This window comes from Nesoenas mayeri (assembly GCF_963082525.1).
Source record: "Nesoenas mayeri genome assembly, chromosome: 1".
NCBI classification, from domain to species: Eukaryota; Metazoa; Chordata; class Aves; order Columbiformes; family Columbidae; genus Nesoenas; species Nesoenas mayeri.
In genome coordinates, this window is record NC_137541.1 from 83,003,595 (window position 1) to 83,075,683 (window position 72,089).

General features: G+C 45.0%; 3 protein-coding genes across 3 annotated transcripts; 2 read left to right on the forward strand and 1 right to left on the reverse strand.

Annotated features, from left to right (window-relative positions):
- Positions 1-21,744: 21,744 nt before the first annotated feature.
- Positions 21,745-30,288, forward strand: MFAP5 (microfibril associated protein 5; the record flags this gene model as incomplete). The annotated part of the gene is given in 10 exon segments (XM_080345030.1): positions 21,745-21,777; positions 21,781-21,868; positions 22,006-22,068; positions 24,492-24,539; positions 25,854-25,889; positions 27,481-27,516; positions 28,274-28,309; positions 29,023-29,110; positions 29,528-29,601; positions 30,170-30,288. Coding segments are annotated over 10 exon segments (621 nt in total).
- Positions 30,289-43,970: 13,682 nt separating this feature from the next.
- AICDA (activation induced cytidine deaminase) lies at positions 43,971-46,962 on the forward strand (the record flags this gene model as incomplete). The annotated part of the gene is made up of 5 exons (XM_080345522.1): positions 43,971-43,978; positions 45,678-45,858; positions 46,029-46,299; positions 46,501-46,616; positions 46,909-46,962. The coding sequence occupies 5 exons, from the start codon at positions 43,971-43,973 to the stop codon at positions 46,960-46,962; spliced, it is 630 nt and encodes a 209-aa protein (XP_080201648.1).
- Positions 46,963-54,659: 7,697 nt separating this feature from the next.
- APOBEC1 (apolipoprotein B mRNA editing enzyme catalytic subunit 1) lies at positions 54,660-59,202 on the reverse strand (the record flags this gene model as incomplete). The annotated part of the gene is made up of 4 exons (XM_080345643.1): positions 54,660-54,707; positions 57,121-57,239; positions 58,474-58,862; positions 59,150-59,202. The coding sequence occupies 4 exons, from the start codon at positions 59,200-59,202 to the stop codon at positions 54,660-54,662; spliced, it is 609 nt and encodes a 202-aa protein (XP_080201769.1).
- Between the last annotated feature and the right edge of the window lie 12,887 nt (positions 59,203-72,089).

Sequence of the window (72,089 nt, forward strand, 5' to 3'; positions counted from 1 at the left end):
TATAGATTCCTTGACCACTGACCCAACACCATCTTTTTTCCACCTGGAGAAATATCATTTTCATGCTAATATTCTGCTCCTAAACACAGAATTTACTTAACAGTTTCAACATCTCTTTCTAATCTCTATTTTGATTGTGTAAGAAGAACACAAAATCTGCAATTTACCCTATTAACCCAAACATCTTAACAATCCCTCCCACATTCGCAAGAAAACAGCCTGTAGGAGGAAAGCTTGCCTTGCAGTCAGATGCAAAAGAGCTCTCAAATTGGATACGATTTCCAGAATTTTTCCCTGAAAAAAACTCCACCCATTTCAATCTGAAAGACAGCCTCAGACAATGCTGGGTGTGCATGGAACACTTCCTAATCCATGAGAGCATCTATTACAAAGTAAGTATAGTATATATAAGGGGAACAGCAGATGTTGAAGTGTCTTCCAGATGACTGGTTGAAAAGCAGTTTTCACTCAAAGCTACCATGGTAAATGAAGTACAAAGTTTCAAAAACTAACATATTTATGAAATGAAAAGGAAAAAAAATCATCATAAAATACATAAAACGGACAGGGAGAGGTTAAAGGCTAACATCAAAGTGAAAACTCTATTATAAAAATCAAACTAGTTGTGTGTCACTCCAGCCAAGCAGTCACTGCAGCATCTGCTTCAGGAAGATGCTGTGTGGAACAGATTCTTAGCAATTGATATAAGGAACAGGAACACTCATCTCAACTTCAAGCTATGGCATCCCTGTATTGCTTAAGCTAGGCTTTATTCTGGCATTCACACAGAAGCTTCCTCTCCTCCTCATCACATGCAAATGTATTTCCTCCGGCATTCCTCAAATCTGTAATACACCTTTAGCAGCTGTTCTAACAGAAGTATTCACTGTGCTACTTTTCTACTTTACATCACATGTGAATATGTTTACTGACATAACAGGGAATTTAGCCAATCAGATCAGCTGTCCAGAGACACCTGGAAATCTCTGAAGATGACTCTTTCTCCCTTGAAGGGGTCTTCTCTTCACAGAGAGAGCCTCAGACCTGCCTCTAGGATGGGAGATTGTCTCCACTGTCCATTTACTCCTTGTCCTGTCTTCAACACCCAAAAGCAAGAGAAAAACAGCCTAGCCTCTTTTTCATCATGATGTGTTTTCCCCTAAGCTAAATCAATAAACCAATTATTAGGAGATACATAATAATACATTTATCTATTATTGATAAATGTGTAACAAAAAAATATAGATAGTACACTAAAAGATCATTCCATAGCTTTTCTATTCAGAATGTAACTACTGAATGCCTTCATACAGTAAAAAGACTAGGTTGTCTTTTTCCCTATGGGAATGACAAATGGAGTCCCAGATGTTTTGTAGTATTAAGATGAATGTGATATAGGTATCTCAACTGCTGGACTTGTGACCTGATGTTGCAGTACGCTCCCAACGCCCATAGTGCAATCTGGGAAACAAGCTAGTGGAACAATTATTACCATTAGCCTCTCCCAGAATCACCTCTTTTCTATACCTTGGTTCAGACTCTCAACCTGCTGTAGCACTGTGCGGCTAACACAGCCCCATGGATTTCAGCAGCTTAATAGAGAGATAAAACCTAATCTTAGTTTTAGCATAATAAAATTCTCACAGAAGTGAGAAAGAAAGGTCAAAGATACTGAGAGCCATGATTGCCATGGGAAATGGAGAACTAGGAAAAATATAGCTACATCACTCCACTACAAATAACAACACACCTCTGCATTTATCATTAATGCATATCCCTTAATATTTGTTTGCAGAACAGTGTTATTCAAATTGGAAAAGCTATTTTGCTTTCCTTTTTATCATATATTAGCCAAGGCTTGAAACGGAGTACACACTTCCAATAAACCAAATGTCTCTACCATTACAGCAGTTTCTAGAATGCTGTTTCAGAGGCCACACCTCAGTATGCTGAAGACCTAAGAACAGTTGGCAGATGCTTGTAAATTATCTCCTTTAGGAGATACCTCAAGGCTGATCTGAATTATAAAGTCAATCTTAAGCAGCAGACTGGTTAAACAGTGAATGAAGGGTCACCTGGCATATGACCCAGCATATGACCCATCATACGCTGTCATGGAAGTCTCTGTCTCATCTTAATCAGAAAAGAGCAGTATTTGAAACACCACAGAAATATTACTTCCTATGTCATAGAAAAAGCAGGTCTGAAAACAGTTCACAGCTGTTTCAAGTATAAAGCACAATTATTTTTTTCCACACAAAGATAGCAGAATCATGATAATCTAAATAAAACCTGAAAGAAATAAGTACAGATGATTAATATAACCTATGGTGATATATACAGAGATAAAAACCTGTCACCTTGAACCACTTGTTCAAATTGCCTTAAAAAAATAAATCCAAGATAAAATCAACTCATTCTTTACACTGCTGCTTCATGGCGATGCTTAAGGACAACCTCAAGGAAAATTCCTCTCTTACCTACCAGGGACCAGTTTTCCTGTCACATAACTGTTTGAGAATCCTAATAAAGAAAACATTTTTAATAATTGAAGCATCTGAAAAACTAAAATATTTATTTAAATGCATTTTATATAATATACTGAGCAGCTGCAGAGCAACCTGTTCAGTGCTGCTGCATTATCATCCGCCCTCTACACATGCATCGTACAATTTCAAGTTACTGCAGGCAGGTGAACGCCAAACACACCTCATTGAAAGCTCAGCATGGTATTCACCTCCTTTTCCCTGTGAGATTTGTAGACTGCAACAGTCAAAGGATATGGGAATATATTAACAGTTCCCATTCATTCCCAGTATGATACCCACCCCTACAGACATCCCCACCCCTACAGACAGGCAACTTTACTCCCTGCGATGGCTTTAATCTGCTTGTCCCCACCTTTGCACTGAGTAACGTTAAAGATGCTAGCAGCAATCCTTCCAGGCACAATTGCCTCTAAAGGGCAGACAACCACACACATGCACCCCGCCTCATCTTTCCTCCTCTGTGTTCATGCTTTCAAGTAGGTGATAACATTTCTCATTCACAAACCCCAGCTCCTGATCTCCAGTGAATAATGTATTCTCCTCCTACTCTGCAACACTAGCCTGATACTGGTCAGCATCAGCTACCCTTCTACTTCGGTCTTAGTGTTCTGGTTTTTTTACAACAGCCTCTCAGCTTTTCCACCCTCCTCCACTCTGCCCGTGCATGCATATACGGCCGTGCAAATAAAATATTTCCTCCCACATCAGCTGCTTTTCTGAAGAGAGGTTCTTCCACCTCTGTCCAGGTTCCCCTGCAATGTAGTACAATACAACCGTCTCCTCCCCGATCCATGCGTACACAGCCAGATTTCCCTTCTCCCTTCCCCCACCCCACTCTGTCTCTGTGCATGCTTCTCCTAGTGCCTGGAGTGGGGGAAGGGAAACATGCACTCTATGAATGAATGGGCTGAAGAGACTTACCAGAAATTTAGTGAGGAAGGAGTGGAAGACAGAAAAAAGATACCAAAGATGGGTGCTTCCCTCAGTGTGCCAAGTGCTGCTTTAGTCCTCAATCCCTTGATGAGGTCACGTGTCGTGCTAGGTACCCCTTTTCCTGGATCTTCCACTAACCAAAAAGGGTGGCAAGGAAGTCTCCTGGATGCCCCTCTGCACTGCACTCCAAAGAAGGGAGAGGCTACTACTGAGGCTCCCAAAGCAAGGGCTGCTGATGATAACGTTCTCCTGGTACTATAACAGACAGGCAATGCCTAGCTGATGCCTTGGGGACCAAGATGGATTTCGGGGGGTGGGGGGAGGGGGGAAAGGGGGAGTAAATGACTGTTAAAATAATTCCCAAATTGTCCTCCTCTATGGGTGAGGAAGGATGGGAAGGAGGAAAAAGAGTACCGGTGAAGAGCTGTAGCTTTCTATGTAAAACAGATTCAATCCTCGTGTGTCTGCTTCCTCAGAGCTAAACCCCTAAATGACTCTGAAGTCACCAACACCTATGGAGAAAAAAAGGAGAAAAAACCCTATTAGACATAAACATATAAAGGCATCTAATAAAGATAAACTAAATCTCAATGGAAGAAAAAGTACCATACAAGACAGCAAGCAAAGCCAAAAGAAAAAGATGGGATCGACACAGTATGGGTTAATGTGCAACTTCAAATAATTTACAGAAATACACTATCACAGAAACCCATTCTAAGGGAAGAAAAAAAAAAAAAAGGTTAGGCAGTTTGTTCCTTTACTGAAGAATGTGCATTCAAACGAAAAATGAATCTGTAACTGCACGTGAACATATCAAGAAATCAAGTTTTTAAACCTACAAAAACTATTCCTATTTATTTGTGTCAGTTCTTAAACCCCTCCCACAGAATAACATTTAGAATTCAGATGAGGAGACTGGAGAAAAGTATGTTTCAGGTCAGAAGTATATATTTCTACACATTACACCCCACTCTGCAACAAAAATTGAGGATGCCTACTTAAATGATGAAGTTAATTACAAATTAACAGTCGCACACTTTGAAAACGGAGCCCCTGATAGATCCTACGCATTAGGTCACCTACGTGCAATTAGCTCTTTAAATACGAGAAAACAAAAGAGAAGAAGCCTAGTTGTAAAGATTTCGTTGTGAGGCACGACAGACACACACATTACAACATCACGTGAAAAAAATGCCCCCAGCAAGCGCAGATTTTCACATTCAGGCGCACGGGAGCAGTTTTTCTCCCCCTTTCAGCGGCTGCTTGCACCCACGGACGCGTGTCAACATGTACACGGCGTGCAAGCCCGGGTGTGCAAGGCGGGCGGCGAAGAGGCGACGTCTCCCGCCACGCACACGGAGCGCTACACCCGAGCGCGACCCGCCGCGGAACACGCTGGGCGACGCAAGAGCTCAGCGACCCGGCATCCGCGGCGCGGAGCCCCCTCCCGAGCACAACGAGCGGCCACCGTTTCCCGTCCGCGAAGCGGCCCCGGACACCACCCACCTGGGCGCCCCGGCTGCCCGGCCCGCGCGGGCGCGGCGGGAAGGCGCCGGCAGTCGGAGCGCTGCTGCCGCACTCCGCGCCCGGGGATGTACAATCACCATGGGCGCAGAGCGGCGGCGGGGCGGGGCGGGACGGCTGAGGGAATGATCCCAACCCCTTGCCCGTCCTCCCCCCTCCTCGGGCACGGCGGACCCCACCCCGAGGCTCGCACCCGCTCAGCCCGACATCTCACCCGCCCCAGGCACCGCCGAGCCCGAGCTTGAGGCGACCCGCAGGGGTCTGCGACGCCCCGCCGGCGCCCCCTCCCTCCGGCACTGGGCCCAGGAAGGGAAGCCGCGGGGCGAACAAGGCTCCGGTTAGACTCGCCCCTTCCTCCCCGCCAGCGGCGGTTGCGCGGCTGTTGCGCGGCGGTGTGGTCCTAAAGGCAAGTGGGCGACGCGACGCGACGCGACGCGACACTCGCCCCCCCCCACACCTTCCCCCTCCGCGGTGTCCCTCCTCCCCGCGGCTGGGGCGAGGAGGCCGGCTGTTCCCTGGACCGACACCCCCGCCCCCTGCGGCCGCCGCTCCAGCCACCGCGCGGGCGCCACCGCCTCCTCTCGCGCTCGCTCCCGCCGCCTGACTGACGCGGCGACGGCGCTAACGGCCGAGCGGCGCTGGCACCCGCGAGGGGAGGGGGCGCGAGGTGGGGCGCCCGGTTCCCGAGCGAAGCGGCAGCAGCGGCGCGCTCCAGCCGCACGCTCCGCGCGCCCCTCGTGGGCGCGGGGGTGGCTGGGCCAAGACCGAACGGCTGCCCGTGCCCCGCCCGGTCCACGGTGCGCCGGGGCTGGGCAGCGGCACCACACGCTCGCTGAGGCCGCCCTGCCTAACGGCCGAGGCCTCTTACCCCTTCGCGCCCTTCTTCACCTGCCCAAGCCAGAGGTTTGCTCACCACCTTGCCCAACCCGCCGTGGCAGTGCCCTGCCCGACCTGACACATGGCTCAAGCTGCAGCACCATGTTACTGGCATGCCCGGTCAGGCACCGTGCAACCATGCCAGGCTGTGTAAGGACATGCGCCCCACTTTCCGCCCCTTGGCTGCCAGTTCATGGGTGTGGATGTGGTCCCACTGCCACGAGTGCCTGCCTACAGCACAGGTAGCCAGCAGCTGTGCTGTTGGGTGGTGTGGCAAAACGTATGACACTTGTTGAATTTGTTACTGCTGCTGTTGGTAGGTGGCATGCAAAGCCAAAACCTTAGGCCTTCGTGTAATGGATAAATGTGTGACATGTCTCCCACACCACCTGCCATACGTCATCACATGTCTGACATACTCAGTGTGCAACTGGGGCTGCATCATCCATCGCTGGTATCATTTATCTAAAATAATAACTGCTGCCAACAAACAAATAGGACACATCCAGTGTATGAACCAATACACCTTGTTTATCATTTTCTGTGGCACACCTACTCAGATTCCTCCATACCAAACCCTTTTATTTACTATATCGTATTAGCTGTATATTCCACATTGAAAGCATGTTGCCCCCAAAACACACACCAAGCACACTTTGACACAAAACACCTGGTACACCCATTAGCAGTCCTTCCTCTTTCCCAAAAAACCTCATCTACATGTCTTTTAAACACCTCCAGGGATGGTGACTACACCACTTCCCTGAGCAGCCTGTTCCAATGCCTGACAGCCCTTTCCCTGAAGATATGTCTCCTAATATCCAATCTGAACCTTCCCTGGCACAACTTGAGGCCATTTTCTCTTGTCCTAACACTTGCTACTTGGGAGAAGAGACCAACACCCTCCATGCTACACCCTCCTTTCAGGTAGTTGTAGAAAGTGATAAGGTCTCCCCTCAGCCTCCTTTTCTCCGGGTTAAATAACACCAGTTCCCTCAGCCACTCCTCATAATTCTTGTTCGCTAGACCCTTCACAAGCTTCTTTGCCCTCCTCTGCACTCTCTCTAGTACCTCAATGTTTTTCTTATGATAAGGGGCCCAAAACTGAACACAGTATTTCAGGTGTGGCCTCAGCAGTGCCAAGTACAGTGGGACGATCACCTCTCTAGTCCTACTGGCCACACTATTCTTGATGCAAGCCAGGATGCTGTTGGCCTTTTCAGCCACCTGGGCACACTGCTGGTTCACATTCAATTGGCTGTCAATCAACACCCCAGACCCTTTTCCTCCAGGCAGATCTCCAGCCACTCTTCCCCAAGCTTGTAGTGCTGCCTGGGGTTGTTGTGACCCAGTCATCTGCAAACTTACTGAGGGTACACTCGTTCAAGCCCCTCATCTAGATAATTGATAATAAATACCACTACTTGCTAAGCAACACACATTGAAAATCCCCAAACTTCTACTTTATATCTTCTAATTGCCTTATTTCTTTCACCTGAGCATTATAAACAAAATGCTGCCTGTGCAAAACTGTCACATATTTGGCAGTCCCAGCACAACCGACTGCCTAGTCCAACGCGATGGTTAGGAGGATATTCGCAAGAATTCCCAGGTATGCACTGGTATTGATTGACTTGATGTCTGCTACCTGTACACCAAACCCATACTACGGCTTCACAGTCACTAAGGAGCACATACACATACATGAACTGCACAAATATGAATCATTGTTCATGTATGTTGCACGCTGAGCTCCATTTCATCCATCACCACAAGATCAAAGAGTAGTTGAGATTGGGAGGCATATCTGGAGACACCTCTGCTCAAAGCAGGGTCAGATAGAACAGATTGCTCAGACTTGTACCCAGTCAGGTTTTGAGTATCTCCATAATCTCTCTGGGCAATTTCTTACAGTGTTTGATCACCCCCAAAGAAAAAAAAAAGTTTCTCACATCTAAATGAAATTTATTTATGTTTCGGTTTTTGCTAATTGAATAGACAGGATTGTTCAGTGGGCATCACCAAGCAAAGTCTGCCTTCACCTCCCTCACTACCCCCCACCCCTCAACAGGTATTTATACACTAAGATCTCCCTGAGCCTCCCCATGCAGAATAAACCCAGCTCTCTCAGTCTTTCCTCCTATGAGAAGATGCTCCAAGTCTCTAATCATCTTCATGGCCCTTTGCTGGACTCATCCAGTATGTCCATGTCTCTCTCCTGTTGGGGAGCCCAGAATTGGACATAGGACTCCAGATGTGATCTCACCAGGCTTCACCACACACACCAAACATACTCCACTTACTGCCCCAATTCTGTCCACTATGAATTCCTCCTTCACCCACCTTCACAACCTCTAGATAACAGCACACACAGTCTGTGACCCTGGGGAACAACCTATATATTAGTCAACAACCTGTGTTACGCTCCCAACTTTGCAAAGATAGCATATGCCCACTTGGTCATGTCTGATACTCCCAAATACCCATCCTGTCAGGAATGTAACCAATTGCTTTCTTATGCCTCTTCAGCACCATCTTAATTCTCCCACCTGAACAACAGACACTTTACATACACCTTGCCTCCCCAGCATAGTTTATCTACATGATACAACCAGAGCCATTTCCAGCAGGCTATAAAACCTGTGGCTGCAGAATAAAGATGTGCCATCCAAACCTTTAATGCAGTACCCCTGATATTTAACTGACGTGATGTGACCAGTTTCCACAGTAGTAATCTAAATATGCCCTGAAATCTGCTGCAATGTTTATTCATTCATACTGCAGAATGATGTACCATGTTATCATATGTTCCTACTTCAGTATACTTTCTGCAAAATTATAGCCGATAGTTAAAATGCTCATAACCCAAACATCACTGAGCATTTCTAAGAATGACTTTACTGAAGGGTGTGTTCATTTGCAAACATCTGGGTCCTACTCCCCAAACCTCAGCTGCAATTCAGACAACTCTTCTGAAAACTATTTGCCCTATGAGTACTCTATAGAAAAGGCTACCTCACAGATGATGTCAGTGGCCAAAATCCCTGTTTACAGACATAATCTGATGCACCTCTGTCTCCCTAGTTGCTCACCAAGACTTCTGTCTTCTCATGGCTGCAAAACACTTCTGGATTCCAAGTTCCCATCCCCCTGACTCTGTACAACAGTATAGGGAAAAATACTTCCGCTCACTTAAATGCCATCTGAAAGTGCAATTAGAGAGCAAGAGGCAACTGTAGGCAAGTTGCAGCAGAGTAAATTAATACATAAATAAATTAGACCAAAATGCTGGACAGTATTTTTGTTACTTTGACAGTAACAAACTAATGCCTTCTTTAACAGAATTATTACGTTCTAAGCCAGAGGTGTCAAACTCATTTTCACTGGGGGCCACATCAGCCTCACAGTTGCCTTCAAAGGGCTGCATGTAATTTTAGGACTCTATAAATGTAGGAGTAGTTACATTTATACAGTCCTAAAATTACACTTGGTCCTTTGAAGGCAACCACGAGGCTGATGTGGCCTCCAGTGAAAATGAGTTTGACACCTCTGCTCTAAGCCTCCTGGAACAGAGTTCCCACATCCATCAAGTTCACACTTCCAAAAGTGGTAATTTCAGGTTGTGAGGTGCACAGGTTTGTTTACACAGGGAATTTACTAACAGAAAACTACTGTGGTATCACTACTCTGCTGAAGATGTGTGTAACTGCTGCACATCATCTAGCAGGCACACATATTTCAGAGTAAGAATTCTTCTGGATTCATGTATATACTGCTTTTAAGATAATATAAAGCAAAGAGGAAAGGCAATATTCACATTGGGATTTATATAGCTATAACAACAGTGATATAATAATAATGGCCTTTTTTTCTTTTGTATTTTCATAAGCAGACAAGCTTTAAGGCAGGTACCGCTACATCCCAAACATGGTTAACAGTTTGTGGAAATAAGAGAATTGCCCACCTGAGAAATCCTGTAATATAGATTTTTGGCAGCACAAATATGCATTTGGTTATAAGACATTTGAGAGAAAGTCATTCTACAAGTACAGGAAAGACAGGCACCTTTCTTTTGAGATTTTTCTCATACACTCTGAAATGCATAATGTGGAGAATGGTCCAAAGCCTTAATGTATGCAAAATCTGATTTCGCGGTTGATTCCATGAAACATCTTTTGTCACTGAGTTCACTAAAAATGCAAACCACATGTTTATTCCTGAAGCCAAAGTCTGCAGCACATTATTCTGTCATTCACATCAGAAAGTTTCATATACTGTTTCTGGTTGGAGGTATGGGCTTGTGATAGAAAAATGGTGGAAAAACCATTCTGCAAATGTTGCTAAGCTTAATTATTTATACCAATTTGCCTAAGCCTGTGCACTGCCTCTCTCTGCAAGTATCTACTCATTTGGTCAACTAAGTCTCATAGATACATTTCTGCTGCCCACTTGGATGACTGAGCAATAAATAAAAAATATAGGGCAAGGTAAGTGTCAGTGTTCACACATGAATGCTTGGGTTCACATATGAACACAGATGGTTGCATGGAGGGAAACAATTTCTGGATTTTGTTTCAATGACCAAATGGCCGTATCATCCTTGTTTCACACTACGTAAAATGAGGAATATGCAAAATCATCTTTAATTTTGTACAACCTCAGTTTCTCATTGTTTCCTGCTGTTATACAAATTCCTGTTCTGAATAAAGTACCATAAGCCAGCAGAAAATGGAGACATTACTGCCTACACAAAGGACTCACAGCTAAGGGGGTCTGCAGGAGTCTCAGGTTTCGCTCGCTCAGCCCCAAAAGTATTTCCACTCAGCACCGTACACGTCTCCGAGCTCGTTAACCAGCTGCTCTGGGGTCACGTCTCGGAGGCTGAACAGACCCATCACTGTGCGTCCCCTCGCAGAACGCGGCACCCGGGATTGCCGCACGGTTCTGCCACACGCGTAACCCGTCGGCTCCATGGGCTTCCTCACCCTGAAGCCCCTGCTGCCTTCGAACAAACCCCATCCACTGCTCCCTTCGCAAGGGCTTCCCACGCGTGGGACTACCCTGCCCACGCCCTGCGGCGAGCTGCTCCGCTGCCCCCCGCTCCCCCCTGCGCGTTCAGGCGTAGAGCAGCCGCTGGATGGCGGGGTGGGGTGTGGCCGGCCGCGGGGGGCTGCCCGGGGCTGCCGGCACGGACAGACGGACGGACGGACGGACAGACAGACAGACAGCGGAGGAGTCGGGGCGGCTGGGGGGCAGCGCGCGGGAGGGCGAGGGCGCGCGCAGCCCCAACCTCGCCCCCACAGCCCACCTGCACGCGCGGCGCGGGCGCCAGCAGCCCGTTACCCCGGCTGGGGAAGGCGCGCGTGCGCAGTCTGACCCTTCGCGAGCACGCGGAGGCGCGCGGCCGCTAGGGCTGCGGGCGGGGCGTAGCGGTTGGCGCTCGGCCCTGCTTGCGGCGCGCGCTCCCGGCGGCAGCCGGCTGGAACTGGCGGCGGCAGCAGCGGGGTCCCTGCGGTCAGCTCGGCCGCCCGTTCCCGCGCCTTGCCACCAATTCCCCCCGGGGCTCGGGCAGTGCCCCGCGGCGAGGGGACCCGGGGTGGGGGGAGAGGAGCTGGAGGGGGTGTGCTGCTCGTTTGTCTCGATCCAAGGAGGTTTGCACCCCACCCTGGCATGGAGACCGGTCGTGTTTGGGAGGTGCGGCTGCTGCCTAACGGGCTGGCGAGGGGGGGGCACCGGCGTCCATTTCCTTCGCTGGGCGGTGGGAAGGTAGCGAGGAGGCTGCTAGGGCGGAAAATAATTCCTTTGGTGTATACACTGGGACAAAATGAAAGAGGAGAGGTCTGTGCAGGTGGTGGAACAGAAGAAGCGGGAACCACCTTGTTCCCAGCATTGGAAACAAGGACTGCAAAAGCTCAGGGGACAACCCTGCCAGAAGGAAAGGTCTCGCAGGGCCATTGAAGGATTTTTCCTGCCAGACAGCAGCCGTTTGGGGACATAAGAGAGGAGAGCATGCATCTCATTGAATAGGTAACTTTGTAGAAGGTCATAGACTTCTGCTGTCCTTATTCTGGGCACAGTTGGAGAACTGAGAGATACAAAGAAGCTTAGGCAGGCAGACTTACAACAGAAACAATGGGATGGATTAATAGCAGCTGGTAGGCTTCAAAGGCCGGTATATAACCAGCAGCTCCAAGTTCCGGAAGACGGGAGTGCATTTCTCACAGCTAAATTGCAGTTATGCTGCAGGGAAGCAGGGAACAGTACTGAGGAGCTGGACAAAAGGAAAAATGTGCCTTTGAGGGAAACAATAATTTGGAAGGAAAACGTTTCCTTCTCTCTGTATCTCCCTTCTGCTCCTTTTTGTCTGCTTGTCTTCTTCTCCAGCTACTTTTCTCACTTTATGCATTTTCCTTTCTCTTTTCTGTCTGCTTGCTTTTGTTTGTTTCCTTTTCCTCTCCATCTTTTTGACTCATGTTCTGTCTTTTTCTGTCTTTACCCCCGTTGTCTTTTGATGAATGCCGTTGCAGTGATGACTTATGATTTCAGTGCCAGATGGGAAGGATCTGATGCAACCACAGGGTGGCTGTACCTTGCAGGTACTTTGCTGCATTAAGATTGATAAACATCTGCCCTGTGAGCTAAAGAGCTTCAGGTGGCAGGTTAAATGTCCCTGAGCTTCTCCCAGTCGTGTTGGTGTTTTCCTTCTGGGTCCAGCAATTCTGTGCCCAGAGCTGATAAGACCATGTTGCAAGGAATCTGTTTTTTAAGACTTCTCTTATTCATGGGGAGCGGTTTCTTAATCTAATCCTGATGCTAGCTCTCGCCACTACCAAGTGTGGTTATTCACCCAGTGCCTGCTTGCCTGCCTTAAACCAATGGAGGAGATTAAGGGGCAGGTGCCCACATCTCAAATTCGTGTCTCCCATGGCAGGGTCTGGCGCCATTATGGGAGATGTGCTCAGGGAGCTCCCTGCAGTTCGAGGGGACCTTTCGCGTTCCCTCTTCCCGCGGCCAGGTGCTAAGGGAGGAGCGGGAACTAGGTCAGCTTAGCTGGGAACTGCAGCTGGTGCAGTGCGATGTCGGGGGGCGTGGGTGAGGGGTGGTGGTGGTGGAAAGGCAGCAGCAGCCAGAGGGGTCGAGTGAGAGGAGCCGTGCTGTGTGGAGAGGGGGCGGGGGGAGTCTCTTCGAGAAGTTACAGAGGCGGGACATGGCTGCCAGCACCCCCCCCACACTCCGCACCCCATCCTTCTGCAGCACCTCACCCCCTGCACTCGCCACCGGCCCCTTTCTCACCAATCTGCCATGCCTGCCCTGGGCCCCCGGCGTGCGAAGCACTGCCCTGGCACCGCGTTTAGCCAGCAGGGAAGTAAGCCTAGGGGTGAGCTGGAGGAGGTCAGCGAAGGGGAGAGGAGGAGAGGGGAGGGTGGAAGGTAATGCTGAGAGAATGATGTTAATAATGGAGAAGGAGCGTGCATGGAAACAGGAAACTGGAGAAAAATCTGGACAATGAATAAGGAACAGATGGAAGCATATATATTTAAAAAAAGGGAGAAGCATGAAAGGCAACAATGACAAGTGATGTTTCAGCACTTATAATTGGTGCAATGGGGAGAAGGTCATCTGCATTCCTTACAGTGCCCAGGCAAAAGGACATATCACCCTTGCCAAAATCCACAAGCCAATAAAGCTGCTGCAGCCAGTCTATGCCAATATGCCTACCATCACCAGGGGCTTCAGCAGTACAGATGTACCTCGCTACTGCCCAAAGGTCATAGTGTTATCACCCATGGGAATGCAATGAAAGTACGTTTCAGTACTGTTTGCAGTATGCCTTGTTTGACCTTCAAGTGTTTCTACATATCTGACTTTGCCTCCCATGTTAGAGCTCCAAAGAAATTCAGATTGCAAGAGCTATGTTCTTTTGTTGTTGCTGTATAACCTAAGCCTTACTTTCTCTCGCTCTCTCCGACTTGCTGTCCTCCTTTTCCCTGTGGCTTTTCCATTTTCCCTGCCTGTCTCCCCCGCTACCCAGTGACAGCCTTGCCCACTCTGCCCTGTGCCGGCCCGGCTCAGTCTCCCTCAGACCTGCGCTCCCCAACCTGCTCGGCACGGCGCAGCCTGCAGAAAGGCGCACTCTGTCAGCGATGCTCTCCCCTTCCTCATTTCCTGCTCTCCCCTCCTCCTCATCAGCCTCGACTACATCCTGTCCTGAAGCTGGCAGCCTGTCTCCTCCCTCCCTCTCTTCCCCATCCTTCCCCCTCCTCTCCCTGCAGTGCTCCTAGCCCTCACTGCAGTGCAATCCATCACTCCCAGCCAAGGTCCCCATGCCAGGGGAGGGGGAAGCCTGGCTCCCTATGAGGCTGGGGGTGGGCAGGGAGTGCACTTTGCTAAAAAGTGAGAAAAACTGGCAAAATAACAGACCTTTCTGGAACTGAAACCTACCGTCTGCTTTCAGCTATTTTATTTGTTCCTTTACTTATTTAGCCTCTTTGTTTTTAAAGAAAAAAATGTTTCTGCCAACATTCCAGTGAAGGCGACTGAAAGGAAACCAGGGAGACAGAAAGCCAGAGTTAGAAAAGATTGTGCAGAGAGAGAAACCAGGGAAAGGAAGAAAGGAAGAAAGATTAGATGTAGGAAAAAGAAAATGTAGAACAAAACCCAAGAATTAAACTGGAGAGAAACCCGAGATGGCAGGCATGGCAAGAGAACTCAAGAAGGATACAGTAAATAGCCAAAGAAACCTGGCTAAAGAGGCTAGGGTGATACAATGAAATAACATTTAGATATTTTAACAAGCAAACCCAGCATGCTTTGATTTAATGCAAATATTTTATACAGCTGCATGAAAATGAAATTTCAGTGTGGTTTTATTCTAAGAACAATTACAAATGAGAAAATTATAGGTGAATAATTTAAGGCTTTTTTTCATAAAAAGTCTGTATCAGGGCAGCTGCATTGATGGATAGAACCAAGAAATGATTAGAATAATATCAAATTAGATTTTCCGTCAACCAGTGTTGTTGCCCTTTTACAGGGATCTTGTAAATGTGTTATGTTGATGCAGAATTCGGTGTTGTTTTCGTCTCTTTAAGAGGTGAGCTAAATCAGTACAAGTCCTTTGCATGTATACATATCACATTAGGACAGATTTTAATCAACATCGCTTGCCTTGGTTTCAGTCTGCCATCAAGTAAGAATAGTGACTATACATGGGGAAGGTCTGAAGAAAATTCAAGTCCTCTGGTTGAAGTCAGCTGTACCTGCAGGGCAGACAGTGATTTATATCAATGCAGTTGCAGTAAGGTCCAAAATTTTTGTTTGTTCAAACTCCTCTAGTGTCAACTGTAGAATAAAACATAATTGAGTATTTAAAAGATAAGTCAGACTTTACAGTCTCTGTGAAGGTATAGGAAACGGAGAGATAACCTGAGGTGTGGTGCTGCCTAATTTTCCCCACAATATAAAATCTTACCAGTTTGCCTGCCAACATGTATATCATTTGCATTTCTTCTACTCAATGCAATTGCTGTTGTCTTATATCCTTTCAGAAGCAAGATAAATACTGTCAATGCTGACACCGAGAAGGCTTTCAACACTTTGCATATTTTGGATGCCACCAGTTTTAAAAAAAGGCCTTGACAATAGATATTTTTCTAAATGTTACAGAATTTAAAGCAAATTGCTTTTAAAGTTGCTGCTTTTGCCCCCTTCTCTGATGATATTTAAAAGCTTATAGGATAGCCTAGTTTTTAATATATAATATGACACAATGTAGTACAATGTAATATGAATAGAATTGAATAGAATATTTTAATTTTATTTTAAATTGCTATACCTATCCCTAGTCTCCCTATGTGCACATGAAACATCCTCTCTATACACACGAGAAGGCTGTGGTGCCATTCAGTGACACCTGGACAGGCTGGAGGACAGGGCAGAGAAGAACCTAATGAAGCTTAAGAAGGACAAGTGTAAGATCCTGCCCCTGGGGAGGAACAACCCTAGGCACCAGTACAGATTAGGGGTTGACCTTCTGGAAAGCAAGCGTTGTGGAGAAGGACATGGGAATTCTGGTTGACAACAGGTTGATCATGAGCCAGCAATGTGCCCTTGTGGCCAAGAAGGCCAACAGTATCCTGGGGTGCATTAAGAAGAGTGTGACCAGCAGGTGGAGGGAGGTTTTCCTCCCCCTCTACTCTGCCCAGGTGAGGCCACATCTGGAGTACTGCATCCAGTTCTGGGGCCCCTGGTTTAAGAAGCACAAGGAATTACTGGAGGGACTCCAATGGCGGGTTACAAAGATGATTGGGGGCCTAGAATACCTTATGAGGAGAGACTGAGAGAGCTGGATCTGTTCAGCCTGGAAAAGAGAAGGCTGAGAGGGGATCTCATCAATGTTTATAAATATCTCAAGGGCGAGTGTCAAGAGGATGGGGCCAGACTCCTTTCAGTGGTGCCTAATGATAGGATGAGGAGCAACGGGTACAGACTGAAGCATAGAAAGTTCCATCTGAATATGAGGAGAAACTTCTTTACTTTGAGGGTGACAGAACACTGGAACAGACTGCCCAGGGAGGTTGTGGAGTCTCCTCTGGAGACATGTCCACCTGGATGCATTCTTCTGTGATCTGCTCTAGATGAACCTGCTTTAGCAGGTGGGTTGGAGTAGATGATCTCTAGAGGTCTTTTCCAACACCAGCCATTCTGTGATTCTGTGCACCTGTACACCTTCCTCCTTCTGTTGTAATTTTTAACTGAAAGGGCATGTCTGATTCAGGCACTGCCAGCTGTCCCAATTTCATCACATGGTATCCAGTACTTTCTGTAGCCACACTACTAGACGCATGAGCTTGTGTTAGGATCTCAGAGCAACATACACCTGAGCACTGCAACATTTGAATACCAGAATAGCCTCTTAAGGGTGTGATTTTTTGAAGCTGATCTGCTCACAGAGGAGGACTAGGGGGCATGACTCATTTTTTTAGACTGTTAGAGTAGGCAAAACTACCAAAATCTGTTGCACCTTGGAGGACTACTAAAACACAGTGAAATGGTACAAAAGGCTGGACCTCAATTGAGACAGATGCCGTCTTGTTTGGAAAGATCAGCTGTTACTTGATCTCTGCCAAATCAGCCCTGGTAAACCTCTCTGTGTAGGTGTAAGACCCCCCTGGGCTCCCTAGTAGCGATTTCTTTAGCCAGTTCTGGCTACCGCTCAGGTGCACGATAGCTGTGCTGTGACAGGAGGATTAATCCTGTTGATTTTACTTCAGGGTCTGTGATGTCCAGAAGAGATGGGAGAAGGGGAAGAGGCATCCATCATGTCTTTACTGGTGTTTAACTCGTGGACACAGCCTTGTCTGTATGGAAAACTTATGTGCAGTTGAATTAAATGTGGTGTTTCTTTGTGCTCCAAGGTCTGTATGGGCACACATAACTGGGCTTACAGGAGGGATTTATATACTTGTTAAGCTTAAAGCACTACCCGTCTCCCTGAGAGAGTGGTCTTGGAGAAAGTACCCTGAAAGAAGCTGTATTTGAGCTCAGCTGTTTGGAGAAAGGGAAGTGCCGAGAGATGTGAAATAGCCAGGAAGAATCAGTCCTGAGATAGTCCTAAGGACCAGAAAGGAAGGATGTTTATAGTAATAAGAACTTCAGAAAGAGCAGAGAAGGAAGGTCCTGACAACTTCTCACTGTAGACTTCTTGGCCATGAGAAGCCTGAAGCATGTAGCCAAATCTCCAACCAAAGAGCAAAGACGCCACTGTCTGCCTCTTCTTGTGCTCAGTCCTTCCCAAATGTTGAACTGATTTGAAGGAGCCGAGCAGGTATTAATTAGAGTTTTTTGTATTCCCTTAGGGTATTTTGTGACTGCAAGATTGCCTGCCCTCTAAGCACTGGCATGTTGATTTGGAAGTAAAGGTGATGTTCATTATTATTGTAAATGGGGCAACAGAAAGCACAACTGTCAGTCAGAAGTGGATTGTGTCCAGGCTCCTGTACTTTGTAGTGTTTTCAATTCTACAATGGGTTGGATAAAAAGTCAAATGTGAACCTCCCAAAACTGGGGACAGATGCAGCAGGCCTTGATCTTGTGTCTGTTTCCACTGATGACTTCAGCAACACCAGTGGAACAACTACAGGTTAGTGTCAGACCTCAGGTATTAATGGAGACCATCAGCAGTGGGGGTCCCAAGAAAATTCATTACAACCTCAATTGACATGGCCAGTAGTGCTGCATTATTGAAATGATACCGTCAAATATCTTACAGCAGTTCATTAATTTCTCATCACTCAGATGTAATTTAAGGCCCGGTTACTGTGAGGATATGTGAAGGCCAGGGAGACAAGGAGAGAGAGGGAAAGAAATCAACTGGCATTTATATGCCTCTCAAAGACCTTTACAAATAAGATGTCCCAAGATCACTTCCCTCTCTGATGAGATGCAGTAATCTCTGGGGTGAAATGCACCAGGAGATTTTAATTTTTAGGAAGGGTGATTTTGTTTCTCATCCAAAATACCACACTACCATCACTATAGCATCCCTGGTAATATAAAGCAATCAGTAGCTACTTGGAAGGAAGAAAAGTTTTTGCTGAATCACTATCACTGCTTCTGATCTCAGGTAAACACCTACAGGACTCTGGGGTCAGAGCAACTTAGGGGAATGTATGGAAGTGTTTGCTTTGTGAATCACCCACGCTATTTACTGCAGCACACCATACTGTGGCAAGGATACCTGACTTTTTAGGGTGAAGAGTGCTTTGCCTTGAGTCATCTGCTGTAGATGTCCCCAAGTTACCTTCCGCTGCAGAAGCATGGCTGTGTGCAAAGCAGAAGACAACAACATGAATGAGAAGGGAAGGTGCAGAAGGATGTTGATTATTCATATCTCCTAGCCATGAGGGCTGTCCAACTATATTTGTTAATATTATGAGGTAAAAATAACAAGATTCTTTTACGTCCCAAAAAGCAGAATAATTAAATAGTTCTAAGAGGACGGCCTTCATAAAAGGTCTGGGCCTGCAGACACAGAGCCACATCTGTTGAAGAATGTGCTTGGTCTTCAAGAAGAAAAACAGGGCTTCGCATGCCAGTATGCAGCAGCTCCCTCCCGTGTCCACGGCAAGCAAGAGCAGCAGGACACCTCCCGTTATTTCACTGAGGTTTGGCTGGTATATAAAATACTGAACTGCTTCCCAGCCAGCGATTCCATCACCATGAGCATCCCACCCATCCACATCGAGCTCTCCAAATGGAGGGGTGCTGGTAGCACAAGTGGCTTACCTGGACTGGACAACTAGGGGAGGACACGGTCTTCCAGGCAGAAAAAAAGATTTAAAGCTCAAAAGCAATTGGAAGGAACCTCATCCAGGACTAGGGGTGAATCCTGCACTCTGTGGGAGATGGTGGTACATCAGTGCATCACTAGACCAAAACATGTAGCATCAATGAAAGTTTCCAAATAAGTGTGTTCAGAACACACAAGTTCTTCAAGATATTTTAGTTATCCAGTTAAGCAGTAACAGAGGCTCAAGTGACAACACAGACACAGATAAAAACAAAAACCAAACCAAGCTGTGTGAAAACATTTAGCCCAAACATAGCACTATGTGGCCTTCCAGAAAAAGGCAAAGATCTGAGAGGATTCCTCAAACTGGGATGTGGTTTGAACTTACATCACTTTTTTTTTTTTTTTTTGGCTGTTTAATCACCTTTCGAGCATCTCTGGTGAACTGAGTTTTAGCTGGCCCTTGAAAGAGGGAACGGTGATGCCTTGCTCCAAGTGACATAGAGTGATGGTGCTTTGGCCCAGAAGGCTGCCCTGGTGAGCAGGGAAATACCTAGCTTTCCCCATCCTGTCTACCCCTCTTCTGGTACTGCCCACCACCGGTGCCTTGCGCCCCACCCCCACCTTGGGAGGACCAGAGATAATGAGCAGTCGTTCTGTTTTCTCTCTTGAGCACTGTCACAACTGATGCTCAGCCACTGTTAGGTAAGAAAAGGTGGCTTCAGTTATGTCACATGTTGGTAGCACTCTTCTGGGTGGCAATAACAGTGAGGATTTCCTTAGTAACTGTGTACAAGGCATTATAGGGTTTTATTCCTAGTCTGCAATTTGTTGAGAACAAATGATGGTTACCTAGCTACCAGGATAAGCCTTAAGGGACATAGCTTTCCCCCTACATGGTTTCTGTCTTTCATGGCTGTATGAGGGAGGGAGCTTGTGTCTTTTCCTAGCGTTTTCCTTCAACTCCCTTGGCTTCAGGACTGAGATCGTGCCTTGGAGCTCATACACTGTCCAGCTAGTGCCTCCTCAGATGCAGAGAAGCAATTCTAGGAGCAGCAAAGGGAAAGGAAGTCTCTGAGAAAGCAACAGGAGACCGAGGACCGTGGGGCTGTTGGAGGATAGGTTTAGGAGAGAGGGAGTGTTCGAGTGGGGCTCATGGGCTTGTCCTTCCCTCACTCGTAAAACACAGCAAGCTTGGAGGCAAAGCAGTGCAAGACAGTCTGAAGGATGGCACAGTGACGGTCAGATCTCATTCTTCTTCCTTTCTCAGTTTACGTCTCTCCCATTTTCCTATTTTTTTATTTCATTTTTGTTTATGTTTTTGTTTTTCCTTTTCCCCACACGCTTTCCCTGCCGCCCACTTTCCTCAGACTGCCCAGAACGGCACCAGCGCTGCAGAATGGACCGTGTGCGCCGGTGTCTGTTCCCCATCCCTTCCGCGCACCCGCGCGGTCTCGGAGCCCCAGCGTCACCCCGCCGGGCGCTGCCATCCTCCGGTCCGGCGCGGGGCAGCGGGGTGATGTCATTACCATTGCTGCCAGCCGATTGGCTGCCTGCCAGCTCGCCGTCTGCCCGCGGCCGGCGCCCCATTCGCGGCGCGGCTCCGCATTCCGGGAGCAGCTGCCTGTCCCCGATGCCCGTGATCGGCTCCTGCGGCACGCAAAGCCGCCTGCAGCCCCCCCGGCCGGAGCGCCCCGCCCGGCACGGAGAGGCCTCGCAGTAGTGGCGGCTGGAGGCGCATCACTCGCAGGGCGTGCCGGCTGAGCTGGGTCTCCAGAGCGTGGTAGCCCGGGAGTGGGCGAGGGACCGTCCCGGCACCGTGGCAAGCCGAGCACGTCCTTTAGGCAAACAGAGCTGTGGGCTCTGCAGTGTCCATATGCGAGAGACAGGCAGGAAAACAGTAAGAAAAGGACCAAAGGAGTGGGGTGGAAAGAGGCAGGAACTGAGTGAGGAAACCAGGCTTGAATGTAGCGGTGTAAGGGAGAGGAGAGGAAAAGGAGAGAGGGAGAGGAAGAGGAAGAGGAGGAGAAGCTGCATAGGAGGGAAAACCAAAACGATACACGGATGCGTAGCGTAGACACAAGAATCCGTCCATGGTGCTGGGCCATCCTGGGGGAATGGGAGGAGCGGGCTCCCATCGGAAGATAATAAACCCTGGAATGAGGGTGTGGGCTGCGGCTCTTTGCTCCTCCCCTCATTCCAGATGCATGATGACACCACATCCCACCATCTCGCTGGCTTCTTTTTTTTTATTTCTTTCTTTCTTTCTTTTTTTTTTTTTTTCTTCCCCAAAATCGTATTTTGAAGACAACCAAAAGTAGAACATGTTCTGGGTGTGCCTGCCTGTGATTTATCCAATAGCCAAAGTGGGGGGAACCACTGAAAGGGAAAGACAGAGCGTCTGCTGCTGAAGGGAGTGGAGACTGAGGGCTGCAGTAAGTGATGGGGACCCTATCTATTCTATCAATGCTGCTCAAGATGATTTAAAAATAGAAGAGAGTGGAGGAAGATGACAAGGGGAAACTTCTTTGCATGCTGGGGGCGTGTGTGGAGGGGGGTTTAGCCACCTGGATGAGAAAACTAATGAAGACTGGAGAAATGAGGTAGAAAGAGAAAGAAAGCAGGTGGAGTTGTATGTACAGTCCAATATGTTTCAGAAACACCTTGAAAACTGACCAGATTAAGAAAGAGGCAGGTGGAAGGGAGGCTGGGGAGACCAAAGGGTCTTGAGAGGAAAACAGAGCAGAAAAAAAAGAGTTTCTGTGCTATAGGGGAGACTATCTCTGTTCCTGCCTTAGCTTTCCTCTGACTCCTCTCTCCTCTGTTCCACAGGGATGAAGACCTCTGGAGCCCATACACTGTTGTGTCTCTTAGCACTCTGCTTGTCCTCAGCTGGTGAGTCATTATGCCAGGGGGAGGATTTCTTCACCACCCTGGCCCTACAGAGTTTCCTAGGCAGGCTAATGTGCAATGGCCTAAGCCGAAAAATGGAGACATGATCGTGAAAGCGGAAGGGCTGAACAGGAAGGGCAAGGTGGATATAGAGTTATAAGGAAAAATTTAGGAACTGGGGACTGGCTCCTGTACTTGTCCATTCTCCCATAAGTACTGGGAGTCGCTAGAGACAGAGATCCACAGCCTCCACTGCAGGGGTATTTGAGGAAGCAAAATAGTTTGAGTTGAGAAAGAGGGTTAGCTGTGCTTTGTGCTTACTATAGACTGCTGTACCACTTGTGTTTGCATGACCTACAGAGCATTTCCCAGTGCTCCACAAAACTTGTTCTGTCAGAGTTGTGAAAAATTTGCTGTCACTAGTGGTTCCTGTTGGAATGACTCCATTCCAGGCCACTCAGCTGCTGAGATGTTTTGTAGTTTTTGTATATCTGTTTTGAGAAACCTAACTCCCAAACTGCTCTCTGCTTTTGTTCTTCTGTTTTGTTGTTCCACTTCTTTGTTGCTTGGAGTTACTTTGGCAAAAATTCAAGTGGGATCAAATTTGTCAAAAAAAAAAGAAAAAAAGAGGGCAGCATCAGACAGCAAAATAGGATTAATTCCAGTGAAAGGAAAAAGCTTCATCTAGGAAAGACTGGGTGTAGGAGATAGATGACTGCACCTATCACATTCAAATCAGGTCATTCCAATCTACTCTTCTTGGTCCGCCCCTCACACTGAAGCTTGATTCTGCTCCCAATAGCACCTCTTCCAGTAAAGGTGCACAGTAAAGGATGTCGTCTTTGTGAATGTGAAGCATGGAGGTGAGGCGAGCTTGTGGGTAGCCTACAAAGTTAGAGGCAGAAAAAAAGGCTGTGGTTTTTATGATGCATGAGGGAGGCCTGAAAGGAACATTTCTTATATTTCTTATTTTGTTTATTTTGTTTTAGCATCTCTATTTGTGTTTTTTTGTTTTAGCTTGGAAAACAAGAATCACTAGCTGGTCTCTCATTGTTTCTTTTGGTTTTGAATGAGCTACAGATTTGGTGAATTAGGGTTGCAGTTTTCTCAGACCTCAAGGAGCCTCCCTTCTTTTTCCATATGATTCCTGTTTCCAATCTGGGACTGCTGGACCCTGCAATGGTTTCAGAATTTGTATCCTTCCTTTTGTATCAGAAACAAATGAGAAAGTTCAATATAATTTTTCTCCTCTATATTACCATTAAGAGATTAGCCAGAACAGGACAAGTTTTTGGGTTGTACTCTTTTGTGCACTTAACCTTTTATAGATTTATGGCTCTCCCTGGGTCAGTCACCAGCAGCTGAGCCCTTGCTGGCAGCGAGCTGGGGAAGGGAATAGCAGGGTCCAGCGACTCCTGTAATGCTGCAGAGCAGGATTACATAGGGGTCCCCAGAGTCCCTCTGCAGCCTGCAAGTAACTGCTCTTGGAATGAGGAAGAATTAAGAGAAAAGCTCCAAACCTGATAGTTTTTACCCATGCAGTACTCCCATTAAGAACAGAAAGCTAAAGGCTGAGTTCATAAGACATAGAGGAGTGTACTGCTTTTGGGCTGGTTCTGCACACATCCCTGCAGTGCCCCAGATCACTGGGTTTTTCCTGCCAAGTCCTTCCTTCATCCCGTCCCAGTTATGCAGACATTTCCCTTGTCTGTGGCTAGCAGGAAATATTTTCCTATTCCTGCCTGCTGTAGGAAGCAGCTTGTTCACCCTCTATATTTGGACAAATGAACAGTCTAGCTCAGTTTCAATTTCTCTTCCACACAGCATGCACAGCCGAGTCTTTTTCATTATTCCTTTTCAGTGTGCCCAGAGCCTGAGAGGGGAAAGATCATCTGCTTTGTGCTCTATACCCAGGCAGGATGATGGACCAGAAAATTATTTTCCTAAAGAGGCTACAAGACCTGCAGTGTGTTTCTTACTGTGCCAATGACTTAATCTGTGGTCCCAAGCAAATGATTTCCATGACTCAGTTTCCTCTTTTATAAAATGGAGATAGGGCTTTTGACCAACCTCCAGAGCAGGGAGGCAACATGCAATTTGTTTTCAAAATGCATTAAATGGGGTTTCAGAAATGCAAAGTCTCATGGCAGATCTGGAGGTATTTACTGTCTTGTCCCTGTGCCTAGCCTTTGACCCTGGTGGAAGCAGCAGGGATAGGATTAGGACTCACTGTATGGACAAGTCTTTAAAGAGCAAACCCAGCCAGCAGCGGAGGTTGAGGCAGAGGAAAGCATTTCTCCCTTCAGCAGAGGGCAGTGGTGTCTACTGGACAGATAAGCATTAAAAAAAAAAAAATCTCAGAAAGACTGCAGACTATAGAAGTCTCCCTCCCTGTCCTTTCTTCAATCCCCTCTCTTCTTTTGCAGCCTGGTTTCCATGGATGGTCAATGGGCAGGAACTGGAAAGTGCAACTGGTAAGTATTACAGGCGTATTATGTGCTAAAGACTGCATATGTGATCCAGTTGTCCTTTGTACTTACAGCCTGTTTAACTGCAAATGCTCTTCTTCATTTCCTTGCATATGACATTGTGAGCTTGCCTTTCAGTGAAGACTGAATAAGCCCTCCAAGACAATCTGCTAAGCATTGTGTGTTCTTTACAAATAATTCACTACTGTTGGGGCCCAGAACACTTAGGTGAGGCACATTAAGTTATGTTTGCAGTCAAGGGTTGTGGGAGATCCACAAGAGCTGGTAACTCTTTAACTATAAGATGCTTGGGGAACTCTTCTGCTACTCAGGAAAATGCCAAAGGATGCACAAGTGGCACGGTGCTTTAGCAGTGAGGCCACTGAGAAAGGATATTGACTGGTCTTCATACCTACTGTAGTGCTGGGGTTTGCTTTATCCCTCTGGACCTTTTTCCATTTCTGTGACACGATAAAATAAAATTAACATAGGTTTGTGTCATGCTTCAACACCCAGAGCATCCACAAAGGCCTGCCTTTTCTTCAAATTGAAGTCCATGGCTAAGCCATCAGACATCTCCCAGTTATGATACTGTCATGTGGGCTTCCTGGAGAACTACTCAGAAGTCAGTCCAAAATGTGTTGACCAAGCTTCCCTTCCCTTCCCTTCCCTTCCCTTCCCTTCCCTTCCCTTCCCTTCCCTTCCCTTCCCTTCCCTTCCCTTCCCTTCCCTTCCCTTCCCTTCCCTTCCCTTCCCTTCCCTTCCCTTCCCTTCCCTTCCCTTCCCTTCCCTTCCCTTCCCTTCCCTTCCCTTCCCTTCCCTTCCCTTCCCTTCCCTTCCTTCTTCATCATACCCACACCAGCTTTGCCATCAGTTGCCTTTCAAAGAAAGTCATCCACTGATGAATTTCTGCAGTCAAGGCTGGATTCTGGAGTTGCCTCCCTCCTTCTGTGCAGAAGGTGCCTCAGCTGTCTGTTCTATCGCTGTGGGAGCCATCAGCGCCTTAATTTCAGACTTGTTTCTTGCCTATCAAGATGCCCACAGTGGTCTTATCTGAGAAGTCATAATGCAAATCCAGAGTTCAGTAAGGGTTGATACAACATGTGCACTAAGAAATCCAGACCCAGTCCAGCTACTGTGAAGGCCCACGGATGCAGGTGGGATGGGGGTGCTGTGTTTATTTAGGTATTTACTGGGTTGGATCCCGTTGTCACATGAGCTTGCCATGGCAGCCAAAGTAATTAAAGCTAGCTATGGCTAGATATGTAATGGACCACAAAGCAAAGGCAAGCTCTCTCAAGGACATTCTCTCTTTTCCAGGTGAACTTAGCACCGACTCTCTTATCAGCAACTCTGGTAAGCTCCTATCTCATAGCAACTTCAGATTTCTTTTCCCTTTTTCCCATTTACTCCTGTCTATGTAGCCCCAGAAGTTACCCCTTATGCTCAGAAACTCATCTTCCCCACTTCTGATATCTAGCAGTACTCTTCAAGTGTTTATGGCTATCTGGGAGTCCTTTCTGTGCTCCATGCAGAGAGATGAATTTGGGGTGGCTTAATGGCCTGTTTTCCAAGGAAAGGCCAATCTCGCCTGGCCTACCAGGGCTCTCTGAAGCTGTTTGCACTGCAGAAAACCAGGAGATCCAAAGCTCGCTCAGCCTGGGCTTCTGGAGAAGGTTGCAGAAAGGAAAAGACTGAATGACAAGGGAGAGAAATTGGTCAGGTTCACCAATTAACTGGGGGGGCACTGGGACACAGGTTGTGTACGTGTCTGCTGGCAGCCAGTGACAATGCTTGAGTGCTCAGGAGACAGAGGTAGCACAAAAACAAAAGACAGTAATAAAGCGAACTGTGAGTGGTGGTGGGATGGGGAAATGGAAATGTTCTTTTATTACTGTCTTCCGTGCTGTGTCTTTGGCTATGTCACTGGGGGGCAGCAAAATGTATGTGTAAGGGTAGATGAAGGACGCTTGAAAATGCACATTGGTAGCATTCAATGTACCTCCTTAGAGAGCCAAGTATTGCTGTGAAGATAGGCCATGGGGAAGGACACAGAGCTGATGAGAGCATATGCATTTACAAGACAGGCTGATCCTACTGGACTCACAATGGGGAGGAGACAGCCAGAGACAGGCTCAAAATGCTTTCTCTCTCTGCGGGGGCAGTCTCTCAAACACATCCCTCTGAGGTGGGGTGGACCAGACAGGGCAGGGAGAGGGAGAAGGAGAACATACCTGGTCAATGATATGGTTCAAAAGACAAAGGAGAGACAGCAGCACTTGGAAGTTGCTGGGAAGCATGCCTGTGTGTAGGAGAGCTCATCTGACAGTAGTGTCCCATTCACCAGGATAGCAGTTCCATGGTCTCTCCTCTGCCCTGTGACTCTGCTCATCTGCTGACTAGAGTGTTGTGGGTCAAGCTGACCAGCTGTCATGAGACAACACTAGAGGAGAAAAGTGAAAGCACAATATTGTATATGCAAGGTGCCTGATATTTTTGGTGGGAATGGGGGGTAAAAGTCAGTCTTGTGTTCAGTGTGTGACACATGTCAGTCTGTAGGAGGGTAGATAAGACTTGGTGTCCAGACTAAAATGGTGGTGGCTAACCTACATCTAAACCTGAAAAGACTAAAGATGAAACCTTTACAGCAGACTTTGGCTTCAAAATGCTTATTGTTGAGGCATCAAGAAGAAACTCTTCACAAAGGATGTGCCATGGGACATAGCTCTGCTCCATGGTATCCCATCAGCTCTTGGACACTCAGCATATTCACAGGGAAAGCCTGCAGTTACTCTGACAAGTGAGATAACAACATCACAATCAGCAATGTCTATGAACCCGATGTGGGATGGCTACTGGTCAGAAGTAGGGAGCCATTGGCAGAACTGTGGCAGAGGGAGACTGAAAGCTCAAATTAAGATATTTCAGAACATTTTTTTTTTTCCAGCTGCAGCTGTCACACCACCTATGCTTCTTAGTCCTGGTGAGTTTATTCTCAGTTCACAGCCAAATGTTATGGAACTCACTTCCTTTTTCCTTCCCTGACGTCCCCTAACTGCAGCCCTGATGCCCAAAAGTCTCCACTCTATGTCCACTTGTGTTTTGTCTGTGCTTCTGGCTGACACTATGGCATGTGAACAGCAGAAGTCCTCTGTAACTGTGTATGAAAACTTGTGCCTAGCAGTCAGTCCTCCCTTTCCAGTTTGTCACTGGGTAAATAATAAAATATATTGGTTTACTGTGGTACAGATGGATTGGTTTATCAGAGGGAATAACAAATGAATCTCCTTTTGACCCCTTGTCATGGACATTAAAAAGCCAGTGGTCTGGCGATGCTGTTTCTTAAAGGAGTCACCATTCCTTAGGAAGAGACAGTCACAGGCTCCTTCACTTCTTGTCTAGATGGACGGCAATTACAGTAACTAAATATATTTGCCTGACCTTTTGATTTACAAATCAAGATGCCCTTATGGTGTATTTTTGAACAGTAGTGGTAATGTTTTATGGTAAAGCTTGGACAGATTTTTATCATTGTTGGCTGGGTAGCAGGCACTAGACACATATTGGATTTGTACCTTCTTTTACAGCTTCATGTCAGTAACAATGAAATCTTTTTTCTGCATTAGAAGTTAAAATGGAGGGGTCTTGAAAGAGCTTTCCAGTTATTTGTTTTGTGTAAGCTAATGTCTGGGAAGGAATCATGGTAAATCAGACTAACTTTGTTACCCTCTGTCTTCCAGTTCAATCTGATAGTGAAACCACAACAGCTTCATCAGGTATGTTTAAGTTTGCTGTACCCGTCCTCCAGACCCACTTTCACCCAGCCTGTTACCTCTCCAGGTAGATGCTGGCTGAGCACTGAGCTTTGTCTCCTGGAGAATTCCCTTGACCCTGTTCCTTGAGTTAGAGGTACTGGAGAATGACAGTAGTGGAATCTGAAGTCTAACCCTGGGTGACATACCCAGGAAGGGAGTAACTGGCAGGTCACAAGAAAAGACATGCTGGGTCATTATTCTGTCAATTTTCAGTGTCCAAGACATGACATGTCAGAAGGAAATACAAGAAAACCCATCATAGTTAGCTACAAGGTTGATGGTCCAGAAAAGAAGGGAACCAGGTTTGTGTCATGAAGCGTGAGATTGCAGATCTATTAGAAACACGTCTTAAACATGTGACTGCAATGTACATTTTGTTTCTTTGTGTCTATCCCCATAACAGCATGTGTCTTCTGTATTGAGGATTCCCAGTGGGCTTGTTTTACACTTCACTCAACTTTCCCTTGTTTTGCCTTATGAGGCAAGGGGATCAGAAATGTCTGCCTTATTTTCCTTTTCTGTAAACCATCCCCATCTCTCACAAGAGAGTGGAAAATAGAGGATAGAGTCCTTCCCTAGAAGCCTGGAGAACAGTACCTGGTGATGAAGTTACATGTGCCAGAATGAGTGCACGTGCCAGTGATGCTGGATTGTTTCTGTGTGTGTGTTTCCAGATTGTCGTGAAGAAAAGTTCCCTTGCACACGCCTCTACTCTGTTCACAAACCAGTAAAGCAGTGTATCAGCTACCTCTGTGTTACAAGGTAAGAAACCAGCAGTCCCTTAGTAAAGTCCTAAAAACTCCAGTTCAGCAATTGTTCCCTTTGAATACTAGAGCTTTCTTCAGGGAACCGGTTGGTGAGATGAGTTCTATCCTCAGAGTGTCCTTTTAGGACAATTAATTATAATGGCACAATAAGTATTATCTGTGCAGCACTAAGGAGCTCTGATGTACCTTATATTGTAATCTGTATTTAAGGTATTTGGCCATTTCATGAAGTATTGACAAAGATTACTTTCCTATTGACAAATGCCTTATTCTAGACTAACTAAACCTAAAATATTAGGATTTGCCTCCTCATCAGTGAATATACAAGTTTATTGCCTGTACCCTTTTTTTGTTTCTTTGCGTCCCTGTGTGTTTCACTACTGTCCTTGGTGTGTTCCTGGTGATCCCTCAGTGTACGTCGCATGTACATAATAAACAAGGAGGTGTGCACTCGCATTGTCTGCAAGGAGAATGAGGTCATGCAAGGTGAGTGATAGCACAAGCTAGCCTAGAAGAATATTTGAGGCCATCTCAAAGCTAGCTATTTACCCAGTCCCAGTAGTAGTTTCCCTGGACTTGTTTTGGGGGAGTTCTAATGCAGTACAGCCTATTATCCAGTATGCGTGCCATGAAAAACACTGGGAAGTAGATATCGTACTACTAAGAAGTATGAGAGCTCTGCTTTCCTTGATCTTGATCATGCTCTACTAGGCCCAGAGACACCTTTACTAAAAATTGCATTCCTTTGAGGTTAAAGAATAAGTCTCAGTATTTCTGTTCATGAATAGAAACAGGATTAAGTCTAAATTTCTTATGCAATCTTTGTTGCAGTAAAATACATGTGATTTTAATATGTGTTGTACGTTAATAAAGCCAGAAGGAAATGAATAAAAGTGCAAGGACTTGTTCACTTGCCTCATATGTATGAGTATTCAGCAGTTCCAACAGTTCTTGTAGACACAGTAAAGGATTTACCTCTAACTGTTCTGGTGGTGAAGAATTTGAAGGAAGCTTTGATTATCTGCCAACATGTGTGTGTCTGCTATGTCTTCAGATGAGATCTGTCGCCAGCTGGCTGGCCTTTCTCCACGTCTCCGCCGATCTGGACAACCCATGCATCTCCCTTGCAGAAAACTTCTGGAGCAGCAGCTCAAAAGGCCTGACGCTCTGTGAGCTACCAACAGTAGGAGAGAAAAAGGAAGAGAGAGGAGAGAAATCATCATCCGCTACCTACAGCCCAAGACAAGTCCTCGCTTGTGATTTCCCCACCATTTCCTTGCTTTTCTGCCTTCCCCCACATCCTCTTTTTCAGGTGCTGCAGTACAGAGTTTCCTCTCTGCTACATAGTGGCTGTTATAATCTTCTAAGTCTGTTGCTGAGGATGTGGGCTGCTCCTCTCTTTTCTCTTGAACTTTGACAGGCTGTGAACTGCTCATTTCCCAGAGGTCCTTATAAATGTGCTGCATCTTCTCTTGCTTTGCCCCTGCAGAGAGACATGCATGGGGATCGGAGGTAGTCCTCTCTAATGGTACAGATGGCTTAAGCTGCATCTCATGTGGAGGAGTGCAAACCTTTATACCCTAGGACTCCTGGCCTAGGTTTCTTGCACTGCATCAGTATGAATTCAGATATGGTTAGTCAGCCTGCACCTCTCTCTGGCCCTCCTGAGCTGCTGAGCTTGCTGTGTGGTAGCACAGCCTCCTCTGGTGTCTTCTGGCCTCAGAGAACGGACAGAACTGGTAGGGGATCTGTCCTTAACCCAAGACAAACATTGTCCCTGTATGGCAGCAGATAATTTATAACTACCTCTGGGAAATTCTTCATTTTAAGCCCGTTGCTTTCCTCACGCACAACTGCTCCTGAAAGGAAGAATTCTGGATTTAGAATGGCATTATATTTCTCTCAAGAAGATCATGTTGGAACAGAGTGCTGCCTCTCCCTCTCTCTCTCCTCTCCTCTCCTCTCCTCTCCTCTCCTCTCCTCTCCTCTCCTCTCCTCTCCTCTCCTCTCCTCTCCTCTCCTCTCCTCTCCTCTCCTCTCCTCTCCTCTCCTCTCCTCTCCTCTCCTCTCCTCTCCTCTCCTCCATTCTGTCTCTCTCTTCCCATTGAAGCAATCTCTTGATGCCCATTCCAGGCAAATTCCAAGGAGCAGGATGGCTTCCTCCACTCCTAAACCCAAGAGAGACCACGAAGAACCTGTGCGTCCTCACAGTACTGGGAACTTGCAATGAATTAGATTGTCCAGGTTGCTTGTCTTGGTCTGGCTACCTCCACACTCTCCAGTTGCTGAGCCTGCTTTCAATATCACCACTTGAGTTCCACCTGCTGATCTGGGAGCTCCTGCACAAAGCAGAAAGCACAAATTGGAATGGGATGTGGGAGAATTGTTATATGGGATCCCTGTTTTTTCCTGCAGGTCCTCTGGCTGTACTGATCTGCACAGAGCCAGGTGTGGGTGGGAAGGTAGACATATCAGCAGGTATAAGCATAGAAGCAGGCCATCTTGGGAAAAAAATTCACTCTGGTAGCAATGGATGTCTGTGGTCTGCTTGAGAACTTTGTTTTCCAGATGTATGGAAAACTTCTCCAGTTATATGGGAAACATTTCCAGATATACAGGCCATTTTCACTATGAGCCTGGGTAGAGTAAGTGGGGAAGAGCTGTCTGAAGTGTATTAATCACTTACATGACTCTTAGTGGCATGATTCCATGGAGCACCAGAGCTGAGCAGCTTAGCTTACTGCAGCAGAAGATCAGCAAGACCCTCTCTCTAGGATCTCTAGGGGTTGTTCCCAACTAAGAGAAAGCCAGTTTGCTAGGGTAGGCATTCACACCCTGCCCATAATGTATTCTGCTGCTGAACTGAGTACCATTCAACCTTGCAGGAGCACTAATCTGCTGCACAGAGTCAGGGTCACACAATATAGGGGTCAGTTGGCTTCACAGAGGCAGATACCTCAGAAAACTGAAGAACAAAACAATTAATGTAAGAGTCTCTCCCAGGAACTTGGATTTCTGCTATATGCTGCAGGAAGCTGGTTACATCCTCTGTGTGGAGGAAGACACCCCTGTGCAGACACAGATTTATTCCATATAAGGTCAAAATTTGCCATAGTTGGGCTAAATCTCTATATTAATCCAGTATACAGGCGATAGAATTCCAAGTTATGTGGTGACTGGAATTTCATCCTATGCATAGGGACATAACACCCCTACACAGAGGATCATGTTCCTCTTGAGTACTCAAGGGTCATGAGACTAGACATGGAGGAAGAATTTCTCTGTACTGAGTGCATGCATGTTTCTGTAGAGAGGAGGGCACTGAGAGCTTGATTTCAAAGACGTTGAAGCCACTGGCAGTCACTGACTTCTATGGTGGAATGCCTGTGGAATTAGCCTTCGTGGAGGAAGGTGGGATGAAGTTGAGATGTTAGATGCAACTGGACTAGGCCAAGTCTCAAGTCTGTATTTAGAGCTGAATGTAAACTGACCTATAGATATATAACTGTATAACATATCTACTGTATAGTATATAAAAATTTAACATTCATACAGTTTGGGGAATGATTAGAAGCCTTCTGTTGCTTGCTTTCAGCAGGGAAAGGAAGAGGTGCTCCACTCCAGGAGAACACTGCTTTAATGCTGGAGTCCATATAATGCACCCAAAAATATTAAAAGAAAAATTATTTCCTGTTATTCTTGGCAAATCTCATGTGTTCGGCTTTATTTGTCTCTAGCTGTATTTCCTTCCAGATTTGAGAGCAAACTTGCCTCCTGCCCATACCTGCCATTTGGACCTCTTTTCTCTCTGCTAGCTTCCACTCTCCTGTCACAGGTCTTCCTGGGAGATCATTAATTTTTCTAGAGACACAGAAAATTATCTTCAACATTTTTTGCGTTGATGGCTGTGCTAGGTTTTCCTGACAGTTGGCAGCTGCTGAGCACAGGGATCATTCCCATGAAATTTATGCTGAGAACACATCTTTTCACTGTGCATGTGCCATGACTTGCCAATGGAGAATTACCATCTCCAAGTAAAATGGTAAGATGGCTGAAATAAGAGAACAGCTGTGATAAATCACCTCATAAGCAATGAAGAATTTGTTCGCTAAAGCTATTTAATTCAGTAATGGGAATAACTGAAAGACTACATTAAAAATTACACATCTAGGTCAAAAGGATTAGGAAAATTTCTCTTTCATTGAAGTTCTGACTTTTGCATAGATTCATCAGGCACCATCTATACATTGTATCTTGGTCAAAAAGATGGAGCACTCAGAGCATGGGGGACTCCAGGCATTGTCTTCATATGCGAGCAGTCAAGTCTGCATTTAGATGGTATTTCTAGAACAAAAGTGGCTGTGGCCCAAATTACCCATTAAACTGCCTCTAGCAGTGTCCCATAGTTCTTCAGGACTGAACCACACAATGCAGGTTATTGCACAACACTGTCCCCTAGAACCAATGATCTTTCCTGGCTAACACTGCAGTGTCCCTGTTTCAGACTGTTATACTGAAAACAGCCTTAGCCCTGGCCCCGGTGACTGTAGGTGTTGCTTCCATCTACACAGATGTGCTCTGACTCATGAGCTCTTGGACTTGTGTCCTAGGAGCTGTGTCCTATCAACATGTTCCACCAGCTGTGTGAGCAAGAATACAACATATCCCATCCACTTTTTGTAACTCAGTTTATTCTTCCCTTTCCTTACAGTACTGGGGGTCCACAGAGAAGCTTTCCCATCTTCATTAGCACTTATCCCATGCATGTATTTATCTCCCCTGCCATTCCAACCTGAATTGTCATGGTGCTGTGTCACTGGTCTCTGGCAATTGCCTGTTCCCAGAACCTTACTTATATTGCCTTCTCTTGTGGGGAAATGGTTTTAAATATAGCTGCAGCTAGGTCTAGTTTCTTGTGAAGCTGGACTAGCCAAAAAGAAAGCTGCCGGGATCCCATTTTAGAAGCATGATCTAGAGTTTGTGGCTGATTTTCATAAGCTCTTCTGACTTGGAGCAGGAGTTAGATGGCCTGCAGTTGCTTTCTACACCATGGTTGTTCTTGTAAGAGTCATTTTGCTGTCGCAGCTCCCAAGTACCAACCAGTCTTGCCAGTTTGAAGGTTGCTTTTTCAAGGCCAGTGCTCTGGTGCCTGGTCCCCAGCTTAAGGCAGTACCTCACTTTGTTGGGTCTAGGGATCTGGAGATCTCCTCAATGGAAACTGGCCACAGGGAGGGCTTTCTGCTGCACCTAGAAAGCAAGGGTTGTTCCTCCTTCCCATCTCTCCTTATCCTCTTTGTTCTCTGCCTCTATTTTCCTCATCTTTTTCTTCTCTGCTCATATGTTAATCTCAGAGCAAGAAACACCGTGAGGAGGACAGTGAGGCTGAAGTGGGCAGCAGGAAGGGTGCTTGATGAGGTGACACACAGCGTTGCCAGGTGGGGCTGAGGGCAGTGCTTGGCCCATGCTAGCTCTACTTTTCTCTTGCCCTCCAGCTCTCATGAGCTGTGGCTCCCTCAGCTGCCAATTTCAGGATTTTCTGAAGTGAAGAACACGCCAGTCAGAGCAGGGAGGAGAGAATGGCACCTCACATCAGCTTGTGCACTGTGGGAACAGAAAATGCATACCTTGAGGTGGTAGCCCGTGGTTACAGAAACAAGGTGGGGAGGAAGGGGACTACTGCAGGAAAGCATGGGGAGGCTCTTGGAAGCAGCTGCCACATCACCTGGAAGCTCCATGTTGCCTGGATCTTGTCCACAAGAACCTGCAGAATGAATAAAACGTGTTTTCATCAGCCCTCTCAGCTGATAGGGATCCCTCAAGAGCATACTTCTGGCTGGGGTGTGGGCTTTTCCTTCACAGAGAGGAGCACTGCTTGTAATACATCCAGAAAGAGCACCTCTGTCATGTGAGGAATAGGTGGGTTGAAACCAAAAGGGATTTAGTTGTTTTTCTGTTTTGTTTGGTTTGGGTTTTTTGTTTTTGTTTTGTTTTGTTTTGTTTGTTTGTTTGTTTTAAATTCATTGTGTTGGTTTTTGGTTATGTTTGTTTGTTTATTGGGGGTTTGTTTTTTTGTTTGTTTGTTTTGTTTTGTTTTGAAAGAAGATTTTAAAGGTGCACAACCCCAAAACTTTTACTCCTGGCACCACATGGTCTGACATTATTTGGCAGTGTACATTTGCCCAGTTGTGAACAACCCCTTAACCGAGGCACAGGAGAACTAAGTTCCATTTCTGGATCTGCTCTTCACCTCCACTCTCTGATCTTCAGTATGTTGTTTCGTTTCTCTCTGTTCCCTGCCATTCTTAGCTCTTTTAATGGAGCGAGCCACTATAAATTCCCAGAAAAGAGAGGGGTATATTTCAGTCCATTAAAAAAATATATTAAAAAATGTGCAAAACAGAATGACTGAATTTTATTGTCTACTTTTGCTATTAATGTAATTTTTTTTCCAAATAAATATGTTTTCAATAACATAAATTTTATTAGTTAAAATACAAACTGCATGTACTTGTTGCTACTACGTTGAAGTATACTAAAAAACTGAATTGATGAAAGTCATGGGCAGAGCAAAGCTTCATTTGATGAAAAAATTATCTTTCAGAATGCTGGTTTTGGCATTTGACTAAGAATGCCATTTCCATACCAATGCACCTTGTCACAAATTAGACATTAGTAAAAAAATGTAATAAATAGATATGTGTATTTCAGTGTGTCTAAATAATAACAAAGGAGAACTCACCTACTTAAATATAAAATTAAATGTACATGAAGTTATTAATTTTTTTAAATAAATGTCCTTATTGAGATAGTATGCCTTCCCAGTTAAGATCATAGATAAAATTACATTGAAAGTTAGCAAGCAGGGCTAACTTCACAGCTAATCAGTTTGCTCAGAGACGTGTCTGGTTGTTTTGAAAAAGTCATCAGAGATGGAGAATCCATAACCTCTCTGGTCACCTGTTCCAGTGCTGTACCACGCTTAAGATGGGGAATATTTTCCTGATGTCAAATCAGAAATTCCTTAGTTGCAGTTTTTGTCTGTTGCCTCTATTCTAGAATATTTTGCTGTGCATCTCTGAGCAAACTACGACTCCATCTCCTCCACAATACTGCTGCAGAGAATTGAAGAAAATAGCAAGAATAAACATTATCAATGGTTCAATTAAAGGATTTATACTCTGTACCTAAAGCAGGAGACTCTGTGCTCATACAGCATCTACTTCTTGTGCTCTACCTTCTTTGCCTGAGGCCACTTTCAATTTCTCTGCTTTGGCTTTGGTAGTCTTGGGTTTCACTGTTTTGCCCTTAGCTGGATCTTTGCCTTTTTTGGTCTGTCGGCTTTCATGTTTTCTAAGCTCTTTATTGCTTTCTTGGCCATGGTGGCTCTGCATGTTTCTTGGCTTTCCTTGGGATTTCCTTCACAGCCACAGCTATTCTGGGCTTCTTGGCAGTGCCAGTCAAGGGTCAGGTGGTTCTGGGCTTTTGTTGGCTTCTTGGTACATGTCTCTTGGCTTGTTGAGTTCAAAGGAGCTAGAAGCACCAAGTCCTCTTGTGCTGTCCTTCTCCAGGCTCCTGAGTCCCAGCCTGGTGCAGGTGCTATTCTTCCGTGCTGTGTACTTCAGTTCCCTTTCAGAGTGGTGAGAGAAAGTTCTTTGGTGCTTTTTGGAGGCAGTCATTGCACTCATAATAAGCCCCCCGCCTGGAGACAGGGGGCTTGCAGGATTTGGATCTTCCTGCCACCTTCTCCAGATTCTTAAACTTAGAGGCTGGAGCACCAGTGGCACATGCAGCAGCAGCAGTTGTTTCAAACATGATAACCAGCATAGCTTTGACCAAGGTTTTGGTTTCACACCAATGCACATGTCAGCATGCCACCCATGTATTGGGTGCCTTGTACCTACAAAGCCTTTCTATGCTAAAGGCATTCCTGTGGGCATGACCTGCTCTGATTGTTCCCTTGTAGCACCAGTCAGATGTATTAGAAAACGTACCCACTAGAAAATTCTTACACCTCACTATGTCTTGTCTGGTACCCAAATAGCTCAGATCAACTGAAGCAAGCTGCATTGGCCATTATTATGGATTAACAAATGAAACGTGTTTTCTTCCACAACCTAAACTTAGACGCCAGCCTGGTCTTTCTGTGGAGGAAGAGTTCAAAAGAGCTTCTTTTCTGCCTGGTGTAGTGTGAATGTAGTAGTTCTTGAGACTCTCTACACTGTGGTCACAACTAATTTTCTTATCTGTTCTACTTGAGCCCAGCACCATCATTACACCATTTCACTTGGCTCCATTGTCCATCAGCTGGTATCTATGTAGTTTCCCTTTGGTTTAGTTTAGAAAAGGCCAGTGAACTCTTCACAGTCTCTATATGCGCCTTTGACATTTCTGTTACTTGAGAGCCCGCAGGGGCACTGCTTCAGGTTGAATTTTTGCATCTCTGATCTGTGAGGTTTTTTTGGTCTTATCACCAGTTTTCCAAATCAAGATTGGACCAAGCTAGCCATCTTAAAGTAAATATGTCTGTCCCTTACTTGACCTACCTGTACCTGCAAAGAAATGATAGGGCAGATGAGTGAACATAGTGTCCCCTGGTTGAGTACAGACTGTGCAAAGGAAAATGAACTGTTTGTGTATGTGAATGCAAGAGCTGTATATTTTAGTGAGATATAGTAATTTGGGGCCACTTCTGAGTGAGAAGCAGACATGATGCTGCAAGCATTGTCTAAAACTAGTGGGCACCAGTGAACTAAAATATCTGATAATAATAATTCATAATAAGTACTTTCACAGGGTCTTTGTTTCCCCTTCATATTCTTCCTCTTCTCTCTCTTACTGCTTTCTTGAATCTTCTACCAACCTTTTCACCCATGCTTTTGGCTGCAACATGAAAAGGTATTTTTAAACTCTGCAAAATTAGCTGGGAAGCTCTCAGACTCCCATGCCTGGGCAGCCAAGTCAAGTGTGTCACAACTCTAACCTCACAACTTACCCCAGAAACTTGGGAGCCTCCCATGTGGTCACGGTTAAAGAAATACTGATGCTAACAGTCAGCACAGCTAGGCATGACAGTGCACTAGCAAGGAAGACAGCAGAGGTATAACAGCAAAGGAGACCTTTATCATGCAATGAGAATAACTTTCCACTCCTTTCTCCTTCTCTTCACTGGCCTCAGGATGGGTCTCCCATTCCACCTCCATTGCTGAGAGCACTAAGCCCTCGGAAAAGTATCAAGGTAGCAGGAACAGACCCTAGTTCTGCTGCCTGACACTTTGGCACTAGGGAACAGAGGTTAGTGGTGGCATCCCACAAACCTTCTAAATGTAGCCTGTGATAAGTGCACAGAGGCTGCCCTGAACTTTGGGGGGAGGAAGACAAGAACTACTAAGGCGATCTTGAATCTTCTGAAAACACATGCTTTGTTGACAAGAAAACTTTGTAAGATGCAAGAACAATGCTCAGGAGGATCTCCAGCCAAGGAAAGCTTGTACAACTACAGGGAACTCTTAATACATGACTGCAAGCCAAGGAATGTGCAACATGCTGCTCCTTAGTGAGCTTCCAAGCACCTCTGTCCCAGCCTCTGCAGCACAGGACTTCTCTAAAGACAACAGGGAAATTAAAATCAGGATTTACCACCCAGGCCCCAGGTGCAAGCTCTTTTTGCACTGAATAGCATGAGCTATTGCACCTGCACAAACAGGAGCTAATAACAGGCAACTTTGGTCTGTGAAAGCATAACCACAGCTACAAGATGAGTCTCATTGTGAAAAACTGCAGTGCAAAACTGAGTTTCTCCCCGTGACTAGCAGATGATTGCAGAGATATGGAGCCAGTGACTTCCATTAAGGAGGGTGAAGATGTGGTTGGGAGCAGGGCCTAGGGTTCCCAGGCCAGACGCCTGAGGTGTAGGAGAAGAGAGTAACACTGGAATGCAGCTTCCAGTTCCCTGTGCAAAAACAGGGTATTCTCCAGATCTGTACAGCACTGAATTAGAAGCCAAGTCAGATGGGCAGGGTGCACTGGAGGTTGGAGGTGCATGCACTGCTATGGGAAGCAGCAACGTGCAACCAGCTCTGGTGGGTACTTTCCCACCCCCAGCTCTCAGCAGCTTTGATTGCAGACTCTGTGTTTTTCCGACTGTAAATGAGATAAGCTGACAACCATGTCACAGCCTCAAGATAGAGAAGACACTTGAGGACATTTAGTGCACACACGTGGAACTTGGTCACATTTCTTACCTGCATTCATGGTGAGGAAGACATTCACCAAATCTTAAAGTCCTCAACCAAACCCAGCCCCTTTTCATCCCTTCCTGCTGGTGATTCCAGCAGGTGTCAATCACTGGTAACAAGGGATGGAACTGCTGCTGCCTAAAGACGTGGTGGGGTGAATTAATATAGGCAGGGAGAGAAAAAATTGTGGGGTCACAGAGGCAGGATTAAGGGTCATTAGTTCCTATAAGGAGCCCAAGGCTGGGCCAGTAGAGAACTGCAGGGCGAGAATGAAAGGCACTCACAGGACTGTGGTTGAAGAATGTGTACTCAATTCAGTAGTTTCACTCTAATTTGCCTTATCCCCCAGCACCAAAACAAGCTCAACAGTAGAACAAAAATAAACCATGAGTCAATCTCCAGGTAAATGTTTTGCAGTGCAAGCCTGGAAAGCCAAATTACTAGTAAAATGCATCATAATGCATAATCTTAGTGTACACCCAGCAGCCAGTTGCCCTCAATTCTGCATCAGTGGCATCACCTACAATCCTGCAGCATGCAGTGGTGCACATGGTGGGGGTCCAGGTTTCATAAACCCACCTCCCCCAGTAGCACCCCCACACATCCTGAACTCCTGCCTTTTCTCTCTCCCACTTCCTTCTCATGACCTTGGATCCCTGCTCTTATCTAATATAGGTGCAGCCTCAGCGACACTTACCCCACAGGGCTTTAGATTTGTGTTTGCAACCCCCTGCCCCTCCTGGTGATGTACAACCCAGGCAGACCTCACACACATCCTCACAGCTTTCATATATCTCCATGGTGCCAAATATTCCACGCCATGAAAGGCAATGCTGTGCCTTGCCACTGCTGAAATCTTCTCCCCATGCATGGCATCCACAGCTGTATCACAATATGAGTTGGCAGCTCTAAGGACAAGGCCCTTTTCTCCATGTCCTAGACAGCAAGCTGCCTCTACGTCTAGTACGGTTTTTATTTACACCTAGGACTGGAGTAAAGGGAACGATCTGCCTGGCAGAGGTGCCTGAGCAAGCCTATTACCTATGTGTTGGGCCTGTTTAAAATAGGGTGATAAATCTTTGTGGAATGAACACAGAATATAATGTAACATGCTTATAATAAAGGAATGCTTTAGTATGTGCTTATTCTTAATATATTATTTTATTAAGTAAGCATAATACATTATATGTGCTTATAATAAATCAACACATCAGCTTATTTATTTGCCTGTGTCTAACTGCAAGGAACTCTACCATCCCCCTGCTTGAGGTGTCTGTGCAAGCCAGTGTCCGTGGTGCATCAGCACTTGTTGAGCAGAGAAAGTTTTACTGCTTGAGGTTTTTGCTTGAGGCAAGTGGAAGCAGGTGTCTGCACTTTTTGTGTTCAGCGTAAGAAACAACCAAATGGTAATGTTGGTGCTTGTTTCAAAATGCGATTTCTGAGCAAAGGGTGAATGGAAAAAGTAAATATGTATTTATATCTGTACACACCAACATATGGCTTCCTGTTGACTAAACAAGCAACACCTCCTCTGCTTTGGGGCTAGGTAATTACTTTTAATTATTCACCGCATTTTTGCTGTTTGATTTCTTAGCAGTTTTCTTTCTGAATCTTTAGTATGTTCCCCCTCCACCTTTACACCTGACCACTGCTCTTCAGCCTGCTGTTATTTCTCTGTTTTTCTCACTTCAAGAGAGAGAATAGAAGCCCTAGCACAAGTAATCTGAAGGGATGCTAGAACACCCTTCTGTGATCTTGGTAAGCTGGAGCAGTCTCTTGCTAGACAACACTCCGAACATATGAGAACAGAGACCCTTTCTAGCCTTCCCCTCTAGTCTTTAATTGGCCACAAACAGAGATGGAATAATTTTCGGTAAAACTGTCTTTTTCTCCCACCCCCAGTCCCTTCTCCAAATAAGATTGCATTGAGGAGAGAGGAAGGAAAACCAGAGTGGCCACCATCTCTCCTTGTGTATTAGCTCCTAGCCACAGTGGTCTCACTATGTGTTAAAGATTTGGCAACTTAGAGCACAGCCAAGGAGGAAGCTGGACTAGCACCTAGATCACAGATCAGAAACTTTTCCATGGTTTTCCAAACTATTTTTTTTAGCAGAGCAGAGATTACATTTGCTAATGAGCAAGATCTTGCCTTGGCAAGAGGCTGCACCTCCCACTTTAGACAGAACTGCATAGGAGCTGAAGGTCTCTCTCAAAGTGTCACCCTGGACTTGCTATGAGATACTAAAAACACATTCACATCAACAAGTTTATGCTCTGGGGATTAGAGCTAGAAGAAGAGAATTGCTGCCACTGACTTTGTGCACTCACACCTCCAGTATGAAGTTGCCAGTCTAAACGAAGGGCATTAGAAATTCTATGTTAGTATTTAGACTAAAGAGCCCTGCCGAAGACTGACATAAATATAGTTCAGCTTTTCATCTGCTCATTCTTTCTTTTTCATCTCTGTGGAGAGCAAAGGGGCTCTTAACATTTAAGGAAAATAGATGATGTTTTAAACATCAAAGAAGGAATTCCACTTACAGGGAGGACCAGAGAAAGGATCTAGTTAAATGTTTTATGACACCTGACATGTTAAACCTTTTAGAAAATCATTACCCAAAATTTAATTTATAGGAGATACCAGGCTGACCATTAAGATATTTATTGACTGTTTTCAGAGCAGAAAATGTTGTGTTAAATTTTCTCCAGGGTTTTGACTATGGAAATTAGGAGCCAGAACAAGAATAAAGCTGAAACTACCTTTATTTATCTGACGTAACACAAAGAGTTGTGGTATATAAGAAGCAGATTTCCTGGGGTGTGTTGCATCTTTTTTTCCTTTTCTTATTTTTAACGTCCTTTGTAACAAACATCCTCCTTGCATTATTAAAGTAAAAAACTAGTATGAAAGAGGGATAAAATGACTCTTGGTCTGTCTGAGGAGGTTTGTCACAAGGTGTTGCTAGGGGAAAGGCTGAAAGAAGACAGCTGTTTCATTAGCAGGAGTGTCCTTTTTAACTCTAAGTAGGATAGGGCAGGACTGCAGGCTTTTCTAGCTTGGCTCAAACACCAGGAGCCAGATCCTTGAAGAGGGTAATTGCCACAACTCTTGAAACCAATGTAACTTCCAAAATGTGGTTTTGTTGTGTGTATGCCCTTCCCAGACATTTCCTCAAGGAGCAGGACAGCCCAGCCCTGGACTTTCCAGGAGTGCTTCTCCTTTCCCTGAATTGTGCCACAACAGCCACTCTCAAAGACAAGTCCTGTCAAAGTGCTGGGCTAGAGAATCGCCTACTCTGTTCTGGCAACTCATCTCTCCTTTTCATGTTTTTGCATATACTGGTTTCACACAGTCTTAGCATGCTGAATGTCAGTAAGATTAATAAGGAAAGTAAGTGAAGCAGAGAAAAAAGTGAAGAACTACCCTAGCATGAGGTAAACAAAAGCCCTGTTTCTCAGCCGTAGCATTGACCATGCCCCACTTGAGGCAGAAAAGCAGCAGAATATCCCCTGGCTGCCTCCTCCACACCCTGCCTGACCGAACATGCTGCCCTAACCCTTAGCTGTCATTCAGTCCTGCTGAGGGGATGGGTGCCCAGATAGGAGCTGCAGGGCTGCGGTGGAGCAGCGGCTGGGCAACAGAGTGTGATGTTGGCAGAACACAGCATGTGCATCCTGAGCGTGAGCCCGGGCATGACATCACCGTACAACCACACGACTGCCAGGTGCAGCCGTCAGGTGGAGGGTCCTGACAGCCACTCTGCTGCTGGCAGATCTCAGTGCTGGTGCCACATGGAACAGCAGGATCAGGCCCTGAGTCATTCCCCACAGGTCCTTTGCATACAGCTTTGCAATGCAGGTTTGCTACCACTCCTGGTGTGTGGACATGGCTCAGGTGGCCATGGCCATGTTCAGGTGCTGAAGTGGGGCCAGGTGCTCCTCATCACACCCCAGGCTGTCTCCAGAGCTGGGTCCTTCTTAGTCTGCTCTTGGGCCTTGGTGTTGCCCCATGCTGTTAAGTAGCTGCTAGGCCTTTCAGGGGGATGTGGAGGAGGGAGGAAGCCTGCCAAGTTTGGTGTTCCCTGAGCTCCTTCCAGCTGTATGGCTGCGGGGCACTGTGCAGAGCTCCTTCTGTAGTGTGACAGGGCAGGGTCACCACCTTCACTGCACAGCTGCATGGCCCAAGGCCCAGAGGGGTAGTGTGGTTTTGCCCACATTCACATTAGTGGTACACAAGATTGCAGGCCCTCCTCTAACCACTAGACAATGCTTCCTGCCTCGTTATGTTATTGATATTAATTCAGAATAATTTTGCAGGTGGAGAGGGCCCAATAGGGAGTGCAGCGGGGGGAGGTGACCAATGACTGCTGAGCATCTTTCAGAACTGATGCCCCTTTTCATCTCAACCCTTTGCTCTTCAGCTTCTGCAGCTCCAGAGATCTTTCTAACTCCTCCCTCAACCACACCCCGATGAAATCTGGCAGAGGGTAGACAGGGGTGAATGGGGAGGGAACTCAAGGGGAATCCACATTTCTGTACATCAAGTCAGAGGGCTGCACAAACGGAGCCTGCAAGACAACCTTCCTGCAATACCAGCACCTGACAGAGACCCTGGCAGCCATGGACAGGTAAAATGAGTGCCTCCAGTTTCTTGCTCATATAAGAAATGAGGGTCTTTCTCTTAGAATTAACCTGCTCCCTGTTCGGTGCTCACGGTCCCTTTCCCCATCTGACTCAGTGATCTAACTCCCTGCTTCGACCGGCTCTTGTATCTTGCATCTCTGTGTCTCAGTCATTCTTTCTCTTTGACTGTCTGCCACTCTGTACTCTTTTCCCTTTCTGTCATTTCTCTTTCTCGTGACTATTCTCTGTTCCTTTTCATTATTTTTCTTTTCTAGAAACAAAAGAAGATAATAGAAAGACAAACATTCGAATGTTATCTGCCACTTAAACACCTTTATCCCTGCCCTCTCTTCTCTCCTTATCCACCTGTTCTTTCTCTTGCACCAGATTTCATTTGTGCTGGTAAGCACAGACTGTTCCAGCACTGGATTCCTCTATTTGCACTACAATTGCTCTGTGAGATAATTATCACTAGTCACTCTCCACAATTGCATATCGTTCACACACCCAAGGACCTTCACTCTGATTTGAGGACTGACTTCACAAATCTTTATTTGAGGAGAAGGTCCCTGTTCAATCTGCTTCTTCAGTGCCCACATAGAATCACAGCTTCTGTGTCCTTGCTGCTTTCCCTTGAACTATCCTATAGCTATAGGAGTTGCACATAGAATCACAGCTTCTGTGTCCTTGCTGTTTTCCCTTGAACTATCCTATAGCTATAGGAGTTGCACATGTATCCAGCACTTGGTACTTAACCGCAAATCTGCTCAGTTGCTCCATGCAACATCCGTTCATTTATTCTTCTTCTTGTACCAGTCACATTCCTAAATTCTCCTTAGCAAAAAAAAAACCTTGGGATGGTTAGCTCCAGATAGAAGGGAAAACATGAACTGATGTTAATGAACAGTTCCAGTTGAACAAATGGCAGGATTATTTTTAACCCATTAATTTTTGCTTTACATTGCGGTGGGGGAGGTGAGCATCTCACCTCAATGAACACAGCTGTTCTCAACTGTCTGTGTACCCCCACTTGGCAGTGAGGCTGTTAGATACAGCTCATGACTACATCCTTTCTGTGCTCCTGCTGCCTCTCACCAGCAGGATCCTTGGGCATGGGAGCAGTCCCTTCTAGTCTCACTGTTTGTCTAATGTGTGAATTTTACTTGTGTCTGGAGATGTGTCAGCACGACTACCCCATTATGTATTCTGTAAGCTAGCGTATGGCACCTTATCCAAGCCCCTAGCCCTGCACACTTTCAACCATGCTCTTCCTCTGAGCAATTCTAGGAAGAATCTCTGTCCAGTCTTCTATAAAAGGCTCTAATTTGATCCATCCCTTGCCCCTTTTCAGGATCTCATACAGCAAAAATAATATTTCTTGACTGAAATCCAGGTCCTCTTATCTTCCCAGGTCTTCTGAGATGCCTTCATCCTTCTCCCTCATTGGTGTCTAACTTTTGGATATTTGCAGATATTTTCACGCTCTACCCAGCCATAGTTGCTGTTTGACTGATCACTACTAATTCACTTACTGTTTCCACTCACTAGGTCACCTGCTTCATCCCCACAGTCACGTCTGCACCCTTTCCCTAACATATTGCATGCAAATTACTGATGCTCTTCTTGTTCTGAGAGGCCTGGACAAGAGGAGGGTATTTTTGGTGCTGAGCCCTCAACAACGACATGGCCAACTGCTGGCTCCAGGGTGGAGCTAATCTCTCTCGTCTCCTCCTGCAGCCTGCTGATGAAAAGGAAACTCTTCCTTTACAATTTCAAGAACCTGCGCTGGGCCAAGGGCCGACGTGAAACCTATCTCTGCTATGTTGTGAAGCGCCGTGACAGTGCTACATCATGTTCCCTGGACTTTGGATATCTACGCAATAAGGTATGGGGAACATCTTGACATCCTGGTCTTATATCTGTGCTGAGGTGTATGCAGCTCCAGGTTCCCCGGAGCAGCAGGGAAAGGAGGCCTACTCACACTTCCCTCCCCAACCGTCTTACACCCTGCTCACTCCCCGCCTCACGCCTTGCACCTCTCCCTCTTTCCCAAAGATGGGTTGTCACGTGGAAGTGCTCTTCCTGCGCTACATCTCAGCCTGGGACCTGGACCCAAGCCGCTGCTACCGTATCACCTGGTTCACCTCCTGGAGCCCCTGTTATGACTGCGCCCGACACGTGGCCGACTTCCTGCGAGCCTACCCCAACCTGACCCTCCGCATCTTCACGGCACGCCTCTACTTCTGTGAGGACCGCAAGGCAGAGCCTGAGGGCCTGAGGCGCCTGCACAGGGCAGGGGCCCAAATTGCCATCATGACATTCAAAGGTGAGATGTGCAGGTGAGAAAGAGATGATGGAGAGCTGGAGGTGGGGGGGAGGGTAGGAGGACCCAGGAGGATGAGAGAAGCTAGGATGAGGAGCCAGAGAAGATGATGGCAGGATGTGATGTTTTAGTGATCCTAGGAGAAGTCAATGTCCTCTCTGGGACAGCCTTGTGCATTCTTTAACTCCTCTGTACCTTACATAGATTACTTCTACTGCTGGAACACATTTGTGGAAAACAGGGAAAAGACATTCGAAGCCTGGGAAGGGCTGCATGAAAACTCTGTACACCTGTCCAGGAAACTTCGACGGATCCTCCTGGTGAGGGCAAATTCTCCTTCTCCTTTCAGTGTCTCTTCCCTTCAGCTTCTTCATCTCTTCCTCCCTGTAGTTTTCTCTGCTCTTGCTGCCCATCTCTACCATCTGCCTTTTCATGCATTCCTGTGTCTTCACATTCTATGTGCTTCATTCCTCTCTCCCCCAACTTCCTCTATATCCTCTCCTCATTCTTCTCCTCTTTCTTCACCCCATCTCCTGCCATTCCTTCCTTCTTCCCCATAAGGAACCTATGCTGTCTTGACAACTGACCTGCCATTTATATTTTGCCCTGCAGCCGCTGTACGAAGTAGATGATTTACGAGATGCCTTTAAAACTCTGGGACTTTGAAGTGAAAGTCATCAGCAACCAGAAGACTTCACAAACATTTTTTCTTTGGTTACCAACTCTCTCCCTTACAAAAGATCTTTATCTTCTTCCCTCTTTACCTCTCCCTTCCAGCCCTGTGTCTACAGATTAGACTATCCTTATTTTTTCTTTTCCAAGAAGAATTAGACTGAACTTCTGAAGACACATTCCCCAGACTCACACTTCATCCATCGCTAGCTGTGAATAGCCAGAACTGCAGTGACATTGCCAGAGAGAGATTTGCCCTCCCTCGGTCCCTGCAGAGCTCATTCAAGTGGTCGACTAAATGGAGTTCTGGGTTTAGCCTAGCCCGGGTGGGAGCAGACAGCCTGCAAGGTGTTTGTGCAATTGTGTTTGTTCTCACTGGCACCACACTGATCTGCATATTTCATGAGGGCTTTGGGGAGCACGTCTCTTGTGTCTTAGAGCTGCACTACACCGAGCTGCTCTGCATTCTACCCTGTGGAACAGTTTATTCGTCCTTCTAGATGTGGGTGGGAAGTAGAAATCCATCACCATTTAAGTGGTGTCGCCCATGTCCTAGCAGTGAAACTGGGCAGTTACTGGAAAGCTCAGCAGAGTATTGAAGTGAGTCCTGGACAGCCCAGGTAGCTTAACTTAAAAACCTCACTTGAAACCAGCAGGTCTTCTAAGTGGATTGTGTGTAGGCCCAGGTCCTGTAGTGCCTCCTGCCCAGAGAGGGAGCTTCAGTAGATCTGGGTCCAGACTTCGTGCCCTAGGAGAGGTTGAATCTAGACAATAAAAACCTAAAATGAAAGCAGAAGACTTACTGGCCATTTTCAAGTGTGAGCTGCAATTATGGGCGTGCAGCAAGACATTTCCCCTGCAGAAATAGGAAGTCCACTCAACTCCTATTAACTATGATGAGATACATGGCAGCTCAGGGTCAGTACTTGATCAGTGTGTGGACCTCCCACACAGCCAGAATAGGAGCCAACTAAGACACTTCACCTTTGCAATGTCTTTTTTTTTCCAGCATGAGTCTATTGAAAACCACAATTCATTTCCACTTTGTATTGTCCCTCAGACTTAATGTGTAGGTTGAGGTTGTGGCATTTTGGATGGTATACTAGGATTCCACATCAGTCACTATCTGTTTCTTCACATACGTCAGGGAGGAGCATGACAGCTCTCACTACTGGAGTACTCTTGAACTTGTCCTCTTAGATCAGATCCACTGAACTTGTTCTCTTAGATCAGATGTGCAATATGCTCTCTCCCTAGCTCCCTCTGATGGAGACACCTTAACAGTCCCACAATCTTTGATTTTCTCAGGCCTTTTACTGTGCACAATATGGCCAGATATGGCTAGTGGGTGACTGGACTGAGAGCTGACCAGAAAAAACATCCAGCATGTACAAAGCTATACAGCCTGCAGATGGATATCTTCTGTAGGAGGCAAAATCAAAGCATTCTCCTGCATGGCAAGCACTGTGTTTCCACTAGGGGAACCTCATTAACACCTGATCTTGTGGACACAGTCTTTACCACATTGAACACATGGTTTCATAGTACCTGCCTTCTCACCACCACCTTCCCACTGCCTAAATCACAGATCCTCTGCCATCTAAACCTCTTGAGGCTTTGCCAAGGCTAAGTATGTCCCACATTCTGGGACTGCTCTATCATTTCCTTCAGGATGGCTGTGAGTTCTCCTCTCCATGCTGCTCCTCTTCCTGGGTCAGGCTGGAGGCTCCTGTGTTGCTCCTCAAAACACCTCCTCTGGTGATAGGCCAGTCCCAGGCAGACAGCAGAGAACCCTATGCCCACAGTGCCTTCACCTGCTAGGAGATGTCACAACTGGGTGCATCACAAGTTTCCTACAACTTCAGGCTCCTGAGTCACTCTCAGCTTGAGGAATTTTGATCAGGAACAGCAATGAGAGTTCTTTGCAAAGCATTAATTTGCAAGCATGGTGTTGTATATTTGTTTGACATAGTGGATATTATTTATATAAATAAAAGCCTTACAAGTGAGCATCTGTTTTTGTCATTATTTTGGTAGCATGTGGGTGAGGGAAGTAAAATTTGACACAGAAGATTGACGTGTAATCTATCTCTTCTGATTTCTGGAGACACAACCAGGCACTATGCTATTAAGATGTCTTCATTCTTTTCACTTGTAACTTTGAAATTGTTGATAATGTCACCCAGCAGATCAAGGCAGGTAAAGTGTTCAGACAATAGGTACTTTGGAAATGCTACCAAAAATCTGTGATGTAAGTGCTGAAGTTGTTCAAGATGCTTCTTTCATTGATTGAAAGTCTGTCATCCCCATTCATGATTCATAAATTACTAAAGTGAACACAGAAGTTCTGACTAAACATACTTCACAAAAACAGAAGTGAAGAAGAGTTGAAAAAGGGTAACTGTCTTCCAGCTTTTAGTGTTGACCTGTGCAACACCATTATCCTTCTCAGTGAAATTGTTGGAGAGCTGATAGAAAACATAGCATTTTCTAAAAAAGCAGTTGAGATACTTGCTGAAATGCTGTCAAACACTGAGCTGAAGATACTTGTTGAAACATGACAATTGATGGCATTGTACAATAGGAGAATAAATGCAATGAGTGAATGCAAAGAAGCATGCACTACATTCAGAATACATCCTAGGTTGCTTCTTCTGAATCTAAAGCAGATTAAATTCAGAGTGAACTGTTTAGCTAATCCGTGTGATTTAGCTATAGGAATTTGGCTGTCCTGCTAGAGTGATTCATCTCAACAGCATTTTTTCTGTTCTCAAATACCAATTCCTATTATTTGCTACAAAGTATTCTTTGAATTGGCATTATTAATTAATTCAACCTCAAACACATTAGGTGTCTCTGCCAAGAATACCTCCCTCGAGGACAACTGTTATGCAGTGACATTACTTTTTCAGCCTAAGACCTTTACTTGCTTTGTGTTAATAGACTGTGTATACAGGCAACACTTCACTACTGCTTATATACTCTTGAGTACCACTTATGTTTACAACCTGTCCCTTATGGAGACGGGCCTACATTGCTAGCTGAAAACCTCAGTCTTACTTGTTCCAACATCCCATGGCTTGCTGCGATGAACAAGGCACAGGCACATCCAAAAAGCTGTATAACTGCTGCCTCAAGCCATGCTTTCCACAAGGGTGCCCACCTCTCAGTTCTCTTGTTACTCACACCATAAGGACTAAAGCCACAACTGATGACAAGATATAAAAGATTGCCAGAAAATCTGGCACAAACATGCATTCTCATCAGATCTGATCCTGTGACTGATGCATGTAATGGTTTTGCATGCTCAAGCTTTATACACCATTACTGTAAGCACACATTCACGAGGCCTGGGGAGCTCTAGAAAATCATCCTATATACGGGCTGGGGGTAGTTCCTTCATCCTCTCTGAACGTCATCCTGCGTGTGTCTGCATGATCTTTTGGCAATATCAGACCTTTGGGACGCATACAGTCTTACAACTTCTGCATGTGTTATCATCCCAGGGGCTGGGATACAGAGACCATCCGCTCTCTGAAAGCTTCAACTCTGCAGCAGAGCAAGGTACAGGGTTGGTCTTTGATAATAGAGGGAACAGGATAAACAGGGGATGGGATGTTTATCAGTAAAATGTGGAAAATCAGGCATGGCTGCCATCTCCTGGTGCATGGGGCTGTTTGGCACACTTTACCAGGGTGTTGGCTGTAGGGATGTTGTTCCTTGCTGCAATCAGCTCCAGGAGTTCAGCTCTCTACAACCCTCAGAACATGCCTATTAAAGAGCACGACACTGACATCATTCCCACAGCTGCACACAGCATTACTCCAGGTCAGTACAGAGTGTCCTTGGATATCACATTACAATAATAAGAAACAGATTACCATTAAACCATGCAAAGACATGCTCCAGACCCTTGCAAAAAAAAGGGGGATTTTAAAAGTGTGTCTCCCTCCATCCCAGTGGCTTGTTCTCCCTCCCTCTCCTACATGCGGGTACTCAGAAACTAGGACAGAAAGGGGCTTCAGGGTCATGGAGTTCAGACCCCTGCTACTTGCCCCTTAAGGGGTTTTTAGCCTATATATGTTCATGTCCAGCATTGTCCTCTAGCTCAAAGAAGTTTTTTCTCCCCTCCCTGGTGCTGACCCTGGTGCAGAAATTACATTATTTAATCACACATGTATTAAATAGTCAGGTTTTGTCCACAGAGGAAATGTGGAGGGGTTTGGCACAGAAGAGACCATTTGTTCTGACAACACCAGCAGGGATAAGCGGAGCTTCTAAAGGGAAGGAGAAAGCAGGTTGCTGACAGAGCATAAAGGTAGATGCCAAAGTGTGTGGTGAGTATTTTGAAGGCTGCTTTTGAGTTTTAAATCTCTCATACACTTTTGTGATAGGCAGGTTTCCCTTCAGGCTTCCAAACCTGCATAAGATACAACTCCGTTGTTACTGTGGTTGTAATTACTATTACTGAGCATACCATTTGAAGGATTGATGTGGCTTTCAAAGGTGCAGGGCTAATATTGAGAGAGGTAATCTTCCTGCCATGTCTCCTCACATGGGTGAGTGCACCCAGGTTCCAGGACAGGGAGGATGTTGATGATCTATGATGATGATCTGTGATCCATGCTATGATCTTGCTATTAATCACAGTTAAGAACTATCTTGCTCTATAAGCTGGAACAACATTTTTACCAGTTCAGGGGGACAGAAGAATATGAGAGTAGATCAGCTCTCTTCTGTGGTTACCTCTATAGGCTAGCAGTGTGGTATACCCACCTATAGGCCTTTATACACCTGTGGAGGCACAGCAGGGATACAGCAGATTTCAGGTTCAGTCTGGCAGCAAAAATTGGTGTAAAAAACTTCACCAGGCTACCTTTGAACTGGCAAGATACCAAATGGACCAGGGAAGGTTTGTCCTCCTGCTTTCAGTGGGAAAAGGCTGAGCCTTCCATGAAGGATCATACACTGTGGCTAATTCATAAAAATGAGTCTGTGCACTTCAGTTAAGACAAGCACTTCTGTGCAGACGAATGAGTTGGTAATGTCCAGAGCTGACACAAGCAGTAGTGGGACTGTGACCCATGATATGGACTGGAGATGCCAGAGATCTCTGCCTCATTACGCCCCAACACTCAGCTGCAACTGGGACCAGTGCAGACAGCAGCCTATGACAGTGTTCACTTCAGAGTACAGGCTCCACTAGGAGTGTGGCATCATCTCTCACACTTCCCTGTTCACCATTTCTGCTTTGTTACATGTCCTCTTGCTCCCTTAGGGATAGTCCTGCACATTACAGGACCATCACCACTGCAAAACTGTTGCCTAATGGGCTAGGAATGCTGCTGAGCAAATGGTCACATCTCTGGTTCACCACTTTGACCTGAACTTGCTTGTACTGGGGCAGGGTCACAGGACCCTGATCACACTCCAGCTGCAGTTGTTACAGCCTTCACAAAAAAATTCCAGCTGTCTCCAAGATCCTGCTTCATTTCCTCTCCCAGAACAGCAATGTAGCTGCTTACACTTCAGCAAGTTTTATTGAATACTCAGAAACATTTGGCCTAAGAAGAGTTGAGGAGAGCTGGAGCCTAGGAGTATGTCAGGTGAGAGTTATTTCACCTTCCCACTTTGTCTTCTCTTCCCTCGTATTTCCCTTTCAGGAACCTATTGTTGCTGTGTTTCTCTTTTGGGACTTCTAGCAAGACTGATTAGCCCCTCTGAGAAGGCAGACAAGCAAACAGGAAGTTTGACAGAAAACCAGATAATTACAGAGGAGAACAAATAAAAATACCTGTTTGGGGAGTAAGAGTTAGAAAGTTACGGTTTTCTGTAACTAAAGGGAGCTGAAAAGGGACCTAAACCAGCATATCTCTGTGCAGACACCCAGGGGTCTCTGTGGAGCTAGTGGATCTTTGTCAGTATTACTTTGAGATGGAACAGGAGTAGGCCGAACAGCTTCCAGGATGTGTGTCCAAAAATCATGTTGCATACCCATCTCATATTCTTGCTAGTGCTGACATTCATCCCCAAGGCATCCCTCACAACCTGAAGAGAATTATGCCTACTGTACCACCTGTCTGAAAGAAGCTGCACTGGGTAATGCTGCAGAGACCCATGTTAAATGAAACTGAGGAGCCCATTGGGATCCCATTTTTTTCCTCCTTCATAGATAATTTTTTCCTCTGTTGTTCTGCTATATGTCCTGATTTCTCTCTTACTTTTTTTCCCTTGGCCACCATCCTGCTCTCATCCAAGGCTGTACGGCCTGGGGCTAAACAGATGATTAATAGCTGAAGTTCAAAGCAAGAATAGGGTACCTGTTGGTGTGCCAGGAATAATCTCTCTGTCCTACAATAAAGACACTGTCCTCTACCTTGCCTGCCAGCAGTCTATTTCATGCTAATAGTTCACTGAGATGTGCCTTGGGCTGTTAGGAACAAAGTTAGAGGATTCATACCAGGGTCTGTACTTGCCCTCAGATGATGCTACAGGAAAAAGCAATTAATTCGTAGCAGGTCACCTTATTACTGTTACAGGATTAATATCAACTTTTGGCTGGTATATCTTATTCCTTACTGGACTACCGGTTCTTTCTCATGTAGAAAAATGTGGCTGGCACAGCCCTAGCTTCTGGACCACCTAATTCCCTTCACCTAGTGCTGCTTACAGAAGGCTCCTGTTTTCTTCCTTGGGTTCTCTCCCATCAATCCACCTTCCCCTTCTAATTCAAATTCACACATCATTTAGTCTCCAGGCAATATCATTGTCCTGTTCCAAAGACCCGAGGCATCCAACCTGCCATCTTTCTCCAGAGAGCTGGAGTTTTAGGGACACTAAGTCAAAGTCTGACTGTATGTTTTTTCTAAGGTACAGAAACATAGCAACACCTGCCAGCATTGTTAGAGTATTCCATGTGAACTAGCAATGTGTCAGCAATGTGTCAGTTATGAGTAAAGCCTTCCCTGTGCAATGCTAGGCTATGAGCAAGATTCCATGATGCTTAAGTATTTATGGCAAGAGACATGGATGGGTGTTCAGGTCTTGCAGATTTTCTTAACGTTTCCGTTTTTGCTGGCCATCGATGCTACACATTGCTGTATAGCTTTGTGATGTTGTACTTTCTAGATTCTCAGATGGAACTCAACTAACCTCTGCAGCATAATGAAGTTTCAAAGTAAGACACAAATGAAGATGTTTGAAGATATATACATTGATCAGGCTCAAATCTGGTTGCCACATTCCATGGCAAGACCAATAACTTTAAAGTTATGGTGCTGAATAGTTACGGACTCAACTACATGTTGATCAAGTGATTTGATTTCTCGCTAAGGAAAAAAAGAGCTATCACTAGAATGGCCAGAAAGAAAGCATGTGACATCTAGCCTGAGGACCTGGACAGTGGGAATAAAACTTTAGACACACTATGCATTGTGTGGAGCAATTTTATTTGGTAGGAGAAACTCCCCAGCCAGCTGCACTCAGCTTTAGATACTCTCTTAGACAGCAGAGGGTGGAGCTTCTTACTCAGCCTGCAGCTTTCTGTCTGTCTTAATTGTCTGCTAAACATCTGGAGACTCTGGCATGGCCAAAGGATGCTATAAGCATAAATCAACTAGAAGAGATAGGCATAGTTCCCACCAGCCCCTGCCTTGTTCTTTGAATAATCATTTCTGCCTGCATGTTGCAGATCACAGCAGCAGCACGCTCCCCAGCGGCATCACAGAATGGGCCTCCCACTTGAAGGGGTTGGGAATCATGAAAAATGGAGCTCCCAACAGGATTCATTCCGATGTTTTGCATTACTTGCAGTGCAAACTGAAAACTGCTGAAAGGCCCAGTACATCTGTACCTTCTTTTTGCCTTCTGCCTGTAGAGATATCTCAGAGCTTTCAATATCTCCTGCCGCACCATTCCACTCAGTGCTTCCAGCTGGAAAAGAAGAGTACTTTGTACTGTGTTCCCCAGTTTCTAACAAACAGCTGGGATTCCAGAGTGTGGAATTACAAGGGAAGGATATATGCCCAGGAAGTGAACATGAAGAGCAAAATTTCCACAGAGCTGACATTTTCCATTTTATTATGTTGTTTCTACAGTCATAAAAACAAGGAGAATAAAATCTTAAAATCAGTCAATATAATCCTTAGTAACATAACTGTATTATTTTGTAATAAAGGCAGTAATGTAATCGTAATAATATTACATAAATACAAATAGCATCAAGTATTTTCTGAAACATACACATGTAGCCATAAAAGTGGTTTTAATAAGAAATTCTCAAAACCACAGTTCATTTCATTTCTCTGATTACTTCTTTGGAACAGATCAGGGCAGGAAAAATGTTACTCATTGGCCTCTCAAGAGGTTACTCACAGAATCTGATTGTAGAATCAGCAGACATGAAAGGCCTGATCCTGGGACACAGTCTCCATCCTCACTGGACTTTCCGGAAGCCTTGTAAAGACCCAGAGCACTGTGTCCTGACTGCCTCGCTGCATCATCCAAACTGCCTAATGATTTGTCATGCGCTCTTTCTGCTGTGTGCAATACTTAGCAATGCCCAGTCAGTTCTAAGGGTCTTTTCTGGTGACAGTGTGAAACTCACAGTTCAAGACTGTAGTGGGGAAGACTGAAAGGGGATGGCTTTTCCAGTCTTGCAAATAATGTTATGATGCACAAAGTAATCTTGAAAACATGCTGCTGTTGCTTGTCAGCATTTGAAGTTTGGCAGCAATGGAGGAAGCCCCTAGTAAGAGGAAAGAAACATGAACATTAAAAATTAGATGCCAAAAGCTTAAGTTGTATCTTCAACATGATCCAGAATTTGAAAACACAGCATCTAGTTCAAGAGATCACTCTGATGCACATTCAGCATGTCAGATGGTCTCCCTTGGGACACAGCGTTCCAAACAACAGGATAACTCCTTGAAATTTACTGTGCCATGTAAACCCCTCCTAGAAAAACAGACCACTAAGAAACAGAAGTTTGTCTGAGACAGTAAAGCAGTTGAGCAAGTGTCAAAGGTTCAGCACAAGTGTCCAGGTGCAAGCTGCCTGGCCATCAGGGCTCTGCAGCAATCATCAAGGTTGCCAGGGGCACAGGGAAGGACAGGTCATTTGTTAGCTGGCTCTTTAAAACCAGGACCTGACAAGCCTGTTTTCCTTCTGGTGCTGCCCAGGTAACTGTGCCAAGTTAGCGTTAGTTCGTCGGTACTCATAAGCATTTAGCAGACAGCTCTGTTAAGCCTCCTCATAAACATCATATTATGCATTTGATTGTACATGAAGTGCTAAATTATTTAATCTCAAACATTAGGAGACTCAGGAAGGCTGAAAGCCAAGGTAAAAATATCTCCCAGTTACATTGAATTAACTACTTTGTTAGATCAGCTGACTGACTGGATAATGCCACTGACTGCTTATCCTGTCAGCTGAATGTCTAACTCTAACAGTTAGAATTAGAAAGGGAATGTTCCGAGGTACCTATGTAAAGTTTGGAATGGATTGAACTGAAATGAAATGTTTACCTTTTCCTCATTTGGAAATAAACCAAGGCATTTACAGTATCATACAAACAGGTTAGTTTTCTTCATTCAAAGTTTTAAGTTCCTTTCTGTATTATGTGGTTCTGTGGATCCCTTCCTGTAGTTCCTGTCATTCATTCTGCTATCCCCTATTGAGCATATAGAGACCAATTCAAGCAAGAACTGGCTCGCCCCACAAAGAGTGGCTGAGCCAGGAATTTAATTCCCATTCTCTCTCATGTATAGTAGGATATCAGGCCATACAAATAACTTTGTCAGTTGTATGAATTGCAAGAAGTGGGGAAAGCAGATCTCAGTCATATGATACTCCTACGTGTAAGCTCTGATGCTTAAAGTGAATCCACTCATCTGGGATTTTGAATTTGTTCAGAACTTAACTAAAATCAGTGGCCCTGTCCTGAGAAGCAAAAAGAGTGTGCTTGAAACATGTTTACACAGCTGAATGAGCTTTTGGGATCAAATAGCTCAAGTAAGCTGCAAGCTACTTGTAGCTGATCCATGTAAAGGGTTGAAATAATTTACTCCTTGCTTAGTGAAAGAACTGAGATTATTGCTAAATCTGTTCTCTATTCCTGGCCACAAAGGCACAATGTAGCATCATACTGACCAAAAGGATCTGTTGGAACTCTATGCAATTCAGAAAGATGTGTAAAGCGAAGCTCCAGGGCAAATAATCGTCTTCTCCGTGTTGGCGTGTGACAAATATTTTCCACCAGTAACTGTAATCTGAGAAGAGAGATATCCAGTCAGACTTGAAAGGCATGCCTATTTTTTTCTTCTTGAATACACCAGAGAGTCACTTCTTTCTCAGTAAGATGAAGGTAACGGAATGGGCAGGAGGAAGGTAATCATCTGAGGGTACTCATGCAAGGGACCAACAATGACTTGCAACTACACAAATAAATTAGCGAAAAGGGGAACCAAAATTTCACGAATAGCAATATGTCTAAAAAGGAGAATTGCCTGGGAGACAGAGATCACTGCTGTGGCTTAGGCAACCCCTATTACAAACAGCAGATCGGGGCATGCAGCCAGAGCACATTGGCCAAGGGAGAAAGAACTGGTGAGTGGAAGGCTGCTTCTTTGGGAGGGACTGGAAAAGGAACTGGCACATGCAATTGGGGCCATTCAGGCATACCTTTTGGCAGCCTTGTGCTTGATCACAGTAGCTTTGGGCAAGACAATAAAGTGGTTGCTTTAGTCATTAATCTGACTTATCTCGATTATCAGAGAAAACCTGGAGTGAATACCCTAATGTTTAGCAATTTCATATTGATCTTAGTGTTGATAGGATGGCCAGAGCTTCTATCAGTGCTCTGGTGGTACAATCCCAGAGACAGGTTCCCCAAGATAACATTCTTCAACTTCACTTTTGACCTGTTAGGTTTTGTAGCTGCACACTCTAGTAGTAAGTATTCAGACAGGTACGTGAGTTTCATCTCTCCAAATGTATATTCCTTTCTGTGAGCTACTGGACTATTTTTATAGCTAAACATCAACAGGCAAGCAAGACATACATACAAAATGACACACATGCAAGATGTAACTGTCATCTGTGATCCATTGTCTGAAAGTCTCCTTTAGATATGTCTCCTTCTCTGCTTCATCTATCAAGCAAAATCAATTACTTGCTGCAGCTGGCAAGCTGATCTGCATATATATGCCAGGAGGGACAGGTTCTTTCTTACTGTCAGGATTTTTCACCTTATATAAAGGAGACATGGATGGCTAGAGAAAGACGTAACTCTCCTTGTTCATGTTTGGCAAGAAGAAGTGACCATGCTAGTCCTGCAGCTGTATGGGATTGGGGAAAAAATAAGGCAGAAGAGAGTGGCATTTTCACACTCACTAGTATTTCCCAATGCCAGTCATCACCACTATTACAAAGCACAATTGCTGAGAGTGCACATAATCACAGAACTTTCAATCCACACCTAGGCAAAGCCAAAAAGTAGGTTACCTGCAAGGTTCATAATGTGTATAATGACTCCATTCTTTGCCAAGTTCCTGAGACCTTCCCGGTTACGGATATCCAGGTGCTTGAAGAGCTTGGCTGCATATATTTCCAAGGTCACATTGGGATGTAACTTCAGGAACTCCATAATTTTTATGGAGCATTTCCCACAGGGAGTAGTAGATAAGACCCAGGTGATGGAGCAAGAAACTGATGGCATGGCATTGAAACAATTTTTCAAAAAGTTGACTTCAGCATGTTGGTTACGATTGTTTGAGCACCAGTTCCTCCAGATGGTACCTCTTCTCCACCTGATTTCATACAGCAGGTACACCACCCTTGGTTGCTTGTCAGGCAAATAATTTCTTCTGAAGTCATTTGGCTGTATCTTCCACCTGTGACAAAAGTACTAGTGGTACTATGATCCTGACACTTCAATGATGTTTGGTTCCATTATGCATTGCCTGCTCTCAACATCAGCCAAGCCTCCCACTCTCAACCTTCCCCATCACAAATGAGCAGCTTGAAGAATGTCATAATCTAATGACCTAAATCTGGAAAGGAAGATTGGGAAAAGGTATGATAAGAGGAAAACAAGGCACAAGGGCTTCTTAGCTTTGCTTGTCTCTGAAAATTTCCATGAGGTCCAGGCAGCACACAGTGATAGAACCATATCTCTTACCTTTGGTTGTTCTCTCTGCATGCAGAATCTATATAGAAAAGATTGTGAGTCATTGAGGGTAGTAGATCAGAAAACAAAATTTCCTCTACACCCACTGTCCTTGGCCCTTTCAGTCTACATCCTCCCTGTCAAATCTCCTTTATCTAGAAGGGCTGAATAAAAAATCCCTTCACAGGACGACAGCCGCTCTTAGATGCTGGATTGGCGGATTTCTACCTGGGAGCTAAGCTTGATGGTTGCTTAAACTACGCTTGTACATGAACCCTTGCTCAATTTAACCCATTAGGGTTGACTGTGATCTTACTCAAGTTTAACTTCACCGATTTCAGCAATACTGCATCTACTTTTCCCTGACAGAGCAGAATCAAATCTCTTCTCCCTTCCTATCTTTCAAACCACTTCTACTACGTAAAACTTGAGCTATTTTCCTGTTGGTACTCATGACATCAATCTAGACAATCAATCTTTTTTCTTAGTATGAAACTGTTTCAAAAGCTGAAAAAAGTATCACACCTGCCTAATTATATACATTTTGTCTTTTGTGGTGGCAAAGAAGTTTTACCCTATGACTCATTCGTCCTTTCCCAGCTGAGGGTCTAAATGAAAAGAATTGCAGATGAACAAGGCTAGTTGTTTTTTTGGTGGAAGTCTATCCATACCAAACTTAAGGATCTAAGAAACCTCATTTTATTCTAGAAAATTATTAATTTACTTGGAATTAAGATACTAAAGGCACTTTTCCATAACTCTTAGCTCTTTAAGATGAGGAATTAGGAAATATGCACAGTGAAATTGCATTCCAGCAGAAATAAAATAGTGTTTCACATCAACAGAGACCTGATCAGTTCCTTGCACAGCTTTATTGCACTGATTTTGAAGAGGCATTTTCTAGTTATTTATTGCATTGGAAACAAAATAGGTGAAAAAATAAGCCAACTAATTTGCTCCGTTCTTAACTGCCTTTGAGAACTTTTTCCACATTAAGAGATCTTTTGGAATTTGAATTCTTCCTGCCTAATGATACATCAGTGTTAACAAAATGAGGCATTAGTATTTTGAACCTAAGTCTCAAGATGCAGTAATGCATTCAAAGAGATGACACACACAAATCCACAAGTGCCTCCTGTATATTTTCATGTACAACACATACATTTGTCTGTACTTACCAGTTCCCTTAGATACAGCTACAGTAAATATCCACACTGAATATGGAGAAATAGACCTGCTTTTCACATACATGCACTTACCTCTATTAGTGACAGCAGCCATGGATAATTCTGGATTTGTCTGTCAGCTCTTGGGTGATAGGTGCTTTAATAGTCTTACATTTGTTTCAGTTTCTATTCCCGAAGGCTAAATGCTGGATGTTAGTAATATTACTCAGCTGAATATTTCCTCCAGGTGACTTGCTCTTACGCAAGTAAACTATCCCATCAGATGAAACTGAGACCAAGTTCTTGATAACAAAATACTGTAAAAGAGTGTGAGTCTCATTCAGAAGTGGATCTGTGGGTGTAGACAAGGTTGCCTGCCAGAATCTGGAACTAACAGGTGAGCCATTTTTTTGCAGCACAGAGCAGAAAGCATACTTCTTTATTACCACTAGCCCCAGAATAGAAAAGTAACTCTTCTCTAGCTACTCTAATGCACCATGAGAGAAAGAGCATCTACACAAATGGCATCAAGTTACAGAGCTGTGACATGGCAGATAACTTTTCTGACACCCAGATATCATCAGAACATTGAGCAGAACCCACTGGGAAGAGAAACAGAAGATGTTATCATCTGCAGAAGTTTGTGATTTTATGGATCTCCAGCGGATGGTAATGGTTACTGCCATTTCCCTTCATGGGACTATTCTGTGGAATTCCAAGGACCACTCATACACCCATGAACTTAGGTCCCCATATTAAGAAAGGAAGATTCCCAATGTGTGTAAGGACACATCTACAGCTGTGGTGAGCAACTGGACAGACACCCTCAGGCTAGCACTAAGCAAGCTGCCCAGCATCCAGGACAGCTATGGCAGTGGACAGCTTTTTTCTTGGGAAACACCCAGATATTCATGAAACTTCACAACTAAGAAGAACTCTCTACTCACATGGGCACTCTGAGAGCAAGACCTGAGCCAGCTGGTGAGTATCTGCAGAATGTATTGGTCATGACAGTTCAGTGGTGTAAAAAGACTAGGCTTTTCCTAGTGCCCTGAGAAATCTCAGCATTATGAACTGGGCATCACCTTCCTGTGATCTATTCTGCAACTCACTCAAAATGCAGCAAAAAATATTTTCCCATTTAATCTGAAAAACAAGTGAAACAATGCTAGTTGTTAGTGAGGAGCTTTTTTTCTGACTGACACACCCAAAACTGGCTCGCAGAGCAAAGGGATTAAAAAAAGAGTTCTTCGTGTGGCTTAGCTAGAGATGACTGTACTAAGTCAGTCACTTAGTGTTTCCTCTGGTTTTGCGACACAATTACTTTGTGACCTGATGCAAGTGGCAGAAATGGTTCCCTGGTGAGCCACCCAGGCATGTGCACTCCTCAATGCCAAGTCTGACTTGGGACTATATAGCTAGAGAAATGAGTTATTGGTATTCTCCCAGGCCAGCACTCAACATTCTATTGGCAAAAAATACTAATTTTCCTGCAAGGGCAGAACAAACAGAAGTGAATGTGAATGGTGTAGTACAGAGGAAGAAGGGATCCAGGCACTGGCAGGGCCCTCTGTGAAGCAGAAGGCTAGTCATGGCAGATTATCTGGCAATGCAGTGCCAAAACAGGATCTGCTGTCAGGGCCTCTTCTGCTGCAAGGTCACCACTCACTTCACAGCATAGAACCATTCCCTGGTGTTTGCGTTAGTTCATACCTTAGGAAGAGGGAATGGGATCAACTCAGACACTCAGAAAGTTCTTGAAAGAAAAGTGCTTAACTAATGTGTTTTCAAGTTCATGGACACGATACTCACTAAGGCTAGAAATGCATTGATACTACAGTATTTTCTTCATCGCCTCCTCTCTGCAGTAGATATTTAAAAATATGCAGTTATAAATTAGGCTTCAAGATGCTTAGTCTGATCTGCAAGAGATGGCTTGATTAGCAGCAGTGCTCTGTAGCAAGTTCCTGGTGTAAAACCAGAAACGTGTCACAGAAAGCAGAGAGAGAAAAAATCAGTCAAAGTAGAAGCAGGGAATTTGCAATACATTTCCAGGTGTCTCCTGGAAGCTGAATGTGCTCTATGAGATGGTGAATAAACAAAAGGGGAAAAAAAAAAAAAAAAAGGAAATGTCATTCTGTCATTTCTGACAGCCTAATTTGAGGAAAGGAATGCCTTCCAAATCCAGAAACTGGTTCAACCCTAACAAAATCAGAAAGACAAGGTTACAACACAAGTGAATTTTCATGCCTCTAGAAGAACTTGCATATCCTGTCTATGGGGAGCAACCTTCAGTGCTTCAGAGGATGAGAGTAACCTCCAGAAGGGCCACATATCTGTGTGGAAAAGCTCATTCTTCGCCTTCATGAGCAAATAGCTGTAATCCAGTATGCCTTTAAGATGCTACATGTCTGTAGCAAGGGTCATATATCTGCCTGAGACCCTGTTTTACTCAAATAGCTGTAACCAAAATATGTTTTCTGTATTTCTCATGCTGTCAATTATCTCTGCTTACAGAAGCTGCTTAAGGTAATATTAAAGATAAATCTGAAGGTGGTTTGTGATGCTGAGCTACTGGTAACACCTGAATATATCTGAGATCCACTCCAGCAAATGGATTTTTTAAATAATCATCACCACCTTTGTATACACACCTCCTAAACGTAAATGCATTTTGGAGGGACATACACACCAAAGGGCACACAGAACAGTGGACATACACTTACTCAGGACTCCTTTAGCCTCTAGGTTCCTTAGACCTTCATGATGTTCCAGATTTACTATGGTAGTCACCTAGAAACTTCACAGTTTTTCCAGAACGCTTTGTAGAGGGCCTCCAGGATATACACCAGGGGATAGAGAGGTGGATTAGAGCAACTGGGAGCCAGCTCTCTACAGGTGTCTCCCTGGAAACAGATTTCAGTATACCAGTCCTGCAGCATGGCAGTATTACAGTGGTGATGTCTACTGGATGTACCACTCCCCCAGTTTATCTCTCTGAGCCAGGTGTGTCTCAAGAGGACAGACACATAGTTTGCAATTTTTCTCAAATGTCTTCTGGCTGATTTGATGCTTGAAGCCCAAGATGTATGTCTGGTAGTACCAACTGCAGCGTCACACTGAACAATTTTATTCTGCATAAAACACAATTTTGAACTGAGGTAGAAGTCATAGAAATGGAAAAACATGGAAGAAATTAGGAAAGTCAGGCAGGACGGAGAGAAGAAAGAAGAGCAAGGGAGAAGGAAAGTTAGATCAGATATCACAAAAAAAAAAACCAAAAAGGGACAAAGTTTGAATCAGCCAAGATCCCAGTTTGCAAATCTCAGGTTTTACAGGTACTGAACTTTCTATTCTCTCGCTGAATGATCACCCAGTGGAAGTCCGGAAGCAAGAGGGAAGGCAAAACTTAAATGTGACTAAAATCTTGGGACTCATGCCACAGAGGCTTAGGTCTCAATCTCGACTTACAAATTGCCTCCTCAACTTAATTTGTAATGGTAAATTTTCTGCCAGTTCAAGTGTTCTGCTGCTGGCGTATTTGACAGTAAAAGGAAAATCCACTGTATGTTTGTTTGGATTTAATTGAGTTTTCTCAGCAGATATCCACATTTTTATGGAAAGAAAAAACACACAGAGCCTTTTGAGATTTACTCTGTTAACTTCAAATTTTTAAAATGGCTAAAACATGTCTCTGTGTATGTCCTGGTTTTGCTTAAAACAAGACCAATTCTCTGTTAGTGAATTTTCCTTTCAGCTAGGTTCTTATAAGTAACTGCATTTTTCTGAAGTTGGCTGCATGTTTTTCATACAGTGTTCAGTCCAGAGCTGATAACACCTGATATATACAGTTTTACTGAGCTAATGGTAGGAATGATATCGACAAAAACCCCAGGTTTATCTTTTATTGCTATAGCAGCCAAAATGATTCATAAATTTCACACATTCCGTTCATACTTGCAGGGAGGGGTGGACAGGTGACCCAAATAGACCAACGAGGTATTCTATACACGTCACACACAGTTTAAAGCTGGGAGATCACAAGGGTCTCACTCTCTTCCTCCATGACTGACACCTGAAGAGGACCCTGCCTGTTTTCCTGCCTGCAATCCTGATCCTTTCCAACTTGCAAGTCTCTCTCCCTTTTCCTCCTATTCCCTTTCTGTAGTGGGGAGGAGGCGACCACACTTTATTGTAGCTCTGCAAGAAACAGTGACAGTGTATGAGTACACACTCACACAGATGTTTGCATATATAGGTATGCATAGTAATGCAACAGCACATATAAAAACAAGCTTGTAGATACACAAATACACATGCTTAGCAACATGTGAGTTTACAACTCTGACTAATAAGCACAACCACTTATGGCATTTTATGTCTCACAGAACCTTTCCTCTGCAGATTACACAGCATCACCAGACATTACTGAGACTCTTGTCATGTATGAGACATAAGAGATTAAGATAACTGATGATGCCCTACTACTGGGTGAGCTTTATAAGTCTGACCCCAAAGAATGAAGTGGAATGGCAGCCAGCCACCAGGATGTTTGGGCAGAGCCCTGACCCAGGCAAAGTCAACAGGTGATCAGTGGGAAGGAGTCACCTGTGTGTTTACTTCAGTATTCATTTTTCTTAGCTAAATAAAACATCCCAATCTTTCACACTAACTGGTGAGACTATAGAAATCAGAGAAACGGATCAAATTATATTTCATGAGGACTCAGTGTGAAAAAAGAAAATCTACAAGTGAATGTATCTGTATTTTGGACTATGATTTTCTAAGCAGTTATTCTACAGTCATCTCACATTACTTTGCATCAGAGAAATTCTACATATTTATCTTTCTGATTTTGCCTTGTTTCTGCCTCTTTGTTTTAATGCTTGTGCTGTGTCAAAGCACTCAGCAGAATAATAAGTACCCCAAACCTGGTGGATATCAGAGTGTCTGTACTCCCTTTGAGAGCTGAGTATGGCATATAGTCATCACACAACTGGCAGAGTTTTAAATAGCAAGAGGGACAACAAAACCAGGTGGACCTCACTCGAGAGAAAGCAATGATTCATCACTTCTTTTCTTATCAGTCATACCAGAGAGTGTTCAGAGCACCTCGAGGAACTTTCAGCACTGAGCCTCTCTTTTCTAAGCACTCAGGGATTGCTCAGTGGTGACCATATGGTTAAACTCTACACAAAATTCACTTGTAAGCTGTTTCTCCCATGGGAGGTAAAACCTCTATCAGAAGCAGAAAAATGTCTGCCAGAACTAGGAGTTACAGCCATTGGGCACCGTTGAGGATGGAGTTAATTTTCTTCATAGCAGCCTGTATAGTGTTGTGGTTTAGCCTGGAGATGAAAACGGTGTTGATAACACACTAACTTTTTAGCTATTGCTGAATAGCACTTGCACAGTGTCAATGCCTTCTCTGTTTCAGACTTTGCCTCCAGCTAGGCTGGGGGTGGCCAAAATGCTGGGAGGGACCACAACTGGGACAGCCAACCCAAACTGACCACAGGGATCTTTCATGTAATCTCATGGTATGCTCAGCAATAGAACTTGGAGGGATTTTTCTATGTTTGCTGTTGCTTGGGGACTGGCTGGTCATCAGTCTGCCGGTTGTGATTGCCTCTGCATCATTTGGGGTGTCTTTTCTTGTTTTTTTCACCTTCACTTATTAGACTGTCTTTATCTTGATGAAAGAGTTTTCTTACTTTTGCCCTTCTAATTCTCTACCCCATCACATGGGGCAGGGAGAGGGGAGAGCAAGCATCTGCATGGTGATTAGCTACCTGCAGAGTTAACCCACCTCACCATCTCATGTCCACAGGTAAGCTAAAAAGCCACCCAACTTGGATATCCACAGGTAAGCTGCCAAAGAGGTCTTGAAAGAAGTTTTCAGAAGACTCCTCAGAAGACTGGGTTGTTCCACCAGAACCTTAACTGTTCAGGCCCTGTATTACTATGTAAATAGTCTCTCCTTGACAGCTAACACTTCTTCTCCTGTCACTGACATGGAGTGGGACTGTGAGATAGGAAAATGTATGTTTAAGCAACAGTAAGTGCTTTATTATATTTCTCATAGGAGAGGCAGGACAATCTTCAGGGGACCATCTATCAGTAGTCTTGATATCTTTGAATTTAAACAGTCATGGCATGTGGTGCAGGTCCAGGGGACACCTGGTATGGCTGTGAGATAACCCTTCAAGGGAAGAAATTTAAGGAATGCAGCTGAAGCAGTGGGTTCCAGTTACGTTTTCCCAAGTTGAAGCTGTGTTGCTTAGGCCAGTCAGCAGTACAAGGAGGAGTCACACTTGCTGCAGTGATGGTTATAGATCATGTTCATTGCATCTGAGTAGATATTAAGAGAAGTGAGGGATTAAAAGGTGGATATGAAGCTAAGCAGTGTTTGTGAGCAGCAAATGGCAGAAGTGGAAAACAAATGAGATGGAAATCAAGGTGAATCAGGGAACTGTGAGGGTGGAAGAGGAGAACTTACATCCAAAATACCAGCTGAGCTGTCATGGTTCACTCAGATGAATACACCCAATGGGGTCAACTGTAAATGTTTGTCAGATCCAGCTATGAAAGTGGCCTGTAAATAATCTCCAACTATCCAAATAGTCTTGGCTCTGGTTCTATGGATTAGGCATTCACTGATCACAATGCTGCTATGGAAAGACCTCACTATGGGGTAGACCAATAATGGGCATGGTAGTTGGAAATAAAGGGAGTTATGATACCATGTCTCAGCAACCTGCCCTGTCACAATTTCCTTGTCTTAGTCATGCATGGTGCTGACACGGAAGCCTTGCCAGATCTCACCACTACAGTTAACACAGATTGCAGATTTGGAGGCTAACACATTTACTGTTTGACTTGTAAGACAGGCAGGGCTGCAGGATGGAGAACATATCCATCTGCAGCTCCTTTGCCACAGCCTACTGCCCAGTCCACAATCCACCTTCATCAGAGACACTTTAACTGAGACATTCTGCCTCTCACCACCATGGCAAACAAAGCAATGCCAGTGCAAAGCACTGTGACTCTGCATCACATCTCCAGGGCTGCAGATCAGGAAGCAGACCTGAGCCAGGCTCCCAAAGACACTCCAGGAAGATAAAGCTCTGGCTGCTCTGTGGGTCTGTTCAGACCTCTGGGATACTGCCAAGTGACCATTCAGGTGCACAGGTGGGACAGCACGTACAGAGCATGCTGGCACCAGAGCTCTGGTCTGCTGAAGGAAAAGTCCAAGTCAAAACAGTGATGGACAGGTCTGAGCCTCAGCAGGGCTGCTGCAGGAGGGAGGCAACAGCACTTTTGTCCAGTAATGAACAAGACTGTGAGGACAGCAGTCATCATGCAGTGCAGCAGGACATGGGCTTGGATGGGAGGTGGGGAAGATGTAAGCACATCAGACAGCCAGAATGGAGTGCTGGATGAGGCCTTACTCTGCATATACCTGCATAACCTCTAAATAGCTGAGTTTAAGCACAAATTTCTGTCCATAGGACACTAAAATGTCACATGCATCTAACAGGGAAGAGAAAGACCACAGTACATAAGTAACAAGCTGTGACTGTAGAAGTGCCACCTGGGACTGGATTCAGGCCCTTCTGTTTCTCTGTATACGAGAACTAGAAGGCATCCAAGTACATAATGTCAACCCTCAGCTCCCAGATGTTTTTCCCAGCCTCACTTGCATGTGCCACATGGTTAAATGGTAGTGCTCCAGCCAGCTATGACAGCAACAAGAGCTTTCTCCTGTTCCATGACTTGGCGTTTGTCTCTGCCTGTTCAAGAGAGACAGCTTCTGATTTCTAAGTTACTACTGACAAGTATTGCTCAGCCACATCATTCATACCAGACCTATCAGGTATCATTTGGTATGTTTATTTTTACTATTACTTTAAATACCTCATTCTGTATTTTGTTTTCTTGTTCTCCCATACACTCTGGGGAGAACTGAGCTGAACATGAGGTCTCTTCTTGACTACTGTTTGACCACAGACTGATTTGCTACACAAATGTGACTAAAAAAAATGGCTTGAAATAAAAATTTCATCATAGTGTAATAGATAAGCAGAATCTAGACAAGTGACCAGGTGTCCAGAGACACTGTTTTCTGTTACCAAGTCACAGAAGCTCTTGCCAGACATTGCTATGATGCAGCAACGGCCCGCTACTCCCTAAAGGATAAGGAGGCAAGACAAACAAGATAAACCAGACATCAAGGAAGGAACCTTGCTACTCAAGGGCCATCCCAATGTATTCAGAAAAGGAGAGCAGGGCAGGCCCAGAACTAGAAGCCAGGATCAACCAAGTGTCCAGATTTTCAGGCAGGTTCATGTTGATGAGGCAGGTTCTAAGTCAAGCTGAGAAGTCAATCCTCAGGTCAGGATCAGGTCCTGTGTTGGCAACCGAGGTCACATACAGACACAGTGATCACTGACCTGGTACACAGAGATGAGACGGGTCTGAGATCAACCCAGAAAATCAGTTCACAGGTCAGGAAACAGATCAACAGGATCCATGGATGGCCATGGGCATGGACATAGGTATGGGTGTGACAGATGGAGACAAGCACAACTACGCCTTAGCTCAGGCAGGGACTAATAGCATAGACTTGAGCTTAAATGCAGCTGCTGGGCCATCTATGGGCTGTGTGCCAGTGGAAGCTCCAGGTCAGGATAGTCAAGGCAACTAAGGTTTTTTTAATGTGCTCAGGGCCCTGGAGACACAGACCATAATAACTGCCTTCAGTTTTTATTGTGAAACATTTAGGGGTTCTTCCTTGCATGTGACATAGGAATGTCACAGCCTTGCTTTGGCCAAGAGCTGGTTACAATTCAAACAGGAGCTGAGTGTGGTAAGCCACAGCCAATAGGACAACATAAATGAGAACTAAGCATATTGAGCCTTGGCATGGACAGTGGATCAACAAGCAACAGAAACATGCCCAGAGTTGCTGGGAAGGTATGCTGTGGTATCGATTTAATGGCAGTTTGTTCTAACAACTAACTACAAAGACCTTCAGCAACAGAGACTGAGGGAGAACATTTAGTCCACTTTGAACTTAGAAGTTTCACATTGTCTATGTTTCTCTTTCCCTCATAACAATTTGTGTGATCAATTTTCTCTGCATCTTTAAGACCAGCTTGAAAGCATCAACTCCTGAACTTCTAAGATATAAAGACCCATATGTAAACGAGATGGCACATCTGCCAAAGCAGACATTACTTAAATGAGGAGTGCTGCCATTTTGTGAGTTAGAGGCTGTCATCTCCTAGTTTCCATAAGCCAGATCCTCTTTAGGCTATATTGGGCCAAAACTTTTAGTAATTCTATTGATTATGTTAAAAGATTAGCAATACAAATGAGAGAAGAATCAGATCCAATCATAGCTTTAAAGTTTAATTACTAAAATGGGTATAAGTCAATGAATATTTATCCTAGTCTTGCAAAAATAACCTAGCATCAGGAATAGGGGATGGAGAGAGGTTCTATTCCCAAGCACTCGGTACTGACAACAGGGCATGTACCTTGTCATAGTACGGAGGGGCAAACAACCCAGCTTGACTACTGCAAGGGATACAGCTGAATTCCTATTGTTCTTTGTGCAGATTGATGTGCTTTGTTTTTTAAGGTGTTTCCAGTGGATACATCTAGTGGTCCATTTCCAGGATGGGCTTGCATATAAAAATACTTTCTTACTAGTTTTAGCCAGCTGAGCAGAGCTGTTGAAATGCAATGACCATGAATACCATCATTATAATTCCACAGTCACATCACTTGGTGAACGGAGGATTTGCTTCTGTTGAATGAAGCATCTGTGGATTTTTAAAATTGCTCTTTTAAGATCAAGTGCTGCTGTCAGTCACATGTTATAGGTCCCAGTGAGCCAGTGAAAAATTCTCTAGGCTAGTACAGTCTTTCAAATGCAGACAAGTGTTTCAGTGATTAATGATGAAAAATTAGTATAGCAAGAACAGGCACTTATTGTGAATAGTTTAAGACACAGGCAAGTAAGACAACTACTTATTTACTTGGCAAGCTGTGATCTTCTGGAATCTGCTGCCCCAGTAAACTGTAGACACAGATGGCAGGACAGAGTAAAAAGAGATCTGAGAAATTCATGGTAACAAGTATATAAACAGATACTAAAGGGAAGATGTGGGATTCCCAACCACAGTCAGCATAGGTATCGAGGTGGTATGACTGGATCATAAGGAAGCACAGATAGCAGCCAGACTGGTCTGCTCTCCCTAAAAAGCATCTCCTCCTGTCACTGCTAGATGCAGTGTCTGGACTATGCTCTCAACCCTGATGGGGCATTTTCTGTGTTTTTACGTTCACTTTTGTTCCTCATGCAGCATGAGGTAGAAGACTAGCCAAGAGGACAGCAAGACTCCAGAGATGTTCCTTTTGGCACCCCGACCTCCTCTTGTCAGAGATTCATTTTTCAACAGTCAAGGAAATAGCCTGTTTTAATCAAAATTCCTCAGTTGAAGTGACTTACAGTGAATTAATCAGATGTTTGGGTGCTAATTTAGCAGTCCTCTTTAAATACCCTTTCCCCAACAGCCTGTGCACCACTGAGTCACAACAGAGGATGAAAAACATTAGCAGAGTATTGGGCCTGGGACACTGTTCACCATTCTGGCTGCTACCTGCCTCTATTTCCACATCCAGAAGTTTCTCATCAGAGATATTTAGCACTGTCCAGTATACTCAAGACTCCCAGTAACAAGCTGTCTGTCCAGGATATTGGTGGCCATTAGAAACTGGGGAATGTCAGCAATGTTTTATGTCATTTATGATCATAAAAGCAGTAAGACACCTGGCTATATTTTGTTCGTGATATCTCTTCGTAGAGGATCAGAGATAACATTGGTCCATTACTTGATGAGGTCGGTCAGCTCACAAATAGGGATAGACAAAGCAGAGACGGTTAATACCTTCTTTGCCTCTGTCTTTAACACTGATTATGTGCCCTGTGACCACAGAGCCCCATGTTGGAAGACCATGACTGGGGGATGATAAACTCCCAGCCAACCCTGAGTGTGTTTGAGACTTGACGCTCCAGCTGGATGCACATGGGACCCAAGGAGATTCATCCCAAGGTACTGAAAGAGCTGGCTGATGTCATTGTGGGACCTCTCTCCATTATTTTTCAATGGTTTTGGGTGTATGGAGGGGTCCCAGTCAACTGGAAGCTCACAAATGTTGTCCCAATTTTCAAGAAGGATAAGAAAGAAGACCCTGATCATTACAGGCATGTCAGTCTCACCTCATTGCCTGGTAAAATTGTGCAGAAGGTTATTATGGGAGTTACTGAAAAACACTTGAGAGACAATGCAGTCATTGGTCATAGCCAACATCGATTCACAAGGGAAAAGTCTTATTTAAACAACTTAATTTCTTTTCATAACAATGTCACCCATCTAGTTGACCGAGATAAGTCAGTAGATGTGTCAGGTTTGGGTTTTAGCAAAGCTTTTGATACTGTCTCTCAGAGTATCTCTCTGGATAAACTGTCCAGCACACAGCTAGACTGTTGTATCTTGGGGAGCAATTGGCTGATGGGTTGGGCTCAAAGGGTTACATCAATAGTAAACAGGGTTACATCAGGCTGGTAAACAGTCACCAGTGGGATTCTGCAGAGCTCAATTTTAGGGTCACTGTTCTTTAGTGTGTTTATAAATTATCTGGACAGAAGAATCAAATGTACATTAAGTAAGTTTGCCCAAGATATTAAACTAGCTGTGGACTCCTTGGAGGGTAAA